Source organism: Triticum aestivum, chromosome 7A (genome assembly GCF_018294505.1).
Source record: "Triticum aestivum cultivar Chinese Spring chromosome 7A, IWGSC CS RefSeq v2.1, whole genome shotgun sequence".
NCBI lineage: Eukaryota > Viridiplantae > Streptophyta > Magnoliopsida > Poales > Poaceae > Triticum > Triticum aestivum.
Window position 1 is genome coordinate 478,541,670 of NC_057812.1, and position 70,209 is coordinate 478,611,878.

Genomic DNA, 70,209 nt, shown 5'->3' on the forward strand with positions numbered 1-70,209 from the left:
AAGGAGGAGATATACATATCCGTATTTCCTAGCTTGCCTTCCACGCCAAGTAGAGTCCTATCCGGACACGAGACGAAGTCTTCAATCTTGTATCTTCATAGTCCAACAGTCCGGCCAAAGGATATAGTCCGGTTGTCCGGAGACCCCCTAATCCTGGACTCCCTCGGTAGCCCCTAAACCAGGCTTCAATGACGATGAGTCCAGCACGCAGTGTTGTCTTCGGCATTGCAAGGCGGGTTCCTCCTCCGGACACAGCACAGAAGAGTTTGAACACCAGGATAGTGTCCGACCCTGCAAAATAAATTCCACATACCACCGTAGAGAGAATAATATTTCCACAAATCTTAATCTGCTGACATGCTTTGGCAACATGACATCAGGCCATGGCTCGGTGTTTATTTGAACCGTTTTTCTTCAACCAGCTCCACACATAATGCGAGGCGGTTTCTTGACACGTCTTGTCAAAGCAGATATCGTGTTCCCCTAATTACGGGATTCTCATCAATCCGGTCGTGGGTAACCCAACCGCGCCTAGGACTCCTAGATTTTAGGCAAGTCCCAAACGGCCACTAGGAGGACGCTTGATATTCACCCTCTTTATAAAAGGACAAGGCTTTTACTTTTTTCCCTCCCGTGCTCAATCGAATCCTTCCCCCGCCTCGAGTTCTAACACCCAAAGCCCAGGTCAGGTGCTTCGGACCTTCAATCATGTCCGGATCTAGCCTTCAAGGCCGGTGGATGCCCTCCTCCATTACGGAAGAGGATATCAAGAAGTTGAGGGAGGCCAGATACCTGACCGCCGAGGTTTCGCATCGGCTGCCTGCCCGAGGGCAGGTCGTCCCTACTCCCGAACCCAACGAGAACGTTGTGTTCATCTCCCACTTCCTCCGTGGCCTAGGCCTCACCCTGGATCCCTTTGTTAAGGGTTTGATGTTCTATTATGGGCTAGATTTCCATGATCTAGCCCCGGACTCCTTTCTCCACATCTCAGCATTTATTGTCGTATGTGAGGCCTTCCTCCGCATTACCCCTCACTTCGGCCTATGGTTCAAGACCTTTGACGTGAAGCCGAATATGGTCGAGGGGCAGCATGTAGCGTGCGGAGGCGCATTAATAAGTAAAATTGCTGGAGCTCCATGGCCAAAGGGTTCCTTTCCAGAGGTGTCCGGATTATGGCAGCGGGAGTGGTTTTACATCACAGCTCCCAGAAGTGCCAAGTGGGTGGCCGCCCCTGCTTTCCGCTCGGGCCCTCCACCACAACTGATGTCATGGATTAGCAGAGGGCTAAGCTGGGGTCCAGCCAAGGACGTGCCTATACTGCAAAGCCGCATTCAAGATCTCTTCGATGGAGATTTCAGTCAGGTTACGGTGGTGCAAGTCATGCTGGTTCGTCGAGCCCAGCCTTGCAAACGCTGGCCCCTCCACATGTGGGAGTTCAACCCAGAAGGGCCGCGCACTATTTAGAATTTCCTCGGCCTGACGCACAAGGAGATGTACAAATCATTCTTCGGACCCCAAATAGAGTGTCCGGATACTACCGAGGACGTGGGCCTGAGCAGCAACCGTACCGCCGACCAAGTAAGTAATCCTCTAGCCGAACACACTGTCTTTCATTTACCATGACGTCATTCTGAGAAATCGCTCTTTGACCAGGACTGGCTAACAAAGGTGAAGATGATTCGGTGTTCGACCCCCCTTCCTGAGGGTTTGGAGAATCCGGTACTGGAAAAGATGCTCGAGCTAGCACCTTGCCCGGAGCCCTCAAAGGAAGATAAAGGGGGGAATAATGAGGTCGAAAGTAGGCCCCCATCGCTACCAATTCCAACCGAGGGAATGAGCGCCTCCGTGAAGGAGGATAACCAAGGGGAAGAATCTGACCTTCTCTCGCTTCGGGGAAGGAAGAGGACTGCCTCTGAAGACCCGGAAACCAAGGCTTCCAAACGGGAGAAGAAGTCTCCACCAGAGGGTCCTGCCTCGGAGGGTGCTTTTGCCGCACAAAGTCCCCGCAGGAACAGCCCTCTAACGAGCCGTAAGTGATCAAAAAATACTTAATAGTAAAGATATTCTACCTTACTTCCGAGGAAAATAACCGAAGCGTTTATCTCGCAGTTCGGATCTTAGCCCTTCTCAACGGAGCTCGTCTTCAGGGGACCTTCTTCCGGAGATGATGGAGAGCAAAATGCCTCCCCCGGACTCCCCCGCTCAAGAAGCGGGCGACCTTGAAGTGTCGTCACGGAGGGCCTCTCCGGATCCGGTGAGGCCAGAAGATGATCCTATAGTCACCCGAAGTCCCCAGCATCCAGCTCTTGAAGAGAGCAAACAAAAGAGTCCGGCGCCGTCTGGTATGCAGTCGGACGCACTGAGGGATCTGCTAAGGCGGGCGACCATCTCAGAAGAACACCGTACATTGATGGGTACGGTGATGGAAAGGATTTCATCCGCCGAAAGCGGGTTGCATGACGCCTTTATGAGTCTACTGACGGGCTTTGAGGTACGTAAAATGATGTACATTTGTGATGGTATCGCACATTTTTAGGTGTGCCCTGTGTAGATAGTAGCCCCTGAGACTTTGGTTGTCACCGAGAACGGCGGCAAACAGAGGATCGTAGTCCCAGGTAATAACCATACCGCTTTATGTGTAGGTGATGGAAGCTCCGGTGGCTGGCCGGACTAATGAGTTTGCCGAACTAAAGCGGCAACTGGATGTGGCAGATGCCGACATCGAGCTTGTTAACAAGCAGTTTGACGAGGCACATGGTAAGCGATGTTTTTCTGGTCAATGTCACATAGTAAGAGCAGCATGATGCCAGTATCTTTAATATGTTGTGACTGCAGATGGAGCTGCCGCCGTGGAGACCCTTCAGGCGGAACTTGCCCGAGCCAACGAACAAACAAGGATTAGTAATGCGGTCGCTTTAAAGGCGGCCGAAGAGTTAAGAGCCAAGAAGGCCGCGCATTGCGAGAGCAAAGAAAAGATGGCCAAGATGGTTGTAAAGCTAAAAGACACTGCCGACCGTTGCCGGTTCCTTGAAGAAGAAAACCGAGCAAAGGTGACGGACCTCAAAAAGGCCACGATGGCGGCCAAAGACACCCGCTCTGCCATGAGGGCAAAGAAGGAAGAGTTGCGTGAAGATGGTGATATTGTGGCTGGGAAGCCTTTTTTGCTGCGGAGGAAGTTCGGAGATCCGCGGTATGCCCCTCTAGATCGGCTGTGGAGTTCGGCAGACGCATATCTGGATTTGACGGCGAGTGCTGTCGATGCGGCCGAATACTTCCGAGATCAAACAGACCGTGAAGTGGACACGCTATTCTGGTCGCAGTTTAACGTTCCAGAGCATCCTCTTCCACTAACTGATCAACTTGCCGAATGGGCCGAACTCAATAGATTGTCCGGACTCGCCATGAGGTCCGTCGTAGATCATCTGTGGCCGGAAAAGCCGAAGCCGAACAACTATTTCAGCTTAGTACAGCAGTTCCTTGGTGCGGTGTCGTGCATCAATGCGATGAAGAGGTCGGCGTGCATAGAAGGCTCGCGGATGGCCCTTGCCCGTGTCAAAGCATACTGGGCGGAGATGGATGCCACCACTGTTGCGGCGCAGGGTTCGGCCATAGGCCGAGTGGCTGTCGAGCACTATTTTGAAGAAGTTCTTGAGGGTGCTTGTTTGATAGAGGCCCAGTGCTCGAAGAATATTATGTTTGAGTGACATGTATTCCCATTGTAAAAAACAATTTTTATCAAATTTATTAAGGTTGTATTTATACTTTTGCCTGAAAGTAATATGATACCTCATGTGCGGCCATTTATGTATATATGTATATAACCTGAAAGATTGCAGCCATCGGCTTCAGCCCCCACGCATATAATGCGGGGGTGTTCGCAGAAGACGCGTGAGGGAGTCCTGGATTAGGGGGTGTTCGGATAGCCGGACTATACCTTCAGCCGGACTCCTGGACTATGAAGATACAAGATTGAAGACTTCATCCCGTGTTCGGGAGGGACTTTCCTTGGCGTGGAAGGTAAGCTTGGCGATACAGATATGTAGATCTCCTACCATTGTAACCGACTCTATGTAACCCTAACCCTATCCAGTGTCGATATAAACCGAGGGTCTTAGTCCGTAGGACAACGTACACATCAACAATCATACCATAGGCTAGCTTCTAGGGTTTAGCCTCTTCGATCTCATGGTAGATCTACTCCTGTACTACCCATATCATCAATATTAATCAAGCAGGACATAGGGTTTTACCTCCATCGAGAGGGCCCGAACCTGGGTAAAACTTCCTGTCCCTTGCCTCCTGTTACCTGTCAGGACCCCGACTCGATGTCACATCGATCTAGCCGGTAACACTTCATAACACTTTGCGGCCTCACGCACGGTGTTCCCACGGGTGTCGCCTTACCTTTGCCCGGGACCGTTTGCGCCTTTTGGCTCACGTATATGATAGTGTCGCTAGCATCCATATGATAAAGAGTCCGGGCTGACATGACTAGTCGTAAACCCAAAGTGGCACAGACTTACAGGGACAGGCATCCATGACCCAGCTTCGAACGTGTCGGTCATCAGCAAGTGGGTCCGGGCTGTAGCACTGGGCTAGCAGGACTCCGGTAAACCGGGCTGTAGCGGGCTAACAGGACTCCGGTACTCAAAGCGTGACATTTCCCCGAAGGGACAGACACAGGAACGAAGAAGGACACATGCCGGCCAGCCTAAGTGTTCCAGAGCAGTAGCAAGCTACCATGGCTCAGCGGTAACACTAGGAGACATTTCCCGGTAAGAGAGGCTACTAAAGATAAACAACTAGATAGTCAGATCCCACACATACCAAGCATTTCAATCACACACACAATATGCTCGATATGTGCAAATACAACGAAGCATCACAACATGACTCTATGACACAAGTACTTTATTCATTAGGCTCCGAGGAGCGAGATATTACAAACATGGGTCTCATGACCCAACACTCAGAGCATACAAGTCAAAGCACAAGCGGAAGCTATCATGTCTGAGTACAGACAACTATAAATGAAAAGGCTGAGAAGCCTGACTATCTATCAGATCCTGCCGAGGGCACAAGATCGTAGCTGAGGTAACAAGCTAAACGTCGAAGTCCACGTGAAACTACTAGCGAGACCGAAGTCTCTCTGCAAAAACATAAAATAGGCAAACGTGAGTACAAATGTACCCAGCAAGACTTACATCAGAACTAACTACATATGCATCATTTTCAACAAGGGGATGGTGGGGTTTAACTGCAGCAAGCCAGCTTTGACTCGGTGGCTATCCTAACTACGACTGCAAGCGACTCTTTTGAGGTGGCGCACACGAGTCCACATATTCACCATATCAATACACCACTATGGATCCGCTCCCGTCTCCCTACGAGAACGCCATCCATAGCACTCACGCTTATCTTGCGTATTTTAAAGTATCCACTTTCACTTGTCTATGAACTGATATAAGCAACCCAGAGGTCCTTTTCCGTGGACACGGCTATTCGAATAGATCATAGTTAACCCTGCAGGGGTGTACTTCTTCACACACGCTCTCACCACTTACCGCCGTTTACACGACATGTACTCGGCAACCTTCAAGCGGAAGCCCAACGTGGGTGTCGGCCACGGCCTACCTAAACACTCAAGTCTCTAGTCCAGGTTTATCGCCTATTCGGGTTCCATCCATGAGGAGATCCGGCCGGAGTTTCGCTCACAGCCCCAAACGATGTGAACAGGGTTCCCGAGACACCAAACGGGCGCCCGGTACACCGTGCCACGTGCCTACCGCATCACAGCCCACCCCTACGGTCAGCGCTGCGCACGGCCTCCAGCATACTACAAACACCAGAAACTACTTGCAACTCCTGGACAGAGGACAAGGGTGATTAAGAAGCCGAGAGGGTCCATTGGTTTCGGGCCCAATGCGTGGTAGTAGCTGAATCATGGATCACAAACACAGAACTCAGTTCCTGAGGACGGCTGCAATGAGACAACCCACCATGTACTCCTACATGGCCTCTCACCGCTACCTTTACCAAATGTGTTCACACGCTTAGCTCACACATAGTAGGACATGTTCACACGCCTCTGATTCATCCCCGATGAATCAGACCTGACTCAACTCTAAGCAGTAGCAGGCATGACAAACAAGCATGAATGAGTAGGCACAACAGGGCTCAAACAACTCCTACTCATACTAGTGGGTTTCATCTATTTACTGTGGAATGACAGGTCATGCAAAGGATAAAGGGGTTCAGCTACCGCAGCAAGTAACAGATGAATCGTTGTTGTCCTAATGCAGTAAAAGAGAGCAGGAGCGAGAGAGTAGGATTGTATCGGAATGAACAAGGGGGTTTTGCTTGCCTGGCACTTCTGAAGATAACATTGAGTCTTCATCAGTGTCAACGATCACATCATCGGTATCACGTCTATCGAGAAGGGACAAATACCGGCAACACAGAAGGGAACACAATCAATGCAATGCACAATATGATGCATGATCATGACATGGCAAAATGAATGTGTTTTGAGCTAATGCAACTAAAACCAGATTAAATGAAGTTGGTTTGAATCCCAGATTCAAATTCAAACTCCATATGTGGTTATTTAAATGTCATTCACTTCATTTGCCCTAAACAGTAGTGATAAGTTGTTCTAACATGCATGAAAATGGTACAGATGGATTCCTTGAATTTTTCTGATAATTTTTCATATATAAATCATTTAATTTGGAGTTACGGTTAATTTTCTATGATTTATTGAAGTTTTAGCTATTTTCTGGAATTAATAAATCATTTAAGAATTTATTTAAATTCCAGAACAAATACTGCGTCAGCATGACGTAATAGTGACGTCAGCAGGGTCAACCGAGCGCCCCAGGTCAAACCTGACGTGTGGGGTCCACACGTCAGTGTCTCAGTCAACTAACCAGGTTAGTTAGCCCTAACTAACTTAGTTAGCCGGGCGGGGCCCGCATGTCAGTGGCTCACCTAATTAACTAAATTAATTAACACTAATTAACCTAATACTAATTAAGCAGGTGCCTGGGCCCACACGTCAGGGGGTCAAACCCCGGGTCAAACCCGCCGGAGTTGACCCGCGGCTTGTCGCCGGCAACGCCAGCAACGGCGGAGGGCGTCGGAAACGCTGCTCCGGCCACGGTTTGATGCGCGGGTGGGTGCTACGAGTAGCTGGCGATGTGGCGCATCCAACGGTGGCGGTGTTTGGTGCTGGGGTGGCCGGAGTTAACGGCGGCGAGCTCTTTTGCGGCCGCCGGAGTTCGGGCAATCTCGGGGTGGCGTTACAGAGCATGGGAGGAGGCGTTGTGGGTGTCTACGGGTTCATACGATCGTGCTGAGCACGATGGTGGGCTCGGAAACGAGCTGCGGTGGCTGTGGCCACGGTCACGCCATGGCCGGCGGCGAGGAGCTCTCGGCCGCGGTGGGAGATGGGGCTAGGGGGCTAGAACGGAGGGGGCGAGCACAGGAGAAGCAGCGGAGGCTCACAGCGGATCCATTCGAGGCGGGGACGAGGCCGGGGACGGTCCGGAGCCGGCGAATCGGGCGTCGGCGACCGGCGGGTCCGACGAGGGGGAAAACGTCGGGGCGGCGCTTCGGGGGCTCCTGGAGGGCGTGGCATCGGTGAGGTGGGTCGGGTACGGAGTGGCGGAGCTTGTGGGCTAGTCGGGGAATCGAGGGAGGCCCGGTGGCCGTGGTTATGGCGAGCGGCGGCGAGGGGCTCCGCTCGGTGAGGAGAACAGAGGAGGGGGAGAGTGTTCCGGGGAGAGGATGAGGACGCGGGAGAGAGGGAGAAGGGGGAGGGGGTCGGGGGCTGCGTGGCTCCCTCGGGTGCCTCCAGCGGCGAGCAGGTAAGCAGGAGGTGGCCGGAGCGTGCGCGCGCGCGTCGGGCACACGCCCTCCTGCCTACTGGCAGGAGGTTAAAGACGGTGGCGACTGCGGTGGGCTGGGCCGCACAGTGCTGGACCAGCACAGGAGCTGGGCCGGCTCTGGTGGGCTGCACAGGTAAGCTTTGCTCTTTTTATTATTTACTGTTTTCTATTTTCTGTAGTTTGTTTTGATTTAGTTTAGCAACTAAATCATTTAAATAAATTCTGTAGATTTTTATGTGGCTTGCCAAAAATATATACAAAGCCACTCACAAACTTCCAGAATTATTGGAGTCATATTTAATATATATTAAATATAAATCCAAAGCAAATAATTATTGGATTAATTCAAATGGCCCAAAATAATAAACTCTGAGATACCAAAAATATTGTTTTGAGTTTTACCTCTTTGCAATATTTTCAGAGACTAAGAGGAACATTTTTTTGGACTTCTTTGAGGAGATTTTAATGTTGATCATTTTTAGAAGGTTTCTGAGGCTTTGAAAATTCCTCAATTCAAATTTCATTTGAAATAGAACATGATGCAGCAACCAAGCTAGTCCAAGGCCAGGGTAAAGCTAGGGATGTGACAACTCACCCCCACTAAACAAGAATCTCGTCTCGAGATTCAAGCGTAGGGTAAGATGAAGGGGAAGCGCAAACTAGTATAATCTTCACGATCCAGGGTGCACTTCATAAAAGCGTTGATTCGATCACCATCTTTGTCTTGTCGTCTTGCTCTGAGAAATCCTGCCAACATGACCTGGAGGGAAAGAGACTCTAGAAGGGTCGATCTTCTCGAAGATCGAACAACTCACGGAATGAGACATAGGACCATCTCTCGGGTTGAGACACGAGATACACATCAAGAGGGGTGGAAAGAAACGGATGACGAAGGTTCACTAGGTAGACAACAATTTCACGCTTAAGAGTGTGGTAATCGGTTGTCAACGTAGCGAGGAGTTGAGTTGCCATGATACCATAACGATACACCTTAGGGAAGGTGACTCGTAGAGATATCCCCTTAAGTGGCAAAAAGAATTACTTTTGATTCAGAGATCATTGAAACTCTTTAAACCAGCCTAAGGTAATTCTCGAGCGATCGTTTGAAGGGGGTCGGTAGAATGGCATACTCGGACTTGCATGATGTGGATTACCTTGTTGAAGACAACGCAATGGATGAATTTACTTATCACCGGAAATGGAAGGGACCCATGGTAGAATGGCACATTGGCGGTGCAAGCTGGGAACAAAATGCAAATGCTGGGAATGATTCTAGTAACTGGGAAAGAAACCAACACTAGAGAGTTAATTCACTGTTTGAATAGGTCATAGCATTGTCGAGGGAACTGAGGGCAAACCCAGTTAGTGCCGATGATAACACGTAGCGCTGGTGCGTGCTCTCAAGAACTTGAGCAATTCCATATCCATCAAGGTTTTACCAACATCCGTGTCAAGGGTCCGGTAACACAACTTACTACCATGATGGTTAAAGATGGATGATGCAGATGCGAAGGAGGATAACACTTTCTCAGATTTCACCTTAGCGAGGCCAAGCAAATAAAATCTGGATGATCGACCGAGAGACATTTAGCACTCCGCTTCTAATGTTCTCCTTGATGTGCTAGTATAACCCATTCATAGATATGGTTTGATATCTAAACCATCAAGTAAAAGGTCGGACTTCGGGAACACAAAAATCCATAGGGGCAACTAGGGAGTAAATCCTACGAAATCCCTAGGGGGGGGGTGGCCAACTTCCTCAAACAAGATACTATAATAATAGGTCTACCGGATGGGTGTGTTGGCCACGACATCCACCTTACCGGTTATCGAGAGACCAATATTATAGTTCTTAGGGAAATGTTCCAACCATCATATCTGCCTGAGATTCAGCTCTGGTTGGTGTTAGGATATTCCAGGCTCATCAAGTCTAGAAAGAAAAATGAAAATTTGCAACGCAAATCGACGAGATAATGTTGCGGGATTCTCGGGGAGTGAGCTACGATAGTAAGCTCCAAAACATGAGCTGGTTCTGCTACAACATGTGAACACGCTGTCCTAGACAAACATGACCACGTGGTAGTCTTATAATAAAACACTACCGAGTTCTGGTTGGGAACCATCACCGTGGATAACGAAGTCCTTGCATAAGTCATATGATTAGCTCTTATGAAGGAACTTCTTCCCCTTGAACAAATCAATCAGTGGCTTGGTGTGCTCGGGACACATATGGAATGAAGGTTGCAAGTCTCCAAACCACAGAATACTTCGCACGTGTGCATGACTAATTTGGAATGATTCCAGGAAAACAAAACAATCTTCCTCAAATTCATGGCGGCAACTTGCATCATATGCACATGAATTAGGGAAAATCACTACTTTCATTCAAACATATGCTTCATGAACGAAACACGAAGAAATGCTTACACAAGTTTCCAACACTAGGTTGATGTTCAACATGATTCATGGGGGGAGACAAAATGCTACTGATGGGCTCAACAGCAACTCATCGGAATTTCCATATCACTGGACTTCCACCATCATGTGAACACGGTGATAGTATTGGTCAGACCAAAGATGTAATGGTGTATGCTCGAGGGATCAACCACGAGTAGGACAACATTACGAGCATCGTTGGTACTGATTTGATTTGACGATAGCCCACACTCAAATCAAGGGATTGATAAGACAATAGGTCCAGCAACTGATCACAGGGACCAATCGATGAAGATATCATCTTTCTTCAACACACACTACACAAGAATATCCCTTTGGAACGAACTAAGTCAGACAAGTTTTTATCTTCCAACTCTCCAAGTTGTTGTCCAGCTTAACCAACTAGCTCAGGGATATCTAACACCGATTCTTGGAAATAAGGTGGTTCATAAGAAACCAACTTGATCACGAACTCAACATAGCGGTCAGGTGACAACCCGGTAACACCTCCAAGAAGATATTTGGAAAGTCACGAACCACCGGTATGTTACTAAGCTCGAGAACAATCTTGCTTTTGAGGGCAAGACGATATGATCAGATGAGTGAGGACTTGACAAGATCCTAACTCATCAATCGAAGGGTGCACCGAAATAAGGACTAGATAGCACGATCAGTCTTAGAAGGATGATTCAAAAACCAACATACTAAGAATGAAATTATTATCCTTTAACTACCAAGCAACGAGGTTGCTGGGAGTATTGATTTCACACATCACAATTCATTTGTCGGTATTCCGGTTGCATCAACACGAAGACCGAGGAATGACTAATGACGACAAGAAGTATCACTGTACCAGGAGTTCATAGGATGGGGTGCAATTCCTATAACAATCCCGATTTAAAGATGGTAATACTCCAAGATAGAGCAGAACAAAAGCTGGATTAGCAATTTGTTCTGTGGAGCACAACTTTTTTGACCCAATCCTAGATATGGAAGAGGTACTGGAGTTTGTTTCTCCTAGTCATTCCGCGATAGAATGGCTTGACGGATCACAAGAGTAATAGGCATCGATAAACGAATGCATGCATACTCTTGATATCAATTGATAGACGAGGGTCAGAAGACAACTAAAGGGACAACTCAAAGAACATATAATTTTCTGAGTTGTGGATGCATGGTTTAGCATGTCGAACGAATTCCACATATTTCTTCCGGATAACCCATGCAGAAAGGTAGAACTGACAGAGTCACAATGTAGAATCGAGAATCCATCGAGAGCACTCTGATTGTGATCTTTCGATCAGCGAGGAACATCTGCCATAAGCGGTTCATAGTATTTGGAAGAAAGGAATACCACGAACATCGAGGACTAATGCAAAGATTACTAATAACCTAAAGGAACAATCAAAACTATCAACATGAAGCAAGTAGAGTGAATCTCGGGTTCAAAACCCAGGGATAGAATACCTACTACTAAATGGCATCACGGGATGCTTTCGATAATGACGGCCAGAATCATCACACTGGGAACAAGTCATGGCTAAATTACTGGATGATCCCCTAAGACACCTAGGGTCATAATACTAGCTCCAACATATATGTCAAGGCAATAAAGTACCTCAACTCACTGATTTGTGTGATTAATCTGACCAAAGGCACATCGGAAACAGGAGGAAGGGATTTGCAAATGCATCCGACTATTTAGAAACCTGGGATGACTCGGACAGCATAACGGCTGTAAATGCTCAGAAAAGATTTGAGACATTCACAAAAATGGTGGCATAACCACTCAGAAGCACAATATCAAGGTTTCGAGATCAACAGTTAACATACAGAAGATAGTAGGAACTGAGCTGAGGCTTGGATCAACAATCTTATAAGTCTACGGATTAGTAACACGTGATCCTAATAGAAAGAAGAGATAGCCTAGTTCTTAATCCCCGCGGGAAAGATAAGATGACTCAGATCAGAAGGGCATGAGGTATAAGGAGTAAAAAGAGCCTTACGTTCCATCCCACAATCAATTCCCTTATATAACTAAAGAATTTCTAGACTCAACTTCGACCAGTTTGGCTTGGTAATCCTACAGGCAGTCAAGCTCTGATACCAACGCTGTCAGGACCCCGACTCGATGTCACATCGATCTAGCCGGTAACACTTCATATCACTTTGCGGCCTCACGCACGGTGTTCCCACGGGTGTCGCCTTACCTTTGCCCGGGACCGTTTGCGCCTTTTGGCTCACGTATATGATAGTGTCGCTAGCATCCATATGATAAAGAGTCCGGGCTGACATGACTAGTCGTAAACCCAAAGTGGCACAGACTTACAGGGACAGGCATCCATGACCCAGCTTCGAACGTGTCGGTCATCAGCAAGTGGGTCCGGGCTGTAGCACTGGGCTAGCAGGACTCCGGTAAACCGGGCTGTAGCGGGCTAACAGGACTCCGGTACTCAAAGCGTGACATTTCCCCGAAGGGACAGACACAGGAACGAAGAAGGACACATGCCGGCCAGCCTAAGTGTTCTAGAGCAGTAGCAAGCTACCATGGCTCAGCGGTAACACTAGGAGACATTTCCCGGTAAGAGAGGCTACTAAAGATAAACAACTAGATAGTCAGATCCCACACATACCAAGCATTTCAATCACACACACAATATGCTCGATATGTGCAAATACAACGAAGCATCACAACATGACTCTACGACACAAGTACTTTATTCATTAGGCTCCGAGGAGCGAGATATTACAAACATGGGTCTCATGACCCAACACTCAGAGCATACAAGTCAAAGCACAAGCGGAAGCTATCATGTCTGAGTACAGACAACTATAAATGAAAAGGCTGAGAAGCCTGACTATCTATCAGATCCTGCCGAGGGCACAAGATCGTAGCTGAGGTAACAAGCTAAACGTCGAAGTCCACGTGAAACTACTAGCGAGACCGAAGTCTCTCTGCAAAAACATAAAATAGGCAAACGTGAGTACAAATGTACCCAGCAAGACTTACATCAGAACTAACTACATATGCATCATTTTCAACAAGGGGATGGTGGGGTTTAACTGCAGCAAGCCAGCTTTGACTCGGTGGCTATCCTAACTACGACTGCAAGCGACTCTTTTGAGGTGGCGCACACGAGTCCACATATTCACCATATCAATACACCACTATGGATCCGCTCCCGTCTCCCTACGAGAACGCCATCCATAGCACTCACGCTTATCTTGCGTATTTTAAAGTATCCACTTTCACTTGTCTATGAACTGATATAAGCAACCCAGAGGTCCTTTTCCGTGGACACGGCTATTCGAATAGATCATATTAACCCTGCAGGGGTGTACTTCTTCACACACGCTCTCACCACTTACCGCCGTTTACACGACATGTACTCGGCAACCTTCAAGCGGAAGCCCAACGTGGGTGTCGGCCACGGCCTACCTAAACACTCAAGTCTCTAGTCCAGGTTTATCGCCTATTCGGGTTCCATCCATGAGGAGATCCGGCCGGAGTTTCGCTCACAGCCCCAAACGATGTGAACAGGGTTCCCGAGACACCAAACGGGCGCCCGGTACACCGTGCCACGTGCCTACCGCATCACAGCCGACCCCTACGGTCAGCGCTGTGCACGGCCTCCAGCATACTACAAACACCAGAAACTACTTGCAACTCCTGGACAGAGGACAAGGGTGATTAAGAAGCCGAGAGGGTCCATTGGTTTCGGGCCCAATGCGTGGTAGTAGCTGAATCATGGATCACAAACACAGAACTCAGTTCCTGAGGACGGCTGCAATGAGACAACCCACCATGTACTCCTACATGGCCTCTCACCGCTACCTTTACCAAAACGTGTTCACACGCTTAGCTCACACATAGTAGGACATGTTCACACGCCTCTGATTCATCCCCGATGAATCAGACCTGACTCAACTCTAAGCAGTAGCAGGCATGACAAACAAGCATGAATGAGTAGGCACAACAGGGCTCAAACAACTCCTACTCATACTAGTGGGTTTCATCTATTTACTGTGGAATGACAGGTCATGCAAAGGATAAAGGGGTTCAGCTACCGCAGCAAGTAACAGATGAATCGTTGTTGTCCTAATGCAGTAAAAGAGAGCAGGAGCGAGAGAGTAGGATTGTATCGGAATGAACAAGGGGGTTTTGCTTGCCTGGCACTTCTGAAGATAACATTGAGTCTTCATCAGTGTCAACGATCACATCATCGGTATCACGTCTATCGAGAAGGGACAAATACCGGCAACACAGAAGGGAACACAATCAATGCAATGCACAATATGATGCATGATCATGACATGGCAAAATGAATGTGTTTTGAGCTAATGCAACTAAAACCAGATTAAATGAAGTTGGTTTGAATCCCAGATTCAAATTCAAACTCCATATGTGGTTATTTAAATGTCATTCACTTCATTTGCCCTAAACAGTAGTGATAAGTTGTTCTAACATGCATGAAAATGGTACAGATGGATTCCTTGAATTTTTCTGATAATTTTTCATATATAAATCATTTAATTTGGAGTTACGGTTAATTTTCTATGATTTATTGAAGTTTTAGCTATTTTCTGGAATTAATAAATCATTTAAGAATTTATTTAAATTCCAGAACAAATACTGCGTCAGCATGACGTAATAGTGACGTCAGCAGGGTCAACCGAGCGCCCCAGGTCAAACCTGACGTGTGGGGTCCACACGTCAGTGTCTCAGTCAACTAACCAGGTTAGTTAGCCCTAACTAACTTAGTTAGCCGGGCGGGGCCCGCATGTCAGTGGCTCACCTAATTAACTAAATTAATTAACACTAATTAACCTAATACTAATTAAGCAGGTGCCTGGGCCCACACGTCAGGGGGTCAAACCCCGGGTCAAACCCGCCGGAGTTGACCCGCGGCTTGTCGCCGGCAACGCCAGCAACGGCGGAGGGCGTCGGAAACGCTGCTCCGGCCACGGTTTGATGCGCGGGTGGGTGCTACGAGTAGCTGGCGATGTGGCGCATCCAACGGTGGCGGTGTTTGGTGCTGGGGTGGCCGGAGTTAAGGGCGGCGAGCTCTTTTGCGGCCGCTGGAGTTCGGGCAATCTCGGGGTGGCGTTACAGAGCATGGGAGGAGGCGTTGTGGGTGTCTACGGGTTCATACGATCGTGCTGAGCACGATGGTGGGCTCGGAAACGAGCTGCGGTGGCTGTGGCCACGGTCACGCCATGGCCGGCGGCGAGGAGCTCTCGGCCGCGGTGGGAGATGGGGCTAGGGGGCTAGAACGGAGGGGGCGAGCACAGGAGAAGCAGCGGAGGCTCACAGCGGATCCATTCGAGGCGGGGACGAGGCCGGGGACGGTCCGGAGCCGGCGAATCGGGCGTCGGCGACCGGCGGGTCCGACGAGGGGGAAAACGTCGGGGCGGCGCTTCGGGGGCTCCTGGAGGGCGTGGCATCGGTGAGGTGGGTCGGGTACGGAGTGGCGGAGCTTGTGGGCTAGTCAGGGAATCGAGGGAGGCCCGGTGGCCGTGGTTATGGCGAGCGGCGGCGAGGGGCTCCGCTCGGTGAGGAGAATAGAGGGGGGGAGAGTGTTCCGGGGAGAGGATGAGGACGCGGGAGAGAGGGAGAAGGGGGAGGGGGTCGGGGGCTGCGTGGCTCCCTCGGGTGCCTCCAGCGGCGAGCAGGTAAGCAGGAGGTGGCCGGAGCGTGCGCGCGCGCGTCGGGCACACGCCCTCCTGCCTACTGGCAGGAGGTTGAAGACGGTGGCGACTACGGTGGGCTGGGCCGCACAGTGCTGGACCAGCACAGGAGCTGGGCCGGCTCTGGTGGGCTGCACAGGTAAGCTTTGCTCTTTTTATTATTTACTGTTTTCTATTTTTTGTAGTTTGTTTTGATTTAGTTTAGCAACTAAATCATTTAAATAAATTCTGTAGATTTTTATGTGGCTTGCCAAAAATATATACAAAGCCACTCACAAACTTCCAGAATTATTGGAGTCATATTTAATATATATTAAATATAAATCCAAAGCAAATAATTATTGGATTAATTCAAATGGCCCAAAATAATAAACTCTGAGATACCAAAAATATTGTTTTGAGTTTTACCTCTTTGCAATATTTTCAGAGACTAAGAGGAACATTTTTTTGGACTTCTTTGAGGAGATTTTAATGTTGATCATTTTTAGAAGGTTTCTGAGGCTTTGAAAATTCCTCAATTCAAATTTCATTTGAAATAGAACATGATGCAGCAACCAAGCTAGTCCAAGGCCAGGGTAAAGCTAGGGATGTGACATTACCATCCGGCCTAGACGCACAGTTCGGGACCCCCTACCCGAGATCCGCCGGTTTTGACACCGACATTGGTGCTTTCATTGAGAGTTCCTTTGTGTCGTCGCCGTCAGGCTCGATGGCTCCTATGATCATCGATAGCGATGCAGTCCAGGGTGAGACCTTCCTCCCTGGACAGATCTTCGTCTTTGGCGGCTTCGCACTGCGGGCCAATTCGCTTGGCTGTCTAGAGCAGATCGAAAGCTACGCCCCTGGTTGTCAGGTCAGATTTGGAAGTTTAAACTACACGGCTGACATCCGTGGGGACTTGATCTTCGACGGATTCGAGCCACTGCCGAGCGCGCCGCACTATCGCGACGAGCATGATCTAGCTCTGCCGCCGAACAGTGCCCTGGAGGCCGCACCCGCATCAGCTCCGACCCTTAATTCAGAGCCAACAGCGCCGATCGAGGATGGGTGGTTGGACGCTGCCTCGGGGGCTGCGATCCCAACGGCGATTGAGCCAAACACCAGCCCCGCACTCTGCGAGACTCGTGACTCCAAGGAGCCGGACTCCTCTCCGGACCCCGAACCCTCCGCGCCCCTACCGATCGAATCCGATTGGGCGCCGACCATGGAGTTCACTGCCGCGGACATCTTTCAGCACTCGCCTTTCGGCGATATCCTGAAGTCACTGAAGTCTCTCTCTTTATCAGGAGAGCCCTGGCCGGACTACGGTCAGCAAGGTTGGGGTACGGACGATGAAGAAATTCAAAGCCCACCCACCACCCACTTTGTAGCCATTGTCGACAACTTAACCGACATGCTCGACTTCGACTCCGAAGACATCGACGGTATGGACGCCGATGAAGGAGATGATGAAGAACCAGCGCCTACTAGGCCCTGGAAAGCCACCTCGTCATATGACATATACATGGTGGACACCCCAAAAGAGGGAGATGGCGATGGAACAGCGGAGGATGACCCCTCCAAGAAACAGCCTAAGCGCCGGCGTCAGCGGTGCCGCTCAAAATCCCACCAAAACAAATACGGTGATTCCAGCACGGGAGATAATAATACTCCAGAAAGTGCCGAAGAAAACCCCCTCCAGCAAGACTTAGCACAGGAGGATGGAGAAACCAGCCCTCATGAGAGAGCGGCGGACAGAGAGATCGAGGACGATAATTATATGCCTCCCTCCGAAGACGAGGCAAGCCTCGACAATGACGAATTCGTCGTGCCAGAGGATCCCGTCGAGCAAGAGCGTTTTCAACGCAGGCTTATGGCCATGGCAAGAAGCCTCAAGAAAAAACAGCAACAGCTTAGAGCTGATCAAGATTTGCTAGTCGACAGATGGACTGAAGTCCTTGCGGCCGAAGAGCATAAACTTGAATGCCACTTCAAGAGCTACCCAAAGCGTAGGTTGCTACCCCGATTAGAGGAGGAAGCACTTGATGCGGCCGACCGGCCACCTCGTGAACGCGACAGAGAGGCCTCTCGGCCCTCCACTCAAGCCTCACCCCGTACCAAGGCACAGGAATATGTGCCGGACTTACGAGACATGTTGGAGGACAAGGCAAGGCAAACAAGATCGATCTACAGATTGCGTGGGTGCCCCATGGATCAAGACGGTAACCGTCACGCCGGCCACAAATTCGGCAGGGCCGAACACAGTAGACAAAGCTCATCGGAGCTATGTCATGATATAGCCCAGTACAGAGGCGCCGCACACCCACTATGCTTTACAGACGAAATAATGGATCATCAAATCCCCGAGGGTTTCAAACCCGTAAACATCGAATCATATGATGGCACAATAGATCCTACGGTATGGATCGAGGATTATCTCCTTCATATCCACATGGCCCGCAGCGATGATTTCCACGCCATCAAATACCTCCCACTCAAGCTTAAAGGACCAGCTCGGCATTGGCTTAACAGCTTGCCAACAGGATCAATCAGTTGTTGGGAGGACCTGGAAGCCGCATTCCTCGACAATTTCCAGGGCACTTATGTGCGACCCCCAGACGCCGATGACCTAAGTCACATAATTCAGCAGCCAGAGGAATCGGCCAGGCAATTCTGGACATGATTCCTAACAAAGAAAAATCAAATAGTCGACTGTCCGGATGCTGAGGCCCTAGCAGCCTTCAAGCACAATATCCGTGACGAGTGGCTGGCCCGGCACCTTGGACAGGAAAAGCCGAAATCTATGGCAGCACTCACGACACTCATGACACGCTTTTGCACGGGAGAAGACAGCTGGCTTGCTCGTAGCAACAATATGACCAAGAACCCTAGTAATTCGGACACCAGGGACAGTAGTGGCAGGTCGCGTCGCAACAAGCAAAAGCGCCGCATTAACGGCGACAATGATGAGGATACGGCAGTTAATGCCGGATTCAGAGGCTCTAAATCCGGTCAGCGGAAAAAGCCATTCAAAAGGAATCCTAGGGGGCCGTCCAGTTTGGACCGAATACTCGACCGCTTGTGCCAGATACATGGCACCCCCGAAAAGCCGGCCAATCACACCAACAGGGATTGTTGGGTGTTCAAGCAGGCAGGCAAGTTAAACGCCGAAAATGAAGACAAGGGGCTGCATAGCGATGACGACGAGGAGCCCCGGCCGCCGAACAACAGTGGACAGAAGGGTTTTCCCCCACAAGTGCGGACGGTGAACATGATATACGCAACCCACGTCCCCAAAAGGGAGCGGAAGCGCGCGTTAAGGGACGTATACGCGGTAGAGCCAGTCGCCCCAAAGTTCAACCCATGGTCCTCCTGCCCGATCACCTTTGATCGAAGGGACCATCCCACTAGCATCCGTCATGGCGGATTCGCCGCATTGGTCCTAGACCCAATTATTGACGGATTTCATCTCACTAGAGTCCTTATGGACGGCGGCAGCAGCCTGAACCTGCTTTACCAGGATATAGTGCGGAAAATGGGCATAGATCCCTCGAGGATTAAGCCCACCAAAACGACCTTTAAAGGCGTAATACCAGGTGTAGAGGCCAACTGTACAGGCTCAGTCACACTTGAAGTGGTCTTCGGATCTCCGGATAATTTCCGAAGCGAGGAGTTAATCTTCGACATAGTCCTGTTTCGCAGTGGTTATCACGCACTGCTCGGGCGAACCGCATTCGCCAAGTTCAATGCGGTACCGCACTATGCATACCTTAAGCTCAAGATGCCAGGCCCTCGAGGAGTAATTACGGTCAATGGAAACACCGAACGCTCCCTCCGAACGGAGGAGCACACGGCGGCCCTTGCAGCGGAAGTACAAAGCAGCCTCTCCAGGCAGTTCTCCAGTCCGGCCACTAAACGACCGGACACCGTCAAGCGCGCCCGGAGTAACCTACAACAAGACCGCCTGGCACGATCCAAGCAGGCGTAGCAATGCGGCCCCAACCCCAACCCTCGCAAAAAGGCGACGCCAGTACTTCGCGTACATAACTACGCTCTAGAGATACCATGGGTACAGGGGGAGGGGCACCATCACGGCACGCCCAAAAATACGGCTTAAACCGTACCAGGGGCTGCCGATTTTTTTTAATTTTCTCTTACTTTCAGGACTCCATCCTTCGGAAGGCCTGTTCGGCAGTTCAATTGCCGCACAAACGATGCAAGAACCAGGGAAGCAGACAAGCCACGCCGCATTACGGAACTCCCAGGTGGTCTCTATCACGAGCAGTATACCTGTTCCGCATACTATTCCGCAGCTTGCCCCTGGAACGGACTTGTTAACTAGTCCAACCTTTCACTTATCGCATTATTTGTATCGTTCTGCTTTGATCGCAGCCCCTTTTAATAAACAATGCATAGCTTTCGTCTATTTTTGCATTACCTTTTTTTTATATATGTTCCTTAACGACATGTTGCACCCGTACACTTGGTACGGCCAAAATACGCCAGGGGCTTTAGTACCCCTCAATATGGTGTGAGAAGTCCGAACACTTTAACAAGTGCGGCACCCCGAACTTATAGCATTATATGCATCGGCTCTGAATCATGTCTTGGGTCAATAGTTGGGTTTGCCCGGCTCCTATGTTTTGGTGCCTTACGTTCCGCTATATCGGCTAAGGTAGCACTAGGAGAACCACTGCGATTGTGCCCCAGTTGAGCTGGGTCGAGCACCTCAGTGGAGAAAGCTAAAACTGACTGTCATGATGAAGCGAGAGCTGGTCGCTGTTCGAGAGGTTTTTCAAGTCCCTAAAGACTTATGCCGCTTAGGGCGAGGAGCCGGCTCTGTCCGGCCAAGGCGTGGATAGCGCCCCGAACTCGCTCTTCCAAATACCAGGGGCTTCGCCGAAATTTAAAATTATAGAATTCTATGGCTAAGTGAGAGTGTTCACGCATTATAGTCCGATTGCCTTGTTCGTTGGGCTGAGCGCCTCCCTTGAAGGACCCAAACATGGGAAAAAGAGCGCTCAGGTTTATCCCCGAACACCCCAGCACTAGCGGCACGGGGGCAGAAGCCGACGACTCGCCATCTCTCGGAATTGATAAACAGCCGCACAGAAGGTAATATTTTAAATTCCAACAGCATTGCTTAGCGCATATAGACAAGTTTTCAGCGCACAGGACAAAACGAGCAAGTTTCACTCAAAAATTACATCCCTAGAACATTCATCCGCCACAAGGCAGGCACCCTTCAGAACATCCTTATAGTAATTCTCGAGCTTGCGATGCTCTTTCCCCAGCGGTGGACCGTCCTTCACCAGCTTCTCAGCATCCAGCTTGCCCCAGTGCACCTTAGCACGGGCAAGGGCCCTACGGGCACCTTCAATGCAGACGGAGCGCTTGATGACTTCGAGCCTTGGACAGGCCTCCACCAACCGCCGCACCAGCCCGAAATAGCTCCCAGACAGAGCCCCTCTAGGCCACAGCCGAACAATGAGGCCCTTCATGGCCTGTTCGGCCGCCTTGTGGAGCTCGACCAGTTGCTTCAGCTGGTCGCTCAGGGGCACGGGGTGTCCGGCCTCAGCATACTGAGACCAGAACACCTTCTCTGCCGAGCTGCCCTCCTCAGCTCGATAGAATGCGGCGGCATCGGACACACTCCGGGGAAGATCTGCGAACGCTCCTGGAGAGCTCCGGATTTGGGTAAGTAACAAGTAACTCACGTTTATGTGTTTGCTTTGCATAAAGAATGCCTTACCCGCCGCTATCTTCTTCACCTCATCCAACTCCTGGAGGGTCTTCTGGGATTCGGCCTTGGCAGACTTGGCATTTTCAATAGACACCGCGAGCTCGGACGCTCGCGTCTTTGAGTCAAGCTCCAAACTCTCATGTTTTTCCATGAGAGCCTGGAGCTCTTGTCGCACCTTGCCAACCTCGGCCTCATACTTCTCCCGCTCGGTGCGCTCCGAGGCCGCCCTCTTCTCGGCCTCGACCAGCGCTTGCTTAAGGGTCGCCACTTCAAACGTGGCCCCTAAAATAGCCACGATAATCCTGTCATTCTTTGCAATTGCACCTTTTTATATATATTTAAAAACAAGGTATTTCTTGCCTTCATTGTCCTCGAGCTGCTTCTTGGCACGCCCGAGCTCTTGCTCGGACCGCTCGAGGTTCTGCTTTAGCGTGTCCACTTCCGCAGTCAGTGCGGCGGACGCAAGCAGGGAAGTCTGCATATGCATATTGACTCATTTTTTGTTAGACTCCTGCGAATTCTATTTGATCCTCTATTCGGCTTTTCTTCTCGAACGCCAAACAGAGCATCAGGGGCTACTGTCTATGCGATACTATTATTTACACATTCTTTACTTACCTCAAAGCCTGTCAAAAGGCTAGCACAAGCTTCAGTCAGTCCGCTCTTGGCGGACTGAACCTTCTGGACCACCGCACTCATAATAGTACGGTGCTCCTCGTCGATGGAGGCGCCTTGGAGTGCCTCCAACATATTGTCCGGCGCCTCTGGTTGGACGGGGGCCGCTGGCACGATGGACTTGCTCCTCTTGGAAGGAGGTCCCCCGCCGGACTCTAGAACCTTTGAAGGTTCCGGAGCGGTGTCCGGCCTAGAGCCGGACTTGGAGCCCTGGGGGGTTTCATCCCCTTTACTCCTGGAGTCCGGGAGGTCGCCTTGCGACGCCTCCAGGACCACCTCCTCCCGGCTTGGAACCTGTTGGGACAACACTTCGGTGTCGTCCATAGGGCGGGGGGAGGAAGCCGTCGGAAGCGAGTTCACATCCGACGAGTCCAGTGAGCCGCTCGACGACGCGTCGAGCCGGTCTTTGGGTGGGCTGCATAAACATATTCGACGTAAGGGAAAGCTGTGCAATAAACGAATACTATGAATTACTCTGGTATCCGGATACTTACGATTTTGCCAAGGGCTTGGCCCTGGGCTGCCACTCCTCTCCGCCGTCGGCATCGGTGGAGTAGTCCGGAGGAAGGGTTTTCCCCTTCTTGGACCCTCCGGCCTCCCCAGAGAGGGCGGCCTTCCTTTTCTTCTCTCCTCTCGCTGGAGGGGGGAGAGTTCTCCTCTTCTTCCTCCTCGTCTTCACGGGAGGAATGCGCCTCGGAACCATCAGATGATGGATCCGACACCTCCTGGCGCCGGGCACTCTTTCGAGTCCCCGCGGCCTTTTTCACGGCCTTCTTCTCCGGCACCACATAGGGTGCCAGAACCAGCAGCTTCGCCAAGTAAGCGTCCGCTGGGCCTTCGGGCAAAGGAGTCGGACAGTTGATTTGTCCGGACGTCACCTGCCAATCCTGTCAAAGGTAAGGGAGCTTAGATCCCGCATGGAGTCAAACTATGAAAAACTGATACCCTGTAAAAGGAAAAACAGCTTACCGCGAGAGCATGACGTTGTGCACTGAATCCGCGATCCTCGGTATCGGATGCGGGAGCCTCGACGCCTTTGAAAAGCACCTTCCAGGCATCTTCGTATGTCGTGTCGAAGAGCCTGCTCAGAGTTTGGTGCCGCGCCGGGTCGAACTCCCACAGGTTGAAAGCCCGTTGTTGACACGGGAGGATCAGGCGGATGAGCATAACCTGGACTATGTTGACAAGTTTGAGCTTCTTGTCCGCCAGGGTTTGGATGCATGTTTGGAGTCCGGCCAGCTCTCCTTTTTTACCCCAAGACAGGCCCGTCTCCTTCCAGGAGGTGAGCCGCATAGGGGGTCCGGATCGGAACTCGGGGGTGCGACCCATTCGGCGTCGCGCGGCTCGGTGATGTAAAACCACCCCGATTGCCACCCCTTCAGGGTCTCCACAAAGGAGCCCTCGAGCCATAGGACGTTGGCCATCTTGCCCACCATGGCGCCTCCGCACTCCGCCTGGTTGCCGCGCACCACCTTCGGCTTGACGTTGAAAGTCTTGAGCCATTGGCCGAAATGGGGGCGGATGCGGAGGAAGGCCTCGCACACGACGATAAATGCCGAGATGTTGAGGACGAAGTTCGGGGCCAGATCATGGAAATCCAGGCCATAGTAGAACATGAGCCCCCGGACAAATGGGTGGAGAGGGAAGCCCAGTCCGCGGAGGAAATGGGGGAGGAACACCACCCTCTCATGGGGCCTAGGGGTGGGGATGAGCTGCCCCTTTTCGGGGAGCCGGTACGCGATGTTGTTAGACAGGTATCCGGCCTTCCTCGGCTTTTTGATATGTCCCTCCGTGACGGAGGAGACCATCCACTTGCCTCCCGCTCCGGACATGGCTGGAGGAGGTTGAGGTGGGGAGTGCGGACTTGGGCGCTGGAGCTCGAGTGCGCAAGAATGGATATGCGAAGGAGGAAGAAGGCGTAGGTGAAAAGGTGGATCCTTATCCCCTTATATGGGTGGACACAACTACATGTCCCCACCAGCCTGGTAAAACTCACTTATCTCCAAGCGCCGTAATCAATGGCATGGTTGGGTTACCCACGCCCGTATTGATGAGAATCCCGGGATAAGGGGACACGATCTCTGCTTTAACAAGATGTGCCAAGGAAACCGCCTAGCATAACGCGCTGAGGTGGGATAATGAAACGACTCGGATAAAGGCTTGGCCGTGGTGTGTCACACTACGGAATACGTCAGCAGATTAGATTGGTGTAAATATTATTCTCTCTATGGCAATATGTGGAAACTTATTTTGCAGAGTCGGACACTATATGTGTGTTCAAAATCTTCTACGAAGTACTTGGAGGAGGAACCCGCCTTGCAATACCGAAGACAATCTGCGTGCCGGACTCGTCGTCATTGAAGCCTGGTTCAGGGGCTACTGAGGGAGTCCTGGATTAGGGGGTGTTCGGATAGCCGGACTATACCTTCAGCCGGACTCCTGGACTATGAAGATACAAGATTGAAGACTTCGTCTCGTGTCCGGGAGGGACTTTCCTTGGCGTGGAAGGAAAGCTTGGCGATGTGGATATGTAGATCTCCTACCATTGTAACCGACTCTATGTAACCCTAACCCTATCCGGTGTCTATATAAACCGGAGGGTTTTAGTCCGTAGGACAACGTACACATCAACAATCATACCATAGGCTAGCTTCTAGGGTTTAGCCTCTTCGATCTCGTGGTAGATCTACTCTTGTACTACCCATATCATCAATATTAATCAAGCAGGACGTAGGGTTTTACCTCCATCGAGAGGGCCTGAACCTGGGTAAAACTTCGTGTCCCTTGCCTCCTATTATCATCCGGCCTAGACGCACAGTTCGGGACCCCCTACCCGAGATCCGCCGGTTTTGACACCGACAACGCGTGTTCACACTTAATTCAGCGTCTTGGTCCTAATAAGGAGGTGATAGCATAGCGAACGAGGCAACCGGACTATAATGCTTTAACACTTTCACTTAGCCATAGGAGTTTGACGGTGGGGCTACTATATAGCCCCTGGTGGCTCCGCACTCTCCCAAATTCGGGGTGCGTACATGCCTGGCCGGGAAATGGGCCTTCATTAAGGCGGAGGAATTCTAACATTCCGATGGGTCATCGAGTGGTTGACCAGTCTCACGCTATATCATGACAGTCAGTTTTTGGCTTTCTCTACTGAGGTGCTTGTCCGGATGAACCGGGGCACAATCGCAGTAGTTCTCCTGGTGCCGCCTTAGCCGATAGAGCGGAACATAAGGCATCAAAACACAGGAGCCGGGCAAACCCAACATTTGACCAAAGACATGATTCAGAGCTGATGCATATAAGGCCAAACTCGCGACGCCGAACACTCCCTAAGGTATTCGGTCTTTTATGGTATAAACCTGGCCTAAACAATGCCCTTTGTAAGAAGCCCCTGGTGTCCAGGTACGTGCATTATTCTGACGTGGCCACATGCCAAGATGTCAGCATCCTTCTCAATGGTACTGAGAATCTGAGGGATGTGTATCAACAAGAGACAGTAAGAAAGGTTTACGCAGGGTCTTAATCTAAAAATAATCCTTGGAACGGGTCCCTGCTGCACATCTGCGTCTGTGTCTCCGTTGTGCCGTATCCTGGACGGGTGTAGCACGATGGTCATCTGTAAAAGAGAGGAAATTAGGTGAAAAGTTGTCATGCGAAAAGGTAGGTTATATTAAAGAAACCATGTACAGTTCAAGATGAGTAAAAATTGCCACTTGTCTGCGCGTGTTGAGCCCCTTGTATTTGTAATAGGGGTGTGGCCATCAAACATGTATGAATTACATATAGCTGCGTCGGACTCGTCTAACCGTGTTCGTAGTCTTGACGACCTATCGAATGCTTTAGCTGGTGAGGCCGTTTTAGTGTGCAGCTGCCAAGGCAGCCGTACTCTCTTCGGCGCGCAGGGATTGCTCAATATTTCCATTTACTGTAATGATGCCACGTGGACCGGGCATCTTAAGCGTGAGGGAAGCGTAATGAGGTATTGCATTAAAGCGAGCGAAAGCTTCGTGTCCAAGTAGTGCTTGATAGCCACTTTGGAACGGAGCAATGTGGAAGGTTAAATTTTCGCTACGGAAGTTATCGGGGAAGCCGAATATAACCTCTAGTAGCAGGGAGCCCGTGCAATGAGCCCCTGGGCCGGGCGTTACTCCTTTAAAGGTAGTATTGATGTGGCAAATTTTTGTTGGGTCTATCCCCATTTTGCGGATTGTATCATGATATATCAGGTTTAGACTGCTGCCACCATCCATCAGGACTCGTGTGAAGTGGTATCCATCAATTATTGGATCTAATACCAAGGCAGCCCATCTTGCACGTCGGATACTTGCTGAGTAATCCCGATGGTCGAAAGTGATTGGTTGGGATGGCCAGTGGCAGGACTCCGCGGTGATAGGCCCTTGGCATATTTCTCTGGGAGTGCCACTTTGTTTCTCCCCTTGATCACGTGTAACACGTGTACTGTTTTGACTTCTGGTGGAAATTTCTTTTGTTCCCCAGTGTCTTGCTTGAGAGGCTCATCCTCGTCTTCGCTTGGTGTATCCTCCCCCTTGTGTATGGCGTTGAGCTTGCCGGACTGCTTGAAGACCCAACATTATCTGTGGGTATGATTTGCAGGTTTATCGGGGGTGCTATGGATCTGACATATTTGGTCCAGAATTTTGTTTAGGCTGGACAGTTCATCTCTGGCGCCTTTAGAGGGCGGCTTTTGCTGACCCGGCCAAGAGCTTTTGAATCCGGCATTTACCGTCGTGCTCTTCGGGCTGTCTTCTTTATTCTGGCGCTTATTATTTTTGTTGCGTCATGATTTCCCCTTTCCATCTCTAACTTCGGATGTACTTGGGTCGCTGGTGCTACATCAGGCTAGCCAGCTGTCCTCGCCCGCGCAAAAGCGGGTCATGAGGCTTGTTAATGCTAGTTCTCGGCTTTTCTTGGCCGAGGTGTCTGGCAAGCCATTCGTCTCGGACGCTATGTTTAAACGCTGCCAAGGCTTCAGCGTCCGGACAGTCGACTATTTGGTTCTTTTTAGTAAGAAACTTGTTCCAAAGCTTTCAGGCTGACTCTCCGGGCTGTTGAGTTATATGACTTAAATCGTCCGCATCCGGATGTCGGACATAAGTCCCTTGAAAATTTGCCCGAAAAGCGTCTTCGAGCTCTTCCCAGCTTCCAATGGAGCTTTCTGGGAGGCTTTTGAGCCAGTGCCGAGCTGGCCCTTTGAGCTTGAGGGGTAAGTACTTGATGGCACGGAGATCATCTCCTCGAGCCATATGGATATGGAGGATATAGTCCTCAATCCAGACCCCGGGGTCTGTTGTTCCGTCGTATGCCTCTATGTTTACGGGTTTGAATCCCTCTGGAAATTCATGGTCCAGCACCTCATCGGTGAAACATAGGGGGTGTGCGGCACCCCTGTATTTGGGTGTACCGTGATGTTCGGATGTTTGTTGTGTTGCATTGTATGCTGGAGCGCACTTGCGTGGTCCATAGATGGATCTGGTTGCACCATCCCTTTGATGCGAGCCCTCGCGTGGATCGCGTATTGGCTTATGTGTGGCGTTGTTTGCCGCTCTATGTTGGCCGTGAGGTCGTCTATCCGGCCAGATGGCCGTTTTAATTTTTGGTTGCGGGGGATCTAAGGCCTCCTCATCAAATTCAGGTAGCAACTTCTGCTTCGGGTAGCTCTTGGTGGGGCGATTACCGCCGTACTTCGCTGCTATGTTGAGTACTTTACTCCATCTGATTCTGAGTGTGTCTTGCGCAGCCTTGAGCCTTCGCTTCTGCTTTTTTAGGCTCCTCGCGGTGGCAACAAGCCTTTGACGGGCATTCTGTTGCTTCGGGTGTCCGTCCGGTGTGATGTCGTCCGGACTATTATCTTTGACAGAGTCGGGTTGTTCGGTTTGATTCTCCGTGTTGCCGTGGTCCGGCGATTGTTCACCCTGCTCTAAGGCTGGGTCTATATGATCGTTATTTCTGCCGAGGCGGGATTTGGGGTGGCGCTTACGCCGCCGCTTTGACTGCTTCTCGAGGGGACAACCCTCTGTTGCGTCCTTCCGTTCCTCGTCGTCGTCTTCTTTTGGTGTGTCCACCATGTATACGTCATGTGATGAAGTGGGCGTCCAGTGCCCTGTGGGCAGTAGTTTCTGTTCGCCTCCTGCATCGTCGTCCATATCGTCGATGTCTTCGAAGTCGAAGTCGAGCATGTCGGTTAAGTCATCGACAGTGGCTACTAAGTGGGTGGTGGGTGGGCAGCGAATTTCTTCGTCATCCGCATCCCAATCCTGCCGGACATAGTTTGGCCAGGATCCTCCTGATAAGGAGAGAGACCTTAATGAGTTCAGTATGTCGCCAAAGGGCGAGTGCTGAAAAATATGCGCGGAGGTGAACTCCATGATCAGCGCCCAATCGGATTCGCTAGGAACGGGCGTAGGTGGTTCGGAGTCCGTGGCCGGAGAAGGATCCGACAGTTTGACAATACGGCTCTCATGAAGGGTAAGGTCGATATCCGGCTCGATCGCCGCTGAGGGTAAGGCCTCCGTGGCAGGGTCTATCCACCCGTCCATGGACGGTGCAACTGGCTCCGAATTGAGGGTCGGAGCGGCTGCCGGTGCGATCTCTTGAACGTTGTCTGATGGTAGAGCTAAATCGTACTCATCGTGACCGCGTGACGCACAGGGCAGAGGCTCGAATCCGTCGAAGATCAAGTCTCCGCGAATATCGTCCGTGTAGTTTAAGCTTTCAAACCTGACCTGGTGGCCAGGGGCGTAACTTTCGATTTGCTCCAGATGGCCAAGCGGGTTGGCCCGCAGTGCGAAGCCGCCGAATACAAAAATCTGTCCGGGGAGGAAAGTCTCACCCTGGACTCCATTGCTAACGATGATCGAAGGAGCCATCAAGCCTAACGGTGATGACACAGAGGAACTCTCAATGAAAGCACCAATGTCGGTGTCAAAACTGGCGGATCTCGGGTAGGGGGTCCCAAACTATGCGTCTAAGGCGGATGGTAACAGGAGGCAGGGGACACGATGTTTTACCCAGGTTCGGGCCCTCTTGATGGAGGTAAAACCCTACGTCCTGCTTGATTAATATTGATGATATGGGTAGTACAGGAGTTGATCTACCACGAGATCGGAGAGGCTAAACCCTAGAAGCTAGCCTATGGTCTGATTGTCTGTTATTCTACGGACTAAAACCCTCCAGTTTATATAGACACCGGAGAGGGTTAGGGTTACACAAGGTCGGTTACAAAGGAGGAGATATGCATATCCGTGTTGCCTAGCTTGCCTTCCACGCCAAGTAGAGTCCTATCCGTACACGAGACAAAGTCTTCAATCTTGTATCTTCATAGCCCAACAGTCCGGCCAAAGGATATAGTCCGGCTGTCTGGAGACCCCCTAATCCCGGACTCCCTCAACTATCCTGACAGTGATCTGTTGAATTCCAAGCCAAAGAATGGTGCTTCCTTCACCTGGCAAAGCATTATGGAAGGCATAAACTCTTTGAAACGTGGCTATATTTGGCGAGTGGGGAATGGACAAAACATCAATATTTTGGAAGATGCCTGGATCCCAAATGGCGCCACCAGGAAGATTGTGACACCAGGGGAGGGGGGCAACTGTTATTGAAGGTGACTGACCTGATTGACCCTGTTTCGAATAATTGGGATGAAGACCTGATTAGACAAACTATGTGTTTTTTGGAAAAGGAGGCTTACCCCCAGCCTCTGCATCCGAAGAATGCATGCGGCCATCTTTATTAAAAACAAAGTTCAAAACAAACATAGTCTTATCTCCATTATAGCTCGCAAGAGGAGCGAAAATAAAAAAGAGTTCTCAAAGCCATAACCGGCATGTGTAAAACAATAGAACACTAAACGCCTATTCTATTAAGAGACCGCCATCCAAACCGGTTGAATATATCCCGTGCTACCGTCTCCCATTGGATGCACCCAGTAACCAAAGGCTTCCTCGACTCCATAGGAGTGAGTAGGGACCACGTACGGATCCAAAGCAGTAGCTCTGAATATGACCTACAAGAATATTAAGGAATATTGTCTGTTAAAGATCATATCATTTCTGCAGTTCCATGTAGCCCAAAGAAGCGCACATGTTCCAATCCGAATACGAGACGCAGTAAGCAAATCTATACCAGCTAGCCAGGTCCCAAACAGACCTTCAATGCTAGTTGGTGGATTAATGTTAAAGGCTACATGAATCGATCTCCAGAGTAATCTCGTGAGGGGGCATTCTATAAATAAGTGTTGTATTGTCTCATCATGCACACAAAAACAACATCGTGGACTACCCACCCACCTTCGCTTTATGAAGTTGTCCTTGGTAAGGATCACTTTCTTGTGTACAAACCACATAAAGATTTTAATACGCAAGGGGACCTTCACCTTCCAAATATGTAGGGATCTTGGGATTGGGCCAGAGTTAATGAGATCCATATAAAACGATTTAACCATGAACACACTGTTGCTTGTTAGTTTCCAGATAAAAGAACCAGGTTGGTCAGATAATTGAACATCCATTAACCGTCTAACCAAGTGTAGCCAGGAATTCCAACGTTCCCCGACTAGAGATCTCCTAAACTGTATATTTAAGGGTACCTCTTGTAAGATATTGGCCACGTAATCTTCTTGACATTGAACAATATTATATAAGGTGGGGTATTGCAGTGCTAGAGGCCCGTCCCCTAGCCACGTATCTTCCCAAAATCTTGTTGCCAACCCATTGCCGACACAGAATTTGGCCCTTCGAAAGAACAAATCTTTCGTTCTCATGAGTCCCTTCCAGAAAGGAGAATCTGTAGGTCTTGCGGTAACTAGGGCTAATGTTTTTGAGTGTAAATATTTGTTTCGTAGTATCTCATCCCACATACCATCATGTTATACTAACAACTGATATAACCATTTACTCATTAAGCATTTATTCTTAATCTCTAGGTTTTCAATGCCAAGACCACCCTGTCCTTGGGTCTGCAAATGATATCCCACCTAGCCAATCGGTATTTCTTCTTAATGTCATCTGACTACCAGAAGAATCTAGATCGATAGAAATCAAGTCTCTTCTGTATTCCCTTAGGTACTTCAAAGAAAGATAACAGGAACATCGGCATACTAGTTAATACTGAATTAATTAGAACTAACCGGCCTCCATACGACATTAGCTTGCCCTTCTAGCAGCTAAGTTTTTTTTTCAAATCGATCTTCGATACATTTCCATTCTTTATTAGTCAGCTTTCGATGATGAATGGGAATGTCTAGATAACTAAAAGGCATAGATCCCAATTCACATCCGAACAATTGTTTATATGTCTCTTGTTCTTCTTTGGCTCTCCCAAAACAGAACAATTCGCTCTTATGGAAATTAATTTTTAATCCCGACAATTGTTCAAAAAGACATAGCACTAGTTTCATGTTTCTGGCCTTTGTGAGATCATGTTCCATGAAAAGGATAGTATCGTCGGCATACTGTAAGATGGAAACTCCCCCATCAACGAGATGCGGTACTAGTCCACCTACGTGACCTTTCTCTTTGGCCCTTCCAATGAGAATGTCTAACATATCTGCTACTGTATTGAATAGGAGCGGAGACATCGAATCACCTTGTCTCAAACCCTTATGAGTCTGAAAGTAGTGACCTATATCATCGTTAACCCTAACTCCGACACTACCTTTTTGGACTAGGGAATCCACATGATTCCTCCACATGTCGTTGAAACCCTTCATGCGCATTGCCTGCTGAAGGAACGACCACTTGACTTTATCGTATGCCTTTTCAAAATCAACTTTGAAGATAACCCCATCTAGTTTCTTCGAGTGGATTTCATGGAGGGTTTCGTGTAAGACAACCACCCCTTCTAGGATATGTCGTCCTGGCATGAAAGCCGTCTGACTTGGTTGCACCACCAAGTGTGCAATCCATGTCAATCTATTTGTCCCCACTTTGGTGAAAATTTTGAAACTCACATTTAATAGGCATATCGGTTTGAACTGCTCAATGTGAACTGCTTCTGCTTTCTTCGGTAAGAGCGTAATCATACCAAAGTTAAGGTGGAAAAGCTCAAGCTGCCCATTAAAGAAATCTTGAAACATCGGCATAAGATCTTTCTTTATAATATGCCAACATTTCTTATAGAACTCCGCAGGGAACCCATCTAGTCTCGATGCTTTATTCGGTTTCATTTGGGCGATAGCATCGAAAACCTCATTTTCGTAAACGGTGCAGATAAGATCTCATTCTCATCTGACCGTAGTTGAGGAATATCCTCTATAACCCACTCATCTAGGGTAACCGCGTTAGCTACTGGAGACCCAAAGAGTTGTTTATAGTAGTTGGAAATATATGCCTTGAGGTTCTCGTGCCCTACAATAGTTCCTTCATCCTGCTCAAGCTGGATTATCTTCTTCTTCCTATGTTTGCCATTTGCAATCATATGGAAAAATTGAGTGTTGTCACCCCCGTGGATGACTTTAAGCACTTTAGCACGCAAGGCCCATTTCATCTCTTCTTCTCTAAGAAGACTACGTAAGCTCTGTTCAGCTTCAGCTTTAGCAGCCTGCTCAGATGCATCAAGCAAGATCGATTCAACTTTAAGATCTAAAGCCTCGACAGCTATATCAGTAGTTCTTTCTCTTGTTTGTAAAACCCACTTTCATTTCTGGCCCAACCCCTTAGAAATTGTTTGAGATGTCTGATCTTATTTTGCCATCTTTCTAAATGTGATCGCCCTTGAACGGCTTTCGCCCATTCTCTTGCTACAATGTCAAGAAAGTTTTCTTTTTCAAACCAACTTAGTTCGAAAGAGAAGTTATTTTTGTTCCCAATGTGTGTCACATCCCCTGAATCTAAAAGCAAGGGAGTGTGATCAGAAATCGCTCTCTACGTCGTGTGTACCGACATTAGTGGGTACTTCTGCTCCCATTCCACACCAGCGAGTACTCTGTCCAGCTTCTCGTATGTTGGAGTAGGCAACGAGTTGGCCCATGTGAATTGTCTACCCGTTAGTTCAATCTCCCTCAGATTGAGACTCTCAATTATCATGTTGAACATTAAGGACCAACGGCTATCGAAGTTGTCATTATTCTTCTCTTCTCTTCTTTGGATAATATTAAAATCTCCTCCGACTAGAATTGGGAGTCTTTCATCCCCGCAGATCCTCACCAGATCAGCTAGGAAGTCAGTCTTAAGCTCAGGTTGGTCTGCTCCATATACAACTACCAGAGACCAGCGAGAACCATCCACTTTTGACCTCCCCAAAATTTGACCACAAATTCCCCTTGAACCACATTAATCACCTCTAAAGTTTCAGACTTAACCCCCAACAAAATCCCACCGGATCTTTCTCTAGGAGGCAAAACATGCCAATCAAAATCAACTCCACCAGTCAAATTTTGGAGGAACTATGTGGCCTATCGATGTACATCAGATTCTTTCAATTCCACTTTCCCAACATGATACGCCAGATTTTATTGCTTGGATTTATACGAAAAATGGTAAGTTCTCGGTGCGGTCTGCTTACTCTATAGAGCGGGGTGATCAACATGGAAGTAAACTAAAACATTCTAATGGGATGGGGCGAGCCTTTAGCTAACCCTATTTGGAGTCAGATATGGAAATTATCTTGTCCGGCAAAAGTCAAAACTTTTATATGACGTACGTTACATGGCACATTTCCATGTTGAGTCACGCTCGCTAATAGACATATGAAGGTCTCGCCCATTTGCCCTACTTGCTCTCTCAGGGTTTAGAAGACATGAAACACGTGCTTTTCCACTGCAATAAAGCAAAGGAGGTTTGGAAGAGGCTAGGGTTGGATGAGATTATTGATACAACTTGCGAGGTTGATCATGCTGGAGAGAGGCGGTGTTGGAGTATCTTCTACTTCTTCTAGAACAAGATTTGTGTATTATGGGGTTCCAAAATGTGTGTGAAATGGTAGCTATTTTAGCTTGGTATCTATGGTGAGAAAGACAGAAATTTATGCAAAATGAATTAACTCAGAATGCATCTTGGATTTCAACGAGGATTATAGCCCTCAGGTCTAACTTCGTAAATGCATCATCTCCCAAGGCTTCCATAAAAGAGATGGTTGGTATTGCCCTCCTAGGGGTTTTGTGAAATTTAATGTTGATGTTTTTTTTATCATGACATGATGAAGGGTATGATGGGGGTGGTTCCGAGAGACGACAAAGGTAGGTTTATCGCTGGAGGAAATGGAAAGATTGAGTATTGTGCGGATGTTCTCACGACAGAAGTCTTACCTCTCAAATTTGGCCTAATACTGACGCAAAGGACAGGCTGTAATCATCTTATTATTAATTCAGACAACCTGAAAATGATTGACACCATGCAAGAAGGAGGACAGTCGGCGGGTGCTGCGGCAGCAATTTTGGATGATTGTTTTCACTATGCTGTGATTTTATTACGATTAGATTCAAACATTGTAATAGAGGCAAATAAATTAACTCATGAACTCACTAGAATAGCTAGATTTTCTTCTACTTTGAATTGGTTCGGGGAGCCTTTAAATGAAATTGTAACGATCCTCACGAACAATTTACTGATTATTTCTAATAATCTCGTTTTATTTAAAAGAAAAAGAAAAATGCAGTAATCACTCGAAAGCAAAGCAGTCGGTCGTCAACACTGAAACCCTCGGCCACTCACGCGACACCGCACCCGCGCCCCCATCTCCGGCGACGGGGCCATCATGAGCGGCGGCAGCGGCAGCCCGAGCGGGCCGGACTCCCGCGTGGAGACCATCTCCCGCCTCGCCCAGTGGCGCATCGACACCTTCGGCCCCTGCTCCTACCGCCGGTCCGACCCTTTCAAGCTCGGCATCTGGAACTGGTATCGCTCCTCCTTCCTACCACTCCCAACCACCGTTCCCCAATCCTCTACGCCCCCAAATCCAAGAAACTCGTGAATTCGACCGAAACACGGCGCGATTAGATGTCGTTTTCGCCGAGGCTGGCCGCCGGCTGATGTCATGAATCCCCAAATCAGGTACCTGTCAGTGGAGAAGAGCAGGTCGGTGTACGTGCGGCTCTTCCCGGAGCCCGGCCGGCTGGCCAAGGAGCAGCCGCCGCTCGCCCGCTTCGTGCTCCGCGTCTCCTGGGTTGGCCCGCCGCGCCGCTCCAGCGTCTCCCCAGGTTTGCTTCTTCAAGTGCTCTGCCACACATCTCCAATTGGTAAATGATAAAGCTTTGTGCATTTCTAGCATATCCATGTGGTCATCGCATTTTATTTACTACTCCTTTCGTTCCATAATTCGTATCGTGGTTTTACTTCAAATTGGAACTAAAACCACGACAAGAATTATGGAACGGAGGTTACACATCTCCAATCGGTAAATGATAAAGCTTTGGTGCATTTCTAGCACATCCATGTGGTTATTGCATTTTATTTACTACTCCTTTCGTTCCATAATTCGTATTGTGGTTTTAGTTACGGAGGGAGTAGTAGTTGTCTGTGTGGTTGCATAGGAAATTCCAATGATCACCAACTACTCGTATTAGGCTAATACAGTGAGTGCCTGCTCGGTGCGCAGCTTTCACGCTCCAATGTGAACGCATGGCCAGATCATCTTGATGCCAACCGTGAACTGAGAACTTTGCCCACATACCAGCTAAATTACTACTACCATTTGGAGGCAAAGACCTAGATATAATAAAGAGAAAGGTCCACTTCTGGTCCCTCAGTTAATCGACTTGTCTGGTTTTCGTCCCTCAATTCCTAAACCAGACCTTCTGCATCTTGAACTTTCAAAACCGGCCAAATTTCATCCCTGTCCCCAATCAAAGCGGTTTTGTTCATGACGTGGAATGGATTTTGACCGAAGCGCACATGTGGCATTCTAATTTTGCCAGTTCACCTTCTTCCCCCCATCTCTACTGGACATTTCTTCGAACAGTTGGCGTGCGCCATGTCTATCTCGTCACAGCCACCGACCAGCGGCTACTGGGCAGCCGCCGGCGAGCGTGGGCACGTCGAGCCAGCCGTGCCTATCACCGCTCTTGTGCACGGCACTGCTGCGAGTGACCCGCGCATGCACCCCACACCGCACATGGCTTCTGACTGACGCCCCATGCGCCGGGACCACCTCCGCGCCGCTCTAGGCCGCCGTCTGGGGGCATGGATGACGGGTTTCTCTCCCCGTGCTTTCCCTATTCCGGTTTCGCTGTTGTATTTCTAGCTCTCTCTTGTCGAGCTCGAGCACACCACCATGTCGGGGGATGACCTGGCCTTTTGCAAGAGGTTGAGCTCCTCCTGTGGGATGGGGGATGAGGCATGGTGGTCTGTCTTGCTGCCTACCATGTCGGTTGTAAAGTGCAGGGGAGAGAGGTTGAAGAAAGATCTTCCACGTGGGGCCAACTCATATGAGAGACATAGACTATGGGTAGAAAATCACTAGGACACACCAGCATAGACAAGTGTCAGTCAAGACCCAAAACCACTCCACGTCATTGGAGAAACCGCTTTAGTTCGAAAGAGGGACAATACTTGTCTGGTTTTGGAAGTGCAAGGTGCAGAATGTCTGGTTTAGGAGTTGAGGGACGAAAAGCAAACAAGCTGGTTAGTTGAGGGACCAAAAGTGAACTTTTCTCTATAATAAATAGCCTTGAAGAGAATTTTTTCTGAAGTATCTAACATATATTAACATTGTATTCTGAATCTAAAGAAGCGTGTAAATAAGGAGAAGCTCAAACTAGGGCCACAAGCCCACAATAACAAATGTGCTTTGCAATTGTAAATGGAATCTTGAGCAGCTGCTTGGCGATAATCTCAACATAATGCAGTATTTTTTAAATGAACATTTGATTGCTCATCTGTCATTCATTTCTTGTTTAATTCCCTAGTCATATTGTCTCTGTGATGACTACTGATATGATGGTATCAGGCTCACTGAACTTAATAACTTTTTATCGCTTTGTGATAGTTTTCGAGCAGCTTCTCCGAAGCAGCGATGATTTTGTGTGGCAAGTTGATGTGATGTCCCACGGGCGTTTTACGATTGACGTTGAGTTCTTGGACCTGAAGATAGCCACGAACAATGCAAGTGTCCTCTGTCCTTTTCCCCTCGAATCAGCTTCAAACGGTTCCTTCTTCTTTGTAGGATATACTCCCTCCATCCCCAAATACATGGCATATAAACTTACTGCCATGTATTTGGAGACGGAGGGAGTATATATTTTATAGGCATGTGTAAGTAGTAACCTCTGTCAGGATTTTCTAAAATGTGATCCAGTTTTAATTAATGTGCGGACAGGGCACTGAATCGTCGTCGTCGATCTGGCCGAATGAAGGCATGGTGCAGGGCGTGGCCAGCAAGAGCACCCTGGGCTGCCTCTCGCGCATGCTCACGGAGTCCATCCACGCGGACGTGACCATAAACACGACGGACGGCGTGCTGAAGGCGCACAAGTCGGTGCTGGCGGCCTGCTCGCCCGTGTTCGAGAGCATGTTCGTCCACGACCTCAAGGAGAAGTCATCGTCGACGATCGACATCGGGGACATGTGCGTGGAGTCGTGCTCGGCCCTGCTGGGTTCGTGTACGGGACGATCCGGCAGGAGCAGTTCTGGAAGCACCGGCTGGCGCTGCTGGCGGCGGCCAACAAGTACGGGCTGGGCGAGGTGAAGGCGTGCTGCGAGGAGAGCCTGCTGGAGGACATCAGCTCGGGCAACGTGCTGGAGCGGCTCCACGTGGCGTGGCTGTACCAGCTGGAGCGGCTCAAGAAGGGGTGCCTGGCGTACCTGTTTGTGTTCGGGAAGATCTACGACGTGCGGGACGAGATCAGCGGGTTCTTCCAGCACGCGGACCGCGAGCTCACCCTGGAGATGTTCCAGGAGGTGCTCAGCGTGTGGAAGCCCATCTGAAGCTTGTGTGTACATAGGGTTTGTGGAACCACAAAGATCAAAGGGAAGAAGCTACTGGAAAGAGTGGAAAGAATAGCCCCAAAAGTATACAAGGTACGTAGGGTTTATGAAAAGGTGTACAGTATAAAATACGTACATACATAGTGCAAACTGAGAATTTACACCAATGTAATTATGCAAATGTGACTCGCTACCGGTGTGTGCCGGGTGTGTAAGAAGTTTGTGAGCAAGTGGTGTAATTAACAGTATTATACCTTTGCTCTGTTGTCCAGCATGAACCCTGGTACAGTACGTATATGTGACTCATCTAGATTGGATTATGGAGTTGATCTGGCTGGCGTGCCGTGTCTCGTCTGCTCTAGAATTGGTCCTGGTAGTACTAGTAGAGATTGGTTAACTACGAGGTTTGCTGATAGGTTACGGATGATGAGTTAGACTTGGCAAGGCGCGCGGTAGGTCTGGTCTGCAGGTCTGGGTTTCGCCGCCCCAATCTGGATTACACAGCTTGACTTTGTACCACATTGAAGAGTACGCCAATGGTGTACCATATTTTTATAGAAGGCAGCACATTGACAAAATTGGAGTTGTTCCTGTTGGAAGAAATCAAGTCGCCATGTATTTTGCAACCACCTGGTCTGGTGTGTACGAGAAGAGCCGGTCGCTTGTGAGCGCAGCGAAGGTTGCCACGGCAGACTGAATCTTCTTCGGATAGACAGATGGAAGGAACGTGTGAAGAAGAAGAAGAAGAAGAAGAGCACGGCGAAGCGAAAACGGTTTCCGTTCCCTTCCCTTGAGAACTGAACTGACACAAGGTTTCTCGGGGGGAGAGGAGAGATCGTGGGCGGGGTTGACGGTTACCATGTCAAACTGGAAGACGCGTTCGTGGGCTGGGAGGACAGACACACCGACGCAGTGAGACGTGTTGAACGGTTGATTATTTCAGTTTAGTACTACGCCGCGTCGATCACCAATCGCCTCCGTTATTTTTTTGATTGATCCACCCATCTTTCAGCCATTAGCCACGTCCCGGTACACATAAGACCCGAGAGACTGATTGACACCGAAAGAGTAACGGGTACTCCTAACTGCGTCCCATAACCCCATTTCCAACAACGCCCACCGAGGAGCTTTCCTGCCGCGCTCCCGTTCCCGCACGGCTGCCACCGCCCACCGCGGCGACGCCATGCCCGCCGCCGGCCTCCGCCCGCTCGCCGGCGCCCTCCTCCTCCTCCTCGTATTCATCTCCACCGCGGCCGCCAACGCCAGGGTGGGCGACGAGTGCTCCGCCGGCGCAGGCTGCGGCTCGGGGCTGCACTGCGCCGCCTGCGGCGACGGCGTGGCCGGCGTCTGCGCGCGCGCCACCCCCGTCGACCCCCTCACGCACGTAAGCCGCCGCCCCTCCTCCTGCTCGCAATGGCGCCTCATTTCGTTCCTTCCTTCATTTAAAGAAGAACCGCTGCTTCATTTTTGGATTTGGTTTGATCGATGCTGACGCGCGCTTAATCCGCTCCTGCTTCTCGTCGCAGGGCACCGGCCTCCCCTTCAACAACTACTCCTGGCTCACCACGCACAACTCCTTCGCCCTCGCCGGCGCCCCCTCCGCCACCGGCGCCGCCATCATCGCCCCCACCAACCAGGAGGACTCCGTCACCGCGCAGCTCAAGGTAACAACAAACTCTTACCACCAACTCGCCGTCGCAACCGCCTCCCCCTACTACTCTGTTACCATTTCCAGTTTCTCCGTCCGCCTCGCCCATGGCAGCCTGTGTCTCCGTGGAGTCGCCCCGTTTCCAATGTCCATGTGCTCGTGCCTGCCACCACCTACCATTACCAAATCTCACCGCACCGCCATTTTCTATCTCATCTTTTTACCTGCTCGGTCAATGCCTACCCCTACCCCTAATAAAATTAACTAATTACTGAAAATGCTATTGCTAGACTCAGTGCACATTAGATGTTGGTATTTCTTTGCAAATCCAACACATAGCTATGCCAAAATGCCCTAAGACTGCCCTTGTTCACTGATCCAACTAAAATTGCCACCACCTTCTAAAATTAACCACTACAGTACAGTACTGAGTTCAGTCTTGCAGTTACGCACCGAGGCTTTAATTATGCATCTTGCCGTGTCAACTGAATCATTTCATTTCTCTACTGGCGATGGGTAATGTAATGTGCCTTCCTCCTTAAGTTTCCACCTGCCCCTCCTCCCCTTTGATCAGACAAAGTAGGGCCTCTTTACTCCAAAACTCAGAGCAGGCACAAGGTCTCACTGTCCTACCCGCCCGACCTTTTCCCTTTCGGAGGAATATATATCAGCCAAATCCACGAAAGCTTGCTGCGCAGCACACATAAGAACGCCTTCTTTTTACACTTGACACATGCTCTACTGCTGCTCCACTATTTTCTGTCCTTTTTCCCCTTGCTTTTGTTTGAATTCAGTCCAGGTATGGGCATCTGTTTTCCTTTTCCATAAAGACTCGGATGTCTGCCCCTTGCCCAAAGGCTCGTTCATCCTAGAGCCTGGAAAGACAAATACACGTTAATTAATTGCAAGTATACATGTGTATAAAATGAATCCTTTTTTGTCTCAAATAGGATAGAGCATGGAAAAAAAGAGTACCAGGTATAAATAGTTCTTTAGTTTTCTTTGCGTACCACCACCATGTGTCCATGTGTACTGCTGCCCCATCACACCGTGGATTATGCTACTATGAATAATGCACCCTTGTTGCCATATTTGTTTAAATATGTAAGCACAACTGCCAACCACTAGTATTTAGGTACAACTAATGGCACCACCTCAAATCTGAAGATGTTTCATACTTGCCTTTGGTTGGTCTAGTTGCCACCTCACATAGATTCTTGTAAGTATGGCCACTGGCCTCGGTACCCAAATTTAGTAAACTCATGCGGTGGCTGGCTACGCTTATTGGGTGATTAGTCACAAAGATGCTCAAAGCATAATCATCAGGACTAACTTTGTTACACTTCCATTTTTAACAAAAAAATTGTTTTTCAGAAGTAGTAGAATAAATGTGCCGAAACCCTCAACGACACTGGTGTTCCCCTTCCAGCCATGGGGATGACTTGTTGCAATTTGGACTTGGTTCATTCGTTTATTTTCTTTTGCCTCTTTAGGTGGTTTAGGGCTCAATAAAAAAAAAGGCAACCTGGTGCATGTAGCTCCCGCTTGCGCAGGGTCCAGGGAAGGGTCCGACCACTTTGGGTCTATAGTACGCAGCCTTTCCCTACATTTCTGTAAGAGGCTGTTTCCAGGACTTGAACCCATGACCTCATGGTCACAAGGCAGCAGCTTTACCACTGCGCCAAGGCTCCTGGTTTAGGGCTCAATGCATTGAGAAAATAAAAGAAGGATTCTTGAAGTCTCTGATTGCGAAACAAGCCTTGTTGTAATCATGTCTAGTTCTTGGTATTATGCTGCGAAGGTGTCGATTGCTTTGGTCTTAAGGAAAGGGAAGGGCCACACTCACTTAGCTTATCATGCCCGTCCCGTCCTCTTTTTTTTTTTTAATCACTATTCTGAAAGTAGAACCTTTTCATATAAAAAGAATCTTACAATACAGTGTTCGTGTTGGAGACTTGGAGCATGTTTTTTGAGTAATTATTTCTGGCCACGCTTCACAAGTAGGCTAACATTGCGTTGCAGTTATGAAACAAGCCAGTGTTCCTAAAGTATTCTGCTTGCCCTATATCTCGTATACACTTCTGAAGTTGTTTTTTTTACTGAAAGAAAGAAAACTAAAGAAACAAAGGATAAGCCAACCCAACACAATTTAGCAGGCTGCTACTCTATTTTCTGTTGGTGTGCAGATATTATAAATTTGCTTCTTCAAAATGCCATTGGTTCCAAACTACTACATTCTACTAGGGTAGTTACTGATTATACAGATAACTGTCTAATTTTCAGTTACCGTTTCTTCTGCAAACCACCAAGCTGTATCTTGTTGTGGTTCATTCATACTCTGAATTGCGGACCGTCAGATGCTAATTGAAAAATATTAACCATGTGAATCTTTATCTGATTTGGGCAGAATGGTGTTAGGGGCTTGATGCTTGACACTTACGATTTCAACAATGATGTCTGGCTGTGCCACTCATTCGGTGGGAAATGCTACAATATTACAGCATTTGTAAGATTATCTCATTATCAGTTGAATACTTTCCATGCTGTCGTCAGAGCATCGTGTTATTGTATATCTAATCTTAAATTGGGTCTGTTCAGCAACCTGCCATCAATGTCTTCAAAGAAATCCAGACGTTCCTTGAAGCAAACCCTTCAGCGGTAATCACGGTTTTCCTGGAAGACTACACTGTTGCAGGTTCCCTGCCAAAAGTATTCAATGCTTCCGGCCTCATGAAGTATTGGTTCCCGGTGGCAAAAATGCCCAAGACCGGTGGCAACTGGCCTTTGCTCAAGGACATGATCAGCCAGAATGAGCGTCTGCTCGTCTTCGCATCGAAGAAAGCAAAAGAAGCAAGCGAGGGGATTCCGTACGAGTGGAATTACGTTGTGGAAAGCCAATGTAGGATTCCAACACAAGAAGAAAATACAATCAGAAAGTGAAGTTTTTTATCTAGTCTTTATGACATTCTTTGTTGATATGTTTTTGCTTTATCTGTGCAGATGGCAATGAGGGTATGGTGGAGGGCAAGTGCCCGAATCGCGGAGAGTCCCCTGCCATGGATTCCAAGAGCCAGTCGCTTGTTCTGATGAACTTCTTCACAACGGACCCGAACCCCACCGGGGTTTGCGGGAACAATTCCGCACCACTTGCTAGCATGCTAAAAACCTGCCATGATCTGTCGGGCAATCGGTGGCCCAACTACATCGCCGTTGATTACTACATGGTATGCCAACATGCTAAAGATTCTATCTAAATGAAGCTTATTTAGTCGTCGATCAGATCGGTTTCTTATTATTTGAATCACGCAGAGGAGCGACGGCGGAGGCGCTTCCTTGGCTACCGATGTGGCTAATGGCCATCTAGTATGTGGCTGTGACAACATTGCTTACTGCAAGGTAAGGACGTATCTGTCTTACAGTGTTCGGTCCTGTTACATTTTCTCCCACTTGAGCAGAGCTTGCATCCCTTGGGATTCTATCAATATCAACTACTTTTTGGCTAACTTTGATTTCCTTTTGCAACAACTTATTTAAGATAATGTTGTGTTTCTTGCAACTGCATGCTGATGTTGTGACCACTGACTGAGCTGCAGGCCAACTCGACATTCGGGACCTGCGTGATACCCCCGCCCCCACCGCCGTCGCCGCCCAGGGCGCCGGTGAAGGGTACGAGCCCAGGCGGCGATCCCAGTGCGGCGGTGGCTCGGCTTCCGGCCTTCCAGTGGAGCTGCTTCCTGGGACTGACGTCCCTGGCTCTGCTCTTCCTCTCGTAAGGGCGCTCCGCTTCAGTTAGCGGGGTGTGGCACTTGTGCTGCTTCTGCCATCCTGAGCAGAAATTTTCTACTTCAGTTTCATTTGTTGATCACGAGATTGCTCGAGCTGTAAATCATCCCCTAGCTTGCAGAGAAGTTTCACCTGATCAGTTAGTTGTAAATCAAATGTTTCATTTTTGTTATCTAGGGCAGATCCTGCCTCGATGTTTCAGTGAGTTCTGATGTAGTATCTCCACATGGCCAGTTAGTTTTTATATATGTTTTCTCTAAGAAATCAAATTACTACATCCCAGCTAGGAGAATTGGTTGAAAAACTCTTAATAACTCAACAAAAGGATGATTAGAAAGAAAGGGAAAAAAAAAACTCAACAAAAAGATAAGAGATTCCAAAAAAAACACTACCTTCGTTTTTTAGGCTAGTTTAGCCTAAAAAAAGCCTGAAAAACGTCTTATGTTTTCAGACGTAGGTAGTACATTCATATGGATGGATCTGAATGAGTGCTGGGGAAGAAAGAGAGGAGGACCCATGGTCCGAGTGACTGACTGACTGACAGGTGAAATCGCTGGTCCAAATCCAGAACAGCATCCAATCAAGCAGACAGCATCGTGCAGTGAGCAGTGCCAACTATTTACATCGCATCACATGGGATTGATTGATTAATTTCGCCTATTTTTCTCTCACGCAAGAACAACGCCCACTTTATCCTCCGAGAAATCCCGGTTTTCCGCTGGTCACTGATCATCTGGTCTGAGATGAGCTTCACACGCATGCCAGATTATTCTAGTAGATCACTAGGTAGGGAGAGAATAGCATCAAATTGAGAGCATATATTCCCTCCCAGGTAGCAAGAATAACTTTTATTGGCATCGTGAACGTGTTGTTGAAGTTTTGATTTAAATAGGTTACTTTTTGCTGATATTCTTTCCAGCGTCAAGGATCGTGTATGATCCACGCACGCATGGGAAATTTTCTGAAGGCAGTGCAAACTGTGGAGGTGAATAAGCATTTTGCCAGATAGGAAAAACTTGTCATCGCTCAACGTTTCCAATATAACTAATAAATTTCATCATAGTAATAATAATTAAAAAAACATACCCAGTATGAAGAAAAGCTTCCACGTTAGGTGGGCGTGGGGAAGGATTAAACGAGGTTGCGTCGAACCCAGGACCTCTTGGCACAAGTGGGGAGTACTTCACCACTATGCCATTCCTGCCCTTTCTAACAAACTAGAAATAAAAAAAAATCAGGCACATAGAATTTCGTCCATATTCATGATGTGAGTCATGAATAATTGAAACACGGATCGTAATCAAGAGAGATATCATCATGAACAGTTGACACATGGATCTTAATCAAGGGATCTAAAATGTGATCCTTATGCTATGCCGTATCCCCACTCCAATATGCAGAAACTGCTATTTTTAGGGGCCTGATAAATTGCCATTTTACTCCAGCACCGGATGATCGATCGAACGAATATTTAGACATTAATAATACCATTCGGTGTTAGTATGAACAGAAGAAAATATTATGGCACTTATTATACTGTATGTAGTATATTATTATCAGAAAGAGAAAGAAAAAGAGAGAGGCAGAAGAGAGAAAAGTGTCCCAGGGAACAAAGAACAGATTCTTTGGTACTCCGGCGTAACGACGTTGCCTCCTCCCCTCCCCTCGTCTAGAGTCTAGACCCACGGGCATAGCCCATCCAAAGATCAAATCTTTTAGTAGTTTTGCCAGCCAGATATCTCGTCTCGTCTCATCTCTGTCACACCGAGGAAGAAGACCCGGCGCCAGCGCCAGCGGCGATTGATGGCATCTCGCTCCCGTGCCCCCCTGGCCGTGGCCCTGTCCCCTCACCCTCTCTAGACCAAATCTACGAGAGAGGGATAAGAGTTCCTCCCAGTGGAGAGAGGGAGAGGTCGGAGGAGTACACGGGCTGATTGCGGCTGCGGCTGCGACTGCGACTGGTGGATTCCATTTCTCCCCTTCTTGCTCCGGGGTGGCGGCGGCGGCGGCGGGCGGCGGGCGGCGCGGCCATGGCCAAGCAGCTGCGGGTCTACCAAGTCTGGAGAGGCAACAACGTACGTGAGATTAGATTACTCCCTTTATTCTTGCCCCCCTTCTTCCTTCTTGGATAGTTGGATTCAGAAAATCCTTGTGCTCTGGATCCATCGGCGGTGGCCGCCGCCGCCGCAGTGCCATCTCCGCTACTCCTTCTGATTCGTTGTGTTCTTTCTGTCTAACCTGGCGAGGCGACGAAGAAGTGGGAGCGGGGTAACTGCTCCTGGATAATGCCCGTATCTTTATCTGGTTAGCTGGTTACTCGATTGATTTGCGGGTGATTTGTATATTAAACTGCATACACTGCTGACGAGACGGATGAATAAACTATTGTGGATCGGTTTGGAGCTTGGGTGCCGCAGCGAATGGCGACCGTCCTCTCCCCAATAAGATAATCCAGTTGGGTGGCCCAAGTTCTTGTCTTTGTACACACCCTGTTGCTGCTAATCCAACCAGGGCTCAGGTTGCTCTGAAAATCATGCACAGGGCTTGCAAACATTGCGTTGCATTGCAACTACTCCATCAGTTCAAGGGTTTAGAGAAAGGGAAGGGCAATTTAGAGGGTCAAATGGGGAAGGGGGTTTGTATGAGAAAAACTTTGTTGACATCTTCACTCTGCTCATGATGTTGTTTGTTGTATTATTTTGTAGCGTGAAGCTATCGAATGTTTCAATGACGTCTCTCATTTTCTTCAGATAATCTGGTGTGGTGGGAGACTGATCTTTGGACCAGATGCCAAGGCTACTCTGCTATCTTTCTCGCTGATCGTGGCCCCCGTTGTTGTCTTCTGCATCTTTGTGGGCAAAAATCTCATACACATCTTTCCTGCATATAACGCAGGGTATGCAATTCTGGTTGTCACCGTAGCCCTGACAATTCATGTGAGTAAGCATTCTTCACCTATCTACTACAGAGTTATGCTGAGGGTTTTGGATAGGTTGGTAGGATTTGTGTTCACCACAGTTCATGTGTTTGCTTCGTCCAGTTGGAGAAAAGTCCTGAATGGCGACGTATTTTCTGAGAGCTTCATCGTAAAAGTAATTTGCAAGATGCAAGATATCATGTAATTAATAAAAGTTAAGCACACTTGCATATCAACATGTTTGGCAGGGTGTAGTTTTGTGGTTAGCAGTTAGTTCGAGACCATTATGATCATACAGCAGCAGTTAATGGTTAAAGTGCACTAAGCCATCACTATCTTTTGGCCATGATTGCATTTAAGACTTTGTGATGTGGATATAGTTGCGAACATGCTAAGAACCTAGTTTCTCTTATCAAGGGAACCTTGGATGATACCTTTTCGCTTAGTTACAAAGTAGTGTAGATCAACCTTGGCATAGATGATACATCATTTGAATTTTGTTTGTAATAACTGCATAATATATGTGAAACTGTAATTTCTCTCACCAGCCAATAAAACACTGTACTTGGCTCTACTGGTCAAAGCATTTTGTGATCTTTTGATCTTCCTTTTTCACCTACACATGTTTCATGCATGGTTCTATATTTATTTCCTGAGTTGGAAAACCCACGCTTCAATTTTGTTGTTGGTTTGGTCTATTCACTAGTAGTTTTATCTATATTCTGCTCTTGCATACTAATTTATCTGTTTACGATACCGTTCTCCATGAGTTATGTTCTCTCAACAGTAGAAGTTATTTTGTGAATTTTACTTCATGCTACTTTGTAAACAACTGCCAAATTATAGTATCCTCTCTGCAAAATCTGATTGTTAGGTACTGTTACTGCTCTTCTTGACCTCATCTCAAGATCCAGGTATTGTACCAAGGAATTCAAATCCACCTGTGGAGGAGTTTTCTCATGATTCTTCAGCCCCTCATACTCTCCAGTTCCCTCGGATAAAAGCGATCATGGTCAATGGTGTGCCCGTGAGAGTAAAATATTGTGAAACTTGCATGCTATATCGGCCTCCTCGTTGCTCCCACTGTTCCAAATGTGATAATTGTGTCGAGCGATTTGATCACCACTGCCCTTGGGTTGGTCAATGTATTGGACAGGTTTGTTGTGCTGATTTATTTATCCTTCTCAAAGAGTCAAACTAGTTATTTAACCATTGACTACCTGACAGCCCTTACTGTCAAAACAATCTCAGCTTATCTGCATTTATGTTCACCTTTGCAGCGCAATTACCGCTACTTCTTCTGGTTTGTTTGTTCGGCAGCAATCCTGTGTTTCTATGTGTTTACAATGTCTGCATTGTACATCAGTCTACTCATGAAGGATCACCGTTCAGTGGTGGAGGCAATTAAAGCATCTCCAGCATCAGTGGCAGTCATGGGATACTGTTTCATTTGTTTCTGGTTTGTTGGTGGTCTCACCGGATTCCACTCTTACCTCATTGCAACAAATAAGGTTAGTCCCCTAAACCTATGTAGTCAATGTTAAGGCATACCTCACATGAAAACATTGGTACACGGACTGCCTTGAGATACAATGTAGAAAGTTCCTATGTTCATTAGTGAGCTATCTACTCTCAAATAAAGATATAATGCTTACACTGGCTAATCTGAAATGTAGTGATCACTTGAAATCTCATTGGATGATTTTTCCATGGCAGATATTTTTTATGCATTGCTGGGTAGTACATCCTTGTACTCCCTCCGTTCCTAAATACAAGTCTTTCTAGAGATTCCAAGAGAGACTACATACGGAGCAAAATGATTGACTACACACTCTAAACTATGTCTATATACATCCGTATGCAGTCCATATTAGAATCTCTACAAGGACCTATATTTAGGAACGGAGGGAGTAGAAATAATAAGAACTTTATGTTTATTTCAATACCAACTTTATTGAACTTGATTAAATTTTCACTTCCTTTTTCTCAAGACAACATATGAGAACATCAAGTACAAGTACAGCAACCAACCCAATGCGTTCGACCGTGGTTGCATACACAATTGCTTCGAGGTCCTGTGCACGAAAAGGAAGCCGTCTAGGATCAACCTGCGAGCCATCGTTCAAGAGGAACATGTTGCGTCCCTGCCACGAATCAGCCGTTCCAGTGTGCCCGAAGATGAGACGCCCCACCGTCCACGAGCCAAAGTGGAGGATGACCTTGAGATGGGCCTCGACATCCTGAAGACCTCACGGCGCCGGTCAGATGACCTGAGTGACTTAGAGTTGGGCACTACAAGCAATGGCGCAAGATATCGCAGAAGTGATTCAGACACTGAGATCCCAGTTATGACCAGAACCATTACTGAGAGCTCCGATCAAACTAGGGATCTGGACTTCTATTCAGTGACCAACGCTGCACATCCCTCGTCTCCTGAGCAGAGGCAGCTCCCCGATGAACTCCGCTGATTGTATATGAGCGCCCCCTTGCAGTGAGAAATAGTTTTCAGGGCGCAAACCAACAAGTTGCTCGTCAGTGAGGGCCGTGGGATGTTTGGAATTTGGATGAATATGGCATATGCTCTCTGCTGCCTTCTTTTTGTAGGATTTGGGGAATGTTGGTTGATTGGTGATAGGTCTCTTTCTGTAAACATCTCAGTTATGCATTTCATTGAAGGTTTTAAGAGATTGTAGTTTTCTTTTTTCTTTTTAGCAAGATTCCAGGAAGAGTATCTGAAGATAGTCAACTGTGGATTGTTAATTGTACATAATTTGCATAGGTGTAGACCATTGAACTGTATAATTATTTCCACCGGCCATCTGATGATCCCAGAAAGCCATTTGCTGGTTTGACATGCAGAATTTCAATCCCTATTTGACTGTTTGCAGCATGATTTACTACAGATGACTTCATGTGAGTACACGCCATTGGCCAGGGGAGGAAAAATGCACGCATAATTCAAAGATTATTTATCATGAAAAGTTCAGAGGCATGAAAAACATAGCAGCGACCAAACCTTTATATTTCTTGCCATTCTTGACACTCGGGGAAATAAACAAGTAAATCAACAACAGCAATAGAAAAAGCAAAAGATCTTGATGGACTTGTCACACATAAATACTTGTGCCACTGCACTGGTCTATTCATTCACAGGCCAGTTTGGTGTCGAAGCTGGTCAAGCAGATGGCGAACGCCTGGAACGCCGAGAGCGGGTACCGGTAGTCCATGGTGAACATGTCCTTGGTAACCTTACCAAACTGCAGGATCACCTTCTCGTGATCGGACGTCGATGACGACAATGAACTTGACGGCTGGAGCTGCTGCTGCTGGGGCGGCTGCGAAGGTTCCGACGGCGGCACGGCGGCCACCTGTGGCGCGGCTGCCGTCAGCTGGAAGTTCTTCACGGAGGCCACCGTCACCCTGCCTCGGAAGTTGAGGCACCAGCACTGCAGCTGCTCGTGCCATCTCGGCACCTTGTTGCGTAGAACCAATGGCCTCTCCTTGGCATCCCCATCTTCCTCCTCTCGCCGCAACCCACCACTTACATCTGAGAATCGGGAGCTTGAGAAGCGAGAACTGCTGAAGTCTGCCATGGAGAACCTGGAGGAGGCGTTCGTGCTGCGGAAGGACTCGTCAAACGGACCAGGGAGCAGCTGCTGGGGTTGCCCAGGCACCACGCCATCCGGGTCGACTGCAGAGGCCGGGATGGAATGCATCGTGCACTGCATACGCCTCGGGCCCCTGGTGCCCAGCACGTTGAGCTCGTAATTCACCTGGGCGATGGGGTAGCTACCGGTGGGCACCTTTGGGGAGACCCTCCTGGAAGAGATGCGGCGGCTGCCACGCTGGCACGGGATGAGGCTCCCGGCATTGTATGGTGGCTGAGTGTCGTAGACGATGAACTTCGTGCCGAGGAAATTCGACCTGTTGGTGTACATACAATGTCAGATCTAAATCACTGAAGGTTAGATAGTAAGAACGTTGTGAAGGAAGGTACATCACCTCATTTTTCCAACATAGCCGTTGCTTGACCGCGAGATGTTCTTAGAATCCACAGAAATTACGTATTCGGTATATGTTGTCCGTCGATTCCTCTTAGCTGCTAGCAGGAACTTTCCGTTCTCACTAAGCACAGCTACATGTCACATAACATATAGTCAGCACAGCATCCAGCAACGTTGACTACCACGTTACTAAAGCAATGCACACAGCAATTGTTCAGTATGAGATTAATGAGAGAAGCAGCACATATGCTTACCAGGGCTAAGGCAGAGGTAGAGATAATAGGTTAGTGTTGATTTGTCCCTTCTAATGAAGCACTGGATTAATCCATCTCGAGGTCCTGGCTGTAGATAAAACATCAAATCAGAGTCAGACAGGTGCAAACTTTCATATGTACTGCCTCTGTAAAGAGGGAGTACTATGTAGGCATGTCTTTCTCACTTAAGAAGCCTCTATCTGCTACTTTTCAGTAGGCGGACTTTTCTAAGCAGGCATATCTTACTTTTCAATTGCCTACGAGAAAATTGCTACAAATTACTAGGTAAGCATACCAAATACTATTATGTCGATTTCTTAATATTCACGCGACCACTGTTTCCCAGTTTCAATATTTTATTTAGGCTGTAACATGAGAAAAAAAATACAAGCTACCCATCATGAACAACAGCACAGCTACTTGGATGTTTACCTGTTTAAGCGACACCGGAAAAGTGAGTTTCCCACAGAACTCCGGGCTCTGAACTATATCTTTACAGATCTCTCTCCACGCGCTGCAGACAGCCGCACAAGCGACGACATCTTTGCGCGAGGGCCAAGTGCTCTCGCCTTCCTCCAGCCTTTTCATCACATCACGAAGTAATTCAGGAGGAAGACCAACCCAGCCATTCTGATCAGCCACCACAGCCCCGCCGTGTGGCTCAACCGGTGGCCCAAAAGACTTCCCCCGGTGATGATGGCCGGAAAGACCAGGGAGGCCTGAAATCCTCACGTCAAAGCCCCGCCTTGATAAGCTTCCGAAGCTCTCTCTAACATCGCGGACTATGCTGCGGAAAGACATATCTGCCGGAGACCCTGCGATGACAACCAGAACTTCACCGATCTCCTAGCGGTCAAGGTCTTCGGAATGAGCTTTCCGGCACTGCATATACACAAGGAAATCAAATAGGAGGAAGATTAGCGTCTAGTGGTGCTGTAAAATAATCATCCACTAGGAAAAGCAATCAGCGCGTGTAGACTAACGAATCGCGGACTAGAGATTAGTAATACAGCTTCGTTACTAATACCATTCTGGTTTGAATAGTCTCGAGTCAGTGGGCTACCGGTTCTAGTCGCGCACTGAATGCAGGAAAGATGATGGGAAATTGGCTACACAGACAGCCAACTCTCCGATGGCGATGGGTGGATGGAAAAAACAAAGCCCTCTGATGGCGAGAGGCTAACAGCAGGCGCCATTTTACTGGTATAAACCTAATGGTGCCACACGGCAGGCATGGCACCACAATTTTGACCCACTGTTCTCAGAGGAACAAAGTTTGACCTTTTTATCCTTCCTTTTATCCTTTATGACCTGCAGTGCAGTTGCATGGACTGTGGCAGGTACAAGATCTACAGAAACTTCAGAGAAAACTGTACTTGTATGCTGTGAAATGGAAGGGAAAAAGAATTTACAATTCATCTAAGCATGAACAGAAGAAAATAAACATGGAATGAAACAATCAGAGCGCTGCAAACTGCTAGTTTTTTTAAGTCCGCGGCGAAAAGTGGATGAATCGGATGCCAGCAATGGAGGCGTTGGTGGATGCGAAGGAGGAAGAAGTGAAGGAGGAGCGGCCATCTCACCGGCCCCAAATCGAGCTCTACCCAAACTTGAAAGAGATTCTTCCGCGGAGAGGAGATCCCAACCCTTTGTGGCCAGCAGCGAGCGATCTCTCCTCCTCTTTCCCCAAAGCCCCCGGAAGCCAAAGAAGACGGACAGGGGAGCAAAAGCGACGAGCTTTCCACCTGTGATCGAACCCGCGACCTTTCTCCTACAGCGAGAAAAAGGCTTTCCGGCGCGAACTTTGCTCCAAAAGATGCGCAGGAAAAGGTGGAACGGCACACGGGGACGGAGGAGGAGCCCGGTCCGGTGTATCGGCCGATCTTCTGCAGCCGCTGCGGCGGAGGTGAGGCCGGAGGCGAGAGGGGATTCGGGAGGCGGGGCGAGGGGATTTATGGGTGGGATTGAGATGGGGAAATGGGACTTGGTTTGGAGGTCGGTAGGGGAGGGGGGAGAAGAGGAAGACCGGAGGGAGGAGGGGAGCGAATCGTGAGAGGATTCCTTTTTTTTTAAATTGGATGGAAAAAAGGTTTTGTTTCACATGACCACCTCACCAACCGGCCCAGCACATGGCTGGCCGCCCGGCCGGCCGTCGTGTACTCTTGTAGTTCTCCGATTATACAAATGTGCACATCTGCTGACTGCTAAATGAGTTATACGGATCGACTTTACCGTACTACGTAACAAGTTTGCTGGATTTGCCGGAAAAGCCTGATGTTGTGTTTGATTGTAGATGACCGAAATCACAAAGGAGATTGAAGAAAGTCCAGTCCAGTGCCTGATTAGTCTGCACTGCAGACAGGCAGGGAAGCCAATTCAGCCCCCCTCTCTCTGCATGATGGGACTAGGGGTGGAGTAAGACGTTTTCAAAATAAGACTAGAGTGATTTTAAATAACAAGAGGAGAGTATTGATTGGTGCCTTCGGCATCGGTGAACAGTACATATATGTTAGCAGTAACTAGATAAGCCACGTATGACTTTCTGGATCTCCATCTGGCAAAGGTACCTGTCTATCTATCTTCGCTAACTACTCCGTCCAAGTACTTCCTCCAGTCCGCATATTAGATTTGTGTCAAGTCAAATTTAACAAAGTTTGATCAAATTTATATTAAAAAGTATCAACATCCACGACACTAAATATATATACTATGAAACTACATTTCATAATGAATCTAACAATATGGATTTGGCATTGTGAATGTTGATATTTTTTTCTATAAGTTTGGTCAAAATAGAGATATACTTTGACTTCAGACAAAATTTATATGCAAACTAAAAAAGACTGAGGGAGTAATATAAAATTTACTATAAAATTTACATATGTATTTGTGGTCGTTGTTAGCTGTTTCATTGACCTGTTTATAATTTTTGTTACTTACGCTGTTGTCTTTTACTGCAGTGATATGCATAAATTGAAAGTTTCTTTCACAATATAATAATAATTGATTTGGGCATTGGTTTCCTGCACTCCAGATTGACTTTAGAGATGCCGTGAGATGGATTGTCCACACATGATCTTTGGCTCTTTGCAGCGTGTATGACATTCTTGTCAATGCTATGCTGCTATATTCGTAACGACCATGCGTATGGAGCAGAAGCATCTAGTGCCTGGCCGTGGATGACCCTCACCCGTGTGCCACGCAAACAAACTGCTACTGCTTGTCTGGCAACGTACATAGCTAAATCTCTCTTTTTTAAGCCACGTGCGTAGCATTGTCGACACATGTGACTATGCGAGTCAAGAGAAAGAAATAACAATGTCGACACCACGTTATTCTTCGTTGGCTAGTTCAAAAATACTCACCACAGATGCCGGTGCGAGTGCCTCAACGTCATCCAAGAAAACAGACTATGGTGACTTTCTTCTGCACCGGGTCTTCTGCGGGCCTCCTTCGGCAGGAGGGGGTTTGTTGCACGCGGGATTGGCGAGACACATATTGTGGACCGTCGATTTGTAGCAGGGCTTGTAAAATTAATTGTGTATATTGTATGTTTTTTCTCGTATAGCACCTTCTATATGTGTGTAATGCACTCGTAAATGGGAAGCGATATAGTATCTTTTTGTGTGGGGCAGTATGATACGTCTTCAATGTATCTATAATTTTTGATTATTTCATGCTATTATATTATCTGTTTTAAATGTTTTATATGCATTAATATGCTATTTTATATTATTTCTAGGACTAACTTATTAACCTAGAGCCCAGTGTCAGTTTATGTTTTTCCTTATTTTTGAGCTTTGCAGAAAAGGAATACCAAACGGAATAAAACCTTCGCGATGATTTTTCTTGGACCAGAAGACACCCCGGAGACTTGGAGACCAAGTCAGAAGAGCCGCGAGGCGGCGGCAAGGGGGGAGGGCGCGCCCTGGGGGGGGGCTGCCTTGCCGCCTCCTCGGGACTCATTTGACCTAACCCCTGAGCCTATATATTCACATATGTTCCCAAACCACCAGAGGCATCTACGAAAACACTTTTCCACCGCCGCAACCTGCTGCTCCCGTGAGATACCATCTTAGGGTCTTTTCCGGCATCCTGCCGGAGGGGGATTCGATCACGGAGGGCTTCTACATCAAATCTATTTCCCTTCCGATGAAGCGTGAGTAGTTTACCATAGACCTACGGGTCCATAGCTAGTAGCTAGATGACTTCTTCTCTCTCTCTCTTTGATTCTCAATACCATGTCCTCCTCGATATTTTTGGAGATCTATCCGATGTAATCTTCTTTCACGATGTGTTTGTCGAGATCCGATGAATTGTAGATTTATGATCAGCTTATCTATGAATATTATTTAAATCTTCTCTAAATTCTTTTATGCATGATTTGATATCTTTGTAATTCTCTTCGAACTATCGGTTTAGTTTAGCCAACTAGATTGGTTTTTCTTACAATGTGAGAAGTGCTTAGCTTTGGGTTCAATCTTGCGGTGTCCTCCCTCAGTGACAATAGGGGTAGCGAGACACGTATTGTATTATTGCCATCGAGGATAAAAAGATGGGTTTACATCATATTGCTTGAGTTTATTCCTCTACATCATGTCATCTTACTTAAAGCGTTACTCTATTTTTCATGAACTTAACACTCTAGATGCAGGCAGGAGTCGGGCGATGTGTGGAGTAATAGTAGTAGATGCAGGCAGGAGTCGGTCTACTTGACACGGACGTGATGCCTATATTTCATAATCATTGCCTTAGATATCGTCATAACTTTGCGCTTTTCTATCAATCGCTCGACAATAATTTGTTCACCCTGTAACGCCCCGAGACCGATGTGCCAGGTGTCTTCCAGTTATTCCCTATTGTTGCCTTGTCATTTGCTTGCGTGTCATGCATTTCATATCATGTCATCATGTGCATCGTATTTGCATACATATTCGTCTCATGCATCCGAGCCTTTTCCCCGTAGACCTTTTTGCAATCCGGCGCTCCTACGTCGTCCGGCGTCCTCTTTCTACCTTTTTTCGTATGCGGGTATTAAACATGCTCGGATTGGACCGAGACTTGCCAAGCGGCCTTGGTTTACTACCGGTAGACCGCCTGTCAAGTTTTATGCCATTTGTACTTCGTTTGATACTCCAACGATTAACCGAGGAACCGAAAAGGCCTCGTGTGTGTTGCAGCCCAACACCCCTCCAAAGTGGACTAAAACCCACCTAAATCTCCTCCATCATCTTGGCCGTTCGATCACGATCGCGTGGCCGAAAATCGTGCTCAATTTGTAGCCTCCTAGCTCCCTCTACCTATATAAAGGTCCCTCTTCCCCAAAAATACGGACGAAACCCTAGCCCTCCACCTCCTCGCGCCGCCGGACGAAAACCCGACCGGCCGGACACGTCCGCCCGCTCCGCCGGACGAATCAGCAGTCGACACATGGCACCGCGGGAGCCCCACTTCGCCGCCTCGCCCATGCCGACCCACAGGCCCAGCGCCGACCCCCGAGGGCCCGAGGCAGCGCGCCCGCCTCCTTCGCCCGACGTCGCCCGCACCGGCCAGGCGCCACTGCCCGCGCCTCCGCCGCCATTCACCTCGCCGCCGCGGCCTACCCTCGCCGGCGACCGCGCTAGGGAGCCGCCGCCTCCTCCGACGTCCCCCGCCTCACCGCTCCTCCGCCGCCTCGTCGCCCGCACTGCCCGCGCCTTCTCGTCACCGCCTACCTCATCCCGGAGCTCCGGCGAGCTCTGCCATCTCCGGCCGCCTACAGCGACTCCGACCATCTTTGTTTTCCGCGCCGCTACAGTGCCTTGGATCCAGATCTGGATCGGTTGACTTTTTGACCTAATCCCCGTATTTTTAGCATTATTCATCGCATCATAACTTTGCATCCGTGGCTCCGTTCTGGACGTGTAGCATATCAAATTGTTCGTCTCGACGAGTACTTCATTTCATCTCATTGCACCATGTTCACTTGAGCTTATCTTGATGCCCTAAATTCTGTTGCAAGAGTGCTAGTTTATATTAGTTTCAGATTCTTATCAGTAATTGGACATTTGTCATTTTTGCCATGATTGATGTGTGCCTCCTATGATCTTGAGCCCTACATGAGTTTTGAAGTATGCCATGCCATCTTTACAGGGGTGTATGCCATGTATTTTTTTTTGATCTCTATGGTGACTAGCACAAGCATGCAAAGTAGCTGTCGTAATGTTACTGATTTCAGGGACTTAGAAATATTCTAAGTCCTTGCCCTGTTAATATTTTAATGCCATGTATTCTTGTTGCTACAGAGTGATCCATGCACCTTTTGAGCATGATCAGTTAGGATGTTTTGTAGATATTGTGGTGCTCTATCTATCCATGTCTTTATTTGCAATTATGGAGCACCCTAGCTTGAGTCAATCGAGCTCTACTTTTGCTATAAACTGTTCCTGGTAGAATGTTTACGTGTTAAGAATTTTTGCCGAGGTTGTTGTAGGTGATCCATGCATGCTATGAGGTTGTTCTTGCCATGTTTAGCTTCTATGCCATGTCTACTTGCTGGGTGTATGCTTAGTTTGTCATGCAATGCTTTGTGATGAGTGCATCGAGCTCGCAAACATGCCTACTTAATATCTGTTTTGCCATGTTCCAGTTTTCTGCTAAGTCCGTATCTGTTAACGATAATTGCAATGTTTCACATGGTTGCCATTGTATTTTCTGATCCCTTTTGGCTTATGGTCAGTAAGGGACTTTTGTTGTATACTTTGAGTAGCTTCATGCCATGCCTTGCTTTGCCATGATATGTTCCTGTAGCATGTTGTTATCTTGCTCTAAACATTGCTTCCTGATGTTAAATTCCTGACATGTTGTTTATTTCACTAAGTCTGTAACCTGATTTCTTTTGCGCTTTTGCCATGCTTGTTTGAACCTGCTAATGAGTGAATTAGCCGTAGCTCAGTGTTCATCTTTTGTCAAGCATCTTGAGTGGATCCCTGCCATGTATTTTGTTGCTATGTTAGAGTGCAGTAGCTTGTTGTTCTTGATGCATTTAGATGGTCTCGTGCTGTTAATCGCAGATCGGTGTCATATTTGTTTTGCTTGTCATTTCCAAACCGTGCATCGATTCCGGTGATCTTTATATCGATTTCGACCAAAATCAACTCCTCTTTCCAGTGGCACTCTTGGTTTTCCAATTTGAGGCCAGGTTCAATCTTTCCTTTCCGAAGCATGCATATGCATTGCATATCACATCCCGCATATCATGCCATGTTTTGCATCATGTTGCTTGTGCTTTGCACGTGGTTGATTGTGTCTCCCTTTGCTTGTTGTTCTTGCTTGGGTAGAGCCGGGAGACGAGTACGTGATCGAGGAGCCCATTGAGTACGCTTACGAGGTTCAAGCTTTCGTCTTCTCGAAGAAATTTGCAGGCAAGATGACCATACCCTCGAAATCACTTTTATCTTTGCTTGCTAGATGCTCGCTCTTTTGCTATGCCTATGCTATGATGCCTACCACTTGCTTATCATGCCTCCCATATTGCCATGTCAAACGTCTAACCCACCTTGTCCTAGCAAACCGTTGTTTGGCTATGTTACCGCTTTGCTCAGCCCCTCTTATAGCGTTGTTAGTTGCAGGTGAAGATTGGAGTTTGTTCCTTGTTGGAACATGGATATTTTGTTGGGATATCACAATATCTCTTATTTAATTAATGCACCTATATACTTGGTAAAGCGTGGAAGGCTCGGCCTTATGCCTGGTGTTTTGTTCCACTCTTGCCGCCCTAGTTTCCTTCATACCAGTGTTATGTTCCTTGATTTTGCGTTCCTTACACGGTTGGGTTATAATGGGAACCCCTTGACAGTTCGCCTTGAATAAAACTCCTCCAGCAAGGCCCAACATTGGTTTTACCATTTGCCACCTAGCCTTTTTTTCCCTTGGGTCGACCAACCAAGGGTCATCTTTATTTTAACCCCCCGGGCCAGTGCTCCTCTGAGTGTTGGTCCAACTTGTCAGCCACCGGTGGCCACCAGGGGCAACTCTGGGCTGGCCTACCGAAAGTTTGGACAATCCGATGTGCCCTGAGAACGAGATATGTGCAGCTCCTATCGGGATTTGTTGGCACATTCGGGTGGCTTTGCTGGTCTTCTTTTAGCATTGTCGAAATGTCTTGTAATCGGGATTCCGAGCCTGATCGGGTCTTCCTGGGAGAAGGAATATCCTTCGTTGACCGTGAGAGCTTGTGATGGGCTAAGTTGAGACACCCCTGCAGGGTTTTGAACTTCCGAAAGCCGTGCCCGTGGTTACGGGCAGATGGGAATTTGTTAATGTCCGGTTGTAGAAAACTTGAGACTTATCTTAATTAAAATACATAAACCGCATGTGTAGCCATGATGGTCTCTTTCCGGCGGAGTCCGTGAAGTGAACACGATGTTGGAGTTATGCTTGAACGTAAGTAGTCTCAGGATCACTTCTTGATCATAGATTTCTCGAACGTGCTTTGCCTTCTCTTCTCGCTCTCATTTGCTTATGATAGCCACCATATATGCTAGTGCTTGCTGCAGCTCCACCTCATACCCCTTTACCTACCTATAAGCTTAAATAGTCTTGATCGCGAGGGTGTGAGATTGCTGAGTCCCCGTGACTCACAAATACTTCCAAAACCAGTTTGCAGGTGCCGATGATACCGTGCAGGTGACGCAACCAAGCTCAAGGAGGAGCTGGATGAAGATCATGTTAGTTGTGTTGTTTCATTTCAGTTGATTAGTAGTGGAGTCCAGTTGGTGCGATTGGGGATCTGTAGCATTAGGGGTAGTCTTCTTTTATTTGGTTCCGTAGTCGGACCTTGATTGTATCTGGATGATGTAATGCTTTATTCATGTATTGTGTGAAGTGGCGATTGTAAGCCAACCCTGTATCTCTTTATTATTCAGTACATGGGATGTGTAAAGATTACCCCTCTTGCGACATTGCCTTCAATGCGGTTATGCCTCTAAGTCGTGCTCCGACATGTGGGAGATATAGCCGCATCGAGGGTGTTACAAGTTGGTATCAGAGCCTTCCCCGACTTAGGAGCCCCTTGCTTGATCGAATCGCTGACGTTGTTGAGTCTAGAAAAATGTTTTGAGTCATTTAGGATTATATATATCGGAGAGTAGGATTCTTTTTACTCCTTGGTCCCTTCGTCGCTCTGGTGAGGCATCCTGACGTAGAGTTTTGACTCTTCTCTTCTCAAATTTCTCAAAAAAAAATTAGGATCACGCGGGTATCTTGGAATCGTTCCGATGGATTTGTGACGAGAACATTGTTCTTGGTGCCTCCTGATATTTAGGGGTTGTGGCAGTGTCCCGGGGAGTTGAGCTCCGAGGTGTTGTCGTCACAATTTTATCGTTGCAATTCTGGAATACCTGAGTTTCGCCGACATCGAAAATCTCTTTTATGCATTTGTTGGTGAGATAACCTCGACGCCACCCAATACTGGGGCGGGAGTTCGGGAGTATTGCCATAACTCGTATAACGAATGCTTTTCTAAGGTTGAGGTAAATGATTTCCGAAGGTTTCTTGGTTATGTGTTGAAGGATGGATATAGCTGGATGTAGGATTTGTGTAGTTTTGGGTGAGATATTATGCTTCCTCTGTATCCCCAACACCTGATTGCATAACCGGAAAGTTTCGGGAGTTTATAAGTGGGAATTCAAGTAGCTCCTAGGATATCTTTCCGACAGATGTATGATATGAAATTGGGGTCCGACGTCTAGTGGTCCGCCTATCCACGTTTGGTTTTACAGTGGTCTCGTTGTGTATTAAAGAGTCCTTGGCTATGCTGACTTGGGGACGCTTCGTATGTCGTGTGCACTGCCTTGTACATGATGGTGCTGTACGATCGAGCCCGTGTAGGCCCCACCATGAAAACTTTGGACGAAATCTCTATCATATGTTTGTTCCGGCTTATTTTGCAAGCCAATCCTTTGCTTTGTTTTTCAGTTGTGGTATTCGAGTTGCTTCAATGTCAAGTGTTGATTCCATACTTTCCCTAAGTGGTGTTCTCATACTTCTATGTGAATACTAATCCTTCATGATAATCGAGATTGTCATGCCAATACTTTTCAACCGGCGTGTTCTCTTCAAGTGGATCCGATCATTTTCGACATCCGCAAGATCAATTATCAGTTCTTCTCAATGGTATTTGTTTCATCCGTACCAAGTTGTCTTTGTTTTCCCCGCCCTCCCACCCTTTTTCTTCAAGGATTCAGATTTCTTAATCAACTATCATGTTATTGATGTGAAGTTTCCTCATTCTTTCTGTCAATATTCTTATCCAGTGATCCTCAGGAAGATTCTAACGGAGCTTCAAGTTCGTCACTCGTCACTCATTTTCTTCTCCGGTGGATCCAATTCAAGCTTTGTTGATCATATCCTTTCCTCGTTTCATATACCTTCTCATACCGGTGCACCTCTTATTCATCCACCTCTCGCTATTCGATTATTCCGGTGTGATGAAGATATCTCAGAAGACTCAAGTTTCCATTCTCAATTCGCTCAAGTCCTTTTGAGGATGTTATCTCATTCAAGCCATTTAATTCAAACGGTGCAATCTCTCTTTTTGAACAATCTTCTCAACGGTGTTTCTTTTGAGTGGGCCCTAACCCACATGTCTTTTCCAGGATCTTACCTGACTCTTCTAATTTTCCCGGAGCTATCCTAAATTCTTTTCCAAGTTTGACGTAAGAATGAGTTATCATCAGTCAAATGCTTTCTCCAAGATCTTTCAAATTCTTTTTATTGTTGGCTCTACCTCTTCGCTTTTCATTATTCTGGAGTACCTCAATAATTCTTGGTGGTGCTTCTCATCATCATTATCAACATTTGAAGACTAAAGAAGAAGAGTTTCTCTGCAATCTTATCCGTTCTCTCAAAGATTCATGGTTCTAGCTTCATACCATCCTCTCATAATTGTTTGTGATTGTGAAAATTCTTTTCACCTATCCGGAGCAATTCAAGGTTCTTTCCAATTTGTTTCTCCGAAGCCCATCATCTCAGATTTATTCATTCCAGCTTTCAACTCTCTTTCTCTAAAATCTTATCGGTGCATCGATCAAGTATTCTCTAAAATCTTCGTTTTCTTGCATCTAAATTCCCTCAAGTATCTTCATTCATTTCCCAATTCTACCCGGTGTTCTTTATCTTTTCTTCGTTCATTTTCAATTCTTACCGGTGGTTCGTTCAAGACTCTCTCGAGTTTACGCTATATCTCGCTTAATCCTTTCTACGAGAATAAGTAGTGTGCCAAATCCATTGTTTGTCATCAATTGAATTGGTGAAGGATAAGCACAATGTAATTCTTATTCTTGTTTCATCGAGTGAATTCAATTCCTTATTCCGGAGGTCCATCATATCACATTCTCGATTCGAGAGGCTTTATCTTTACTTTTCCAAGAGTTCCAAGCTCTCGCTATTATATCACCATGGAGATTCATCTAAATCATCGCAAGGCTTCACCTTGTGTTTTCAACTTCTCTTTCTTTTTATCATCCTTTTGTTACCAGAGTTTCTTCATGTAGGCTCTACATGATGGTTCTTCAAGGATTTAATTTCTTCTCGAAGTTTTCATCGAGATTCTTTTCATAGGAGCTCAAGTATTCTTCATCTTGCAATCCGGAGTGCAATTCTTTCTACCGTATCATTTGAGGTGGTGCTATGTCATTCTTCATAATTTGAGTTCATGTTTCTGTTGGAAATATGCCCTAGAGGAAATAATAAATTAGTTATTATTATATTTCCTTGTTCATGATAATCGTTTATTATCCATGCTAGAATTGTATTGATAGGAAACTCAGATACATGTGTGGATACATAGACAACACCATGTCCCTAGTAAGCCTCTAGTTGACTAGCTCGTTGATCAATAGATGGTTACGGTTTCCTGACCATGGACATTGGATGTCGTTGATAACGGGATCACATCATTAGGAGAATGATGTGATGGACAAGACCCAATCCTAAGCCTAGCACAAAGATTGTGTAGTTCGTATGCTAAAGCTTTTCTAATGTCAAGTATCATTTCCTTAGACCATGAGATTGTGCAACTCCCGGATACCGTAGGAGTGCTTTGGGTGTGCCAAACGTCACAACGTAACTGGGTGTCTATAAAGGTACGCTACAGGTATCTCCGAAAGTGTCTGTTGGGTTGGCACGAATTGAGACTGGGATTTGTCACTCTGTGTAAATGGAGAGGTATCTCTGGGCTCACTCGGTAGGACATCATCATAATGTGCACAATGTGATCAAGGAGTTTGATCACGGGATGATGTGTTACGGAACGAGTAAAGAGACTTGCCGGTAACGAGATTGAACAAGGTATAGGGATACCGACGATCGAATCTCGGGCAAGTGTCGTACCGATAGACAAAGGGAATTGTATACGGGACTGATTAAGTCCTTGACATCGTGGTTAATACGATGAGATCATTGTGGAACATGTGGGAGCCAACATGGGTATCCAGATCCCGCTGATGGTTATTGACCGGAGAGTCATCTCGGTCATGTCTGCATGTCTCCCGAACCCGTAGGGTCTACACACTTAAGGTTCGGTGACGCTAGGGTTATAGAGATATAAGTATGCGGTAACCCGAAAGTTGTTCGGAGTCCCGTATGAGATCCCGGACGTCACGAGGAGTTCCGGAATGGTCCGGAGGTAAAGAATTATATATAGGAAGTGCTATTTCGGCCATCGGGACAAGTTTCGGGGTCACCGGTATTGTACCGGGACCACCGGAAGGGTCCCGGGGGTCCACCGGGTGGGGCCACCTGCCCCGGGGGCCACATGGGCTGTAGGGGGTGCGCCTTGGCCTACATGGGCCAAGGGCACCAGCCCCTAGAGGCCCATGCGCCAAAGGGACAAGAGGAGGGGAGAGTCCTAAAGGGGGAAGGCACCTCCGAGGTGCCTTGGGGAGGATGGACTCCTCCCCCCTTGGCCGCACCCTTCCTTGGAGGAAGGGGCAAGGCTGCGCCCTCCCCCTCTCCCTTGGCCCTATATATAGTGGGGGGAAGGGAGGGCAACCATACCTAAGCCCTGGCGCCTCCCTCTCCCTCCCGTGACACATCTCCCTCCTCCCGCAGCGCTTGGCGAAGCCCTGTTGGAATCCCGCTACTTCCACCACCACGCCGTCGTGCTGCTGGATCTCCATTAACCTCTCCTCCCCCCTTGCTGGATCAAGAAGGAGGAGACGTCGCTGCTCCGTACGTGTGTTGAACACGGAGGTGCCGTCCGTTCGGCGCTAGGATCATCGGTGATTTGGATCACGACGAGTACGACTCCATCAACCCCGTTCTCTTGAACGCTTCCGCGCGCGATCTACAAGGGTATGTAGATCCACTCCTCCCTCGTTGCTAGATGACTCCATAGATTGATCTTGGTGACACGTAGGAAAATTTTGAATTATTGCTACGTTCCCCAACAGTGGCATCATGAGCTAGGTCTATGCGTAGTTTCTATGCACGAGTAGAACACAAAGTAGTTGTGGGCGTTGATTTTGTTCAATATGCTTACCGTTACTAGTCCAATCTTGATTCGGCGGCATTGTGGGATGAAGCGGCCCGGACCGACCTTACACGTACTCTTACGTGAGACTGGTTCCACCGACTGACATGCACTAGTTGCATAAGGTGGCTAGCGGGTGTCTGTCTCTCCCACTTTAGTCGGATCGGATTCGATGAAAAGGGTCCTTATGAAGGGTAAATAGCAATTGGCATATCACGTTGTGGTCTTTGCGTAGGTAAGAAACGTTCTTGCTAGAAACCTATAGCAGCCACGTAAAACATGCAAACAACAATTAGAGGACGTCTAACTTGTTTTTGCAGGGTATGCTATGTGATGTGATATGGCCAAAAGGATGTGATGAATGATATATGTGATGTATGAGATTGATCATGTTCTTGTAATAGGAATCACGACTTGCATGTCGATGAGTATGACAACCGGCAGGAGCCATAGGAGTTGTCTTAATTTATTTATGACCTGCGTGTCAACATAAACGTCATGTAATTACTTTACTTTATTGCTAACCGTTAGCTATAGTAGTAGAAGTAATAGTTGACGAGACAACTTCATGAAGACACGATGATAGAGATCATGATGATGGAGATCATGGTGTCATGCCGGTGACAAGATGATCATGGAGCCCCAAGATGGAGATCAAAGGAGCTATATGATATTGGCCATATCATGTCACTATTATTTGATTGCATGTGATGTTTATCATGTTTATACATCTTATTTGCTTAGAACGACGGTAGTAAATAAGATGATCCCTCATTAAAATTTCAAGAAAGTGTTCCCCCTAACTGTGCACCGTTGCGACAGTTCGTTGTTTCGAAGCACCACGTGATGATCGGGTGTGATAGATTCTAACATTCACATACAACGGGTGTAAGACAGATTTACACACGCGAAACACTTAGGTTGACTTGACGAGCCTAGCATGTGTACAGACATGGCCTCGGAACACAGAAGACCGAAAGGTCGAGCATGAGTCGTATGGTAGATACGATCAACATGAAGATGTTCACCGATGATGACTAGTCCGTCTCACGTGATGATCGGACACGGCCTAGTTGACTCGGATCATGTAATCACTTAGATGACTAGAGGGATGTCTATCTGAGTGGGAGTTCATAAGATGAACTTAATTATCCTGAACATAGTCAAAAGGTCTTCGCAAATTATGTCGTGGCTCACGTTTCTGTTCTACTGTTTAGATATGTTCCTAGAGAAAATTTAGTTGAAAGTTGATAGTAGCAATTATGCGGACTAGGTCCGTAAACTGAGGATTGTCCTCATTGCTTCATAGAAGGCTTATGTCCTTAATGCACCGCTCAGTGTGCTGAACCTCGAACGTTGTCTGTGGATGTTGCGAACATCTGACATACACATTTTGATAACTACGTGATAGTTCAGTTAAACGGTTTAGAGTTGAGGCACCGAAGACGTTTTGAAACGTCGCGAAACATATGAGATGTTTCGAGGGCTGAAATTGGGATTTCAGGCTCGTGCCCACGTCAAGAGGTATAAGACCTCCGATGATTTTCTTAGCCTGCAAACTAAGGGAGAAAAGCTCAATTGTTGAGCTTGTGCTCAGATTGTCTGAGTACAACAATCGCTTGAATCAAGTGGGAGTTGATCTTCCAGATGAAATAGTGATGGTTCTCCGAAGTCATTACCACCAAGCTGCTTGAGCTTCGTGATGAACTATAATATATCAGGGACATATATGATGATCCTTGAGATATTCACGATGTTTGACACCACAAAAGTAGAGATCAAGAAGGAGCATCAATTGTTGATGGTTGGTGAAACCACTAGTTTTCAAGAAGGGCAAGGGCAAAAAGGGATGCTTCATGAAACGGCAAATCAACTGCTGCTCTAGTGAAGAAACCCAAGGTTGAACCCAAACCCGAGACTAAGTGCTTCTGTAATAAGAGGAACAGCCACTAGAGCAGAATTACCCTAGATACTTGGTAGATAAGAAGGCTGGCAAGGTCGATAGAAGTATATTGGATATACATTGTGTTGATGTGTACTTTACTAGTACTCCTAGTAGCTCCAGGGTATTAGATACTGGTTCGGTTGCTAAGTCTTAGTAACTCGAAATAAAAGCTACGGAATAAACGGAGACTAGCTAAAGGTGAGCTGACGATATGTGTTGGAAGTGTTTCCAATGTTGATATGACCAAGCATCGCACGCTCCCTCTACCATCGAGATTTGTGTTTGCGTTGAGCATAGACATGATTGGATTATGTCTATCGCAATACGGTTATTCATTTAAGGAGAATAACGGTTACTCTGTTTATTTGAATAATACCTTCAATGGTCTTGCACCTAAAATGAATGGTTCATTGAATCTCGATCATAGTGATACACATGTTCATGCCAAAAGATATAAGATAGTAATGATAGTACCACCTACTTGTGGCACTGCCACTTAAGTTATATCGGTATAAAACGCATGAAGAGGCTCCATGTTGATGGATCTTTGGACTCACTCATTTTTGAAAAGTTTGAGACATGCGAACCATGTCTATTGGTGTATATGCATGAAGAAACTCCATGCAAATGGACCGTTTGGACTCACTTGATTTTGAATCACTTGAGACATGCAAATCATACCACATGGGCAAGATGACTGAAAGCCTCGTTTTCAGTAAAATGGAACTAGAAAGCAACTTGTTGGAAGTAATACATTTTGATGTGTGCAGTCCAATGAGTGCTGAGGCATGTAGTGGATATCGTTATGTTCTTACTTCACAGATGATTTGAGTAGATATTGAGTATATTTACTTGATGAATCACGAGTCTGAATTATTGAAAGGTTCAAGTAATTTCAGGGTGAAGTTGAAAGATCGTCGCGACAAGAGGATAAAATATCTATGATATGATCATAGAGATGAATATCCGAATTACGAGTTTGGCACAGAATTAAGACATTGTGGAAATTGTTTCACAACTAAGATAGCCTGGAACACCATAGTGTGATGGTGTGTCCGAACATCATAGCTGCACCCTATTGGATATGATGCATACCATGATGTGTCTTATCGAATTACCACAATGGTTTATGGGTTAGGCATTAGAGACAACCACATTCACTTTAAATAGGGCACCACGTAATTCCGATGAGATGACACCATATGAACTATGGTTTAGAGAAACCTAAGCTGTCATTTCTTAGAAGTTTGGGGCTGCGATGCTTATGTGAAAAAGTTTCAGGCTGATAAGCTCGAACCCAAAGCGGATAAATGCATCTTTATAGGACACCCAAAACAGTTGGGTATACCTCCTGTCTCAGATCCGAAAGCAATAAGGGATTGTTTCTAGAATCGGGTCCTTTCTCGAGGAAAAGTTTCTCTCGAAAGAATTGAGTGGGAGGATGGTGGAGACTTAATGAGGTTATTGAACCGTCTCTTCAACTAGTGTGTGACAGGGCACAGGGAGTTGTTCCTGTGGCACCTACACCAATTGAAGTGGAAGCTTATGATAGTGATCATGAAACTTCAGATCAAGTCACTACCAAACCTCGTGGGATGACAAGGATGCGTACTACTTCATAATGGTACGTGATCCTGTCTTGGAAGTCATGTTGCTAGACAACAATGAACCTACGAGCTATGGAGAAGCGATGGTGGGCCCGGATTCCGATAAATGGCTTGAGGCCATATAATCCGAGAGAGGATCCATATATGAAAACAAAGTGTAGACTTTGGAAGAACTACTTGATGGTCGTAAGGCTGTTAGGTACATATGGATTTTAAAAGGAAGACGGATAATGATGGTAAATGTCACCATTAAGAAAGCTCGACTTGTCGTTAAGATGTTTTTCGACAAGTTCAAGGAGTTGACTACGATGAGACTTTCTCACTCGTAGCGATGCTAAGAGTCTGTTGGAATTATATTAGCGATTACTGCATTATTTATGAAATCTTGCAGATAGGATGTCAAAACATTGTTTCCTCGACGATTTTCTTGAGGAAAGGTTGTATGTGATACAACCGGAAGGTTTTGTCAATCCTGAAAGATGCTAATAAGTATGCAAAGCTCCAGCAATCCTTCTAAGGACTGGAGTAAGCATCTCGGAGTTGGAATGTACGCTTTGATGAGATGATCAAAGATTTTGGGTTTATACAAAGTTTATGAGAAACTTGTATTTCCAAAGAAGTGAGTGGGAGCACTATAGAATTTCTGATGAGTATATGTTGTTGACATATTGTTGATCAGAAATGACGTAGAATTTCTGGAAAGCATATAGGGTTATTTGGAAAGTGTTTTTCAATGGAAAGCCTGGATTAAGCTACTTGAACATTGAGCATCAAGATCTATAAGGATAGATCAAAACGCTTAATGGTACTTTCAAATGAGCACATACCTTGACATGATCTTGAAGGTGTTCAAGATGGATCAGTCAAAGAAGGAGTTCTTGCCTGAGTTGTAAGGTATGAAGTTAAGACTTAAAGCTCGACCACGGCAGAATAGAGAGAAAGGACGAAGGTCGTCCCCTATGCTTAAGACATAGGCTCTACAGTATGCTATGCTGTGTACTGCACCTGAAATGTGCCTTGCCATGAGTCAGTCAAGGGGTACAAGAGTGATCTAAGAATGGATCACAGGACAGCGGTCAAAGTTATCCTTAGTAACTAGTGGACTAAGGAATTTTCTCGGTTATGGAGGGATAAAGAGTTCGACGTAAAGAGTTACGTCGATGCAAGCTTAACACCTATCCGGATAGCTCTGAGTAGAGATACCGGATACGTATAATGGACCAACAATTTAGAATAGCTCCAAGTAGAACAGTTATTTGAAATGGCTCCAAATATAGCGTAGTAGCTGCATCTACAAGATGACATAGAGATTTGCGAAGTACATACGGATCTGAAAGATTCAGACCCGTTGACTATAACATCTCTCACAAGCATAACATGATCAAACCCAGAACTCATCGAGTGTTAATCACATGGTAATGTGAACTAGATTATTGACTCTAGTAAACTCTTTGGGTGTTAGTCACATGGGGATGTGACCTTGAGTGTTAATCACATATCGATGTGAACTGGATTATTGACTCTAGTGCAAGTGGGAGACTGTTGGAAATATGCCCTAGAGGCAATAATAAATTAGTTATTATTATATTTCCTTGTTCATGATAATCGTTTATTATCCATGCTAGAATTGTATTGATAGGAAACTCAGATACATGTGTGGATACATAGACAACACCATGTCCCTAGTAAGCCTCTAGTTGACTAGCTCGTTGATCAATAGATGGTTATGGTTTCCTGACCATGGACATTGGATGTCGTTGATAACGGGATCACATCATTAGGAGAATGATGTGATGGACAAGACCCAATCCTAAGCCTAGCACAAAGATTGTGTAGTTCGTATGCTAAAGCTTTTCTAATGTCAAGTATCATTTCCTTAGACCATGAGATTGTGCAACTCCCGGATACCATAGGAGTGCTTTGGGTGTGCCAAACGTCACAACGTAACTGGGTGGCTATAAAGGTACGCTACAAGTATCTCCGAAAGTGTCTGTTGGGTTGGCACGAATCGAGACTGGGATTTGTCACTCCGTGTAAATGGAGATGTATCTCTGGACCCACTCGGTAGGACATCATCATAATGTGCACAATGTGATCAAGGAGTTTGATCACGGGATGATGTGTTACGGAACGAGTAAAGAGACTTGCCGGTAACGAGATTGAACAAGGTATAGGGATACCGACGATCGAATCTCGGGCAAGTGTCGTACCGATAGACAAAGGGAATTGTATACGGGATTGATTAAG

At 47.4% G+C, this 70,209-nt stretch overlaps 3 protein-coding genes and 1 pseudogene across 4 annotated transcripts; 3 read left to right on the plus strand and 1 right to left on the minus strand.

Annotated features, from left to right (window-relative positions):
- The first annotated feature begins 35,028 nt into the window (after positions 1-35,028).
- LOC123147669 (BTB/POZ domain-containing protein At1g21780-like) lies at positions 35,029-38,641 on the plus strand (annotated as a pseudogene).
- Positions 38,642-39,333: 692 nt separating this feature from the next.
- Positions 39,334-43,927, plus strand: LOC123147667 (PI-PLC X domain-containing protein At5g67130). Its single transcript, XM_044566937.1, has 7 exons — positions 39,334-39,675; positions 39,818-39,955; positions 42,347-42,445; positions 42,538-42,838; positions 42,940-43,163; positions 43,249-43,335; positions 43,533-43,927. The coding sequence occupies exons 1-7, from the start codon at positions 39,475-39,477 to the stop codon at positions 43,710-43,712; spliced, it is 1,230 nt and encodes a 409-aa protein (XP_044422872.1). The 5' UTR covers positions 39,334-39,474; the 3' UTR covers positions 43,713-43,927.
- Positions 43,928-45,355: 1,428 nt separating this feature from the next.
- LOC123147668 (protein S-acyltransferase 8) lies at positions 45,356-49,491 on the plus strand. The gene is made up of 5 exons (XM_044566938.1): positions 45,356-45,797; positions 46,473-46,658; positions 47,514-47,795; positions 47,920-48,150; positions 48,631-49,491. Exons 1-5 carry the CDS (start codon positions 45,753-45,755, stop codon positions 49,105-49,107), a joined length of 1,221 nt encoding a protein of 406 aa, XP_044422873.1. The 5' UTR covers positions 45,356-45,752; the 3' UTR covers positions 49,108-49,491.
- An 85-nt stretch (positions 49,492-49,576) lies between these two features.
- On the minus strand, positions 49,577-52,916 carry LOC123147666 (tubby-like F-box protein 12). Of its 2 annotated transcripts, none has more exons than XM_044566935.1 (5): positions 52,481-52,916; positions 51,330-51,779; positions 50,898-50,985; positions 50,642-50,774; positions 49,577-50,563 (listed from the first exon to the last, which is right to left on the minus strand). In XM_044566935.1, exons 2-5 carry the CDS (start codon positions 51,696-51,698, stop codon positions 49,783-49,785), a joined length of 1,371 nt encoding a protein of 456 aa, XP_044422870.1. In that variant the 5' UTR covers positions 51,699-51,779; positions 52,481-52,916; the 3' UTR covers positions 49,577-49,782. The 2 variants fall into 2 exon arrangements, with proteins under 2 accessions (XP_044422870.1, XP_044422871.1); XM_044566936.1 differs by having other exon boundaries at positions 52,643-52,905.
- Between the last annotated feature and the right edge of the window lie 17,293 nt (positions 52,917-70,209).

Coding starts and splice junctions, on each gene's coding strand:
- LOC123147667 (XM_044566937.1), top strand. CDS start 39,475: ATGCCCGCCGCCGGCCTCCGCCCGCTCGCCGGCGCCCTCCTCCTCCTC. Junction 42,839..42,939: donor TTACGTTGTGGAAAGCCAAT/GTAGGATTCCAA, acceptor TTATCTGTGCAG/ATGGCAATGAGGGTATGGTG. Junction 43,164..43,248: donor TCGCCGTTGATTACTACATG/GTATGCCAACAT, acceptor TGAATCACGCAG/AGGAGCGACGGCGGAGGCGC.
- LOC123147668 (XM_044566938.1), top strand. CDS start 45,753: ATGGCCAAGCAGCTGCGGGTCTACCAAGTCTGGAGAGGCAACAAC. Junction 45,798..46,472: donor AAGTCTGGAGAGGCAACAAC/GTACGTGAGATT, acceptor CATTTTCTTCAG/ATAATCTGGTGTGGTGGGAG. Junction 47,796..47,919: donor TTGGTCAATGTATTGGACAG/GTTTGTTGTGCT, acceptor TCACCTTTGCAG/CGCAATTACCGCTACTTCTT.
- LOC123147666 (XM_044566935.1), bottom strand. CDS start 51,698: ATGTCTTTCCGCAGCATAGTCCGCGATGTTAGAGAGAGCTTCGGAAGC. Junction 50,986..51,329: donor TTCCGGTGTCGCTTAAACAG/GTAAACATCCAA, acceptor TTTTATCTACAG/CCAGGACCTCGAGATGGATT. Junction 50,775..50,897: donor CTACCTCTGCCTTAGCCCTG/GTAAGCATATGT, acceptor TGTGACATGTAG/CTGTGCTTAGTGAGAACGGA.